Source organism: Lactuca serriola, chromosome 7 (assembly GCF_051521515.1).
Source record: "Lactuca serriola cultivar US96UC23 chromosome 7, Lser_US96UC23_V15, whole genome shotgun sequence".
Lineage (NCBI taxonomy): Eukaryota > Viridiplantae > Streptophyta > Magnoliopsida > Asterales > Asteraceae > Lactuca > Lactuca serriola.
Window position 1 is genome coordinate 184,663,415 of NC_136414.1, and position 72,089 is coordinate 184,735,503.

At 36.0% G+C, this 72,089-nt stretch overlaps 1 protein-coding gene across 1 annotated transcript; it reads right to left on the reverse strand.

The window, feature by feature from the left end:
* Nucleotides 1-38,665: 38,665 nt before the first annotated feature.
* LOC145062715 (basic leucine zipper 34-like) lies at nucleotides 38,666-40,626 on the reverse strand. The gene is made up of 4 exons (XM_079010304.1): nucleotides 39,765-40,626; nucleotides 39,582-39,672; nucleotides 39,298-39,424; nucleotides 38,666-39,195 (listed from the first exon to the last, which is right to left on the reverse strand). Exons 1-4 carry the CDS (start codon nucleotides 40,328-40,330, stop codon nucleotides 39,011-39,013), a joined length of 969 nt encoding a protein of 322 aa, XP_078866430.1. The 5' UTR covers nucleotides 40,331-40,626; the 3' UTR covers nucleotides 38,666-39,010.
* Between the last annotated feature and the right edge of the window lie 31,463 nt (nucleotides 40,627-72,089).

The following is a 72,089-nucleotide window of genomic DNA, read 5'->3' on the forward strand; positions in this document are numbered from 1 at the left end:
GCTCAAATCTGAAAGTAACTCCATTTTTGCACTAAAATGCCCATATTCTCACTTAAGAAGAGATATAACAAATGGAAGACCAAGGTAAAGGCTTTTTACCTTAAAATGCAAGCCAAGACAATGTAGATACTAGATCTACCATCTTCTTCTCATTCCAAGCTTCTAAAACTCCAAGCCTCTTCAATAAAAACATCAAAAACACAATTTAGCCTCTCAAACACTCAAGAACAGGTTTAGACTAATTAGGGTTTCTTCTGGCTGTCAAAAGGTGGTAAGGGGCTGGAGGAAAGAACTTAAGGTCCTTCAAATAGGGTGAAAACCCTAAAAAATAGGGTTTCCATGCACAACCTCTACTCGTCGAGTCGGGTTCCTCCGACTCGTCGAGTAGGAGTCAGAAACCACTCGGGATGATTAGGTTCAACACGATGAGTTAGGGCCTCCAACTCATCGAGATCCTTCAATAAAATGATTAGGTTCAACATGATGAGTTAGGGCCTCCAACACGATGAGTCGGGGTGTTACAATTCTCCCCCACTTGAGCTAGACTTTGTCCTCGAAGTCTGCTGTGGTAATAACTCGGGGTAATGCTCTTGCATCTCCGTCTCCGACTCTCAAATCCACTCGAATCCCCTCCGGTGCTGCTACTGTACCTTTACCAAAGGTAATTACTTGTTCAGTAGAACCTTCACCTTCCTCTAAAGAATGGCCACTGGCCACTGCACATAATTTAGGTGCTTGTCGACCTATATATCGTCTAATGATACCACTGCCTCCTCATTTGGTATGCACTATCGCAACTGGGAGACATGGAAAATGTTGTGGACCTGACTAAGCTCCTCTGGGAAATCCAGTCTATATGCCACCTTGCCAAATGATCCTGAATGGTCCAATGTATCGGGGACCTAATTTCCCCCTCTCCCTGAAGCGAATCACACCCTTCCAAGGTGAGAACTTCAGTAGTATCATGTCTCCCACTTGAAACTCCAGCTTAGATCGGCGCCTATCAACATCACTTTTATGCCGACTCTGAGCGGTCTGCAGCCGCTGTCTGATCTGCTAAATCCTCTTGGTAGTCTACAGGACTACTTTTGTCCGTCCCATTACCATGTGATCGATCTCACCCTAACAGACTGGGGTGCAACATCTCCGTCCATACAACATCTCATATGGTGGGGCACCAATACTGGAATGAAAGCTGTTGTTGTAGGAGAACTATACAAGGGGTAAGTAGGAGTCTCATCTCCCACCGAAGTCAATAACGCAAGATCTCAACATATCCTTGAGAGTCGGTATGGTTAACTCACTCTAGCTGTCCATCCGCGGATGATAGGCTACACTGAAGTGCATCTGTGTGCCCAGTTCCTTGTGGAACTTCTGCTAGAAACTGGAGGTGAACCGAACCTCGCGGTCTTAGACAATAGAGACTAACACCCCATGGCGGGAAATGATCTTGCGAATATACAATTCGGCCAGCTTCTCGGCCGATGAACTCTCCCGTATCCCTAAAAAGTGGGCACTCTTGGTCAATCGATCCACGATGACCCAAATAGCATCAAAGCCCTTCGCCATCCTCGGCAGCTTAGTGATAAAGTCCATCGTGATTTGTTCCCACTTCCACATGGGAATCTCCAGGGGCTGTAGCTGGTTGTCCGGCCTCTAGCGCTCAGCCTTGACTATCCTGCAGGTCAAGCACCTCTCCACGTACCAATCGATTTCTCGCTTCATGCACGACCACCAATAACTCAATCGTAAATCCCGGTACATCTTGGTGGCCCCCGGGTGAATAGAGAAGTGAGACTTATGAGCCTCCTATAGAAAAATCTGTTTGACCCCACCAGACATCGAAACCCAGAACCAACCACAACGGGTCAATTATTCCTGGCTATCCTACACAAACCGAGTGTTCTCACCCCTAATCCTCTCAAGCTTCCAATTCTCTTGTCGTATACCCTCAGCTTGGGCATCCCTGATCAATCTCACTAGTGGAGAATCCACTGATATCCTCATACATATCGTTGGAGTAGAAGATCCAGTTGAGTTGCAGCTCAGAGTGTCCGCAACCACGTTTGCATTACCTAGGTGGTAAAGGATCTCACAGTTGTAGTCCTTGACTACATCCAGCCACCTGTGCTGTCTCATGTTCAGGTTCGGCTGATCCATGATGTCTCTCAGGCTACTGTGGTCCGTGTATATGGTACAACGGACCCCATTGAGGCAATGTCTCCAAATCTTGAGAGCGAATACCACCGCTCCCAAATCTAGATCATGAGTAGCGTATCTCGTCTCGTGCGGCTTCAGCTTCCATGACGCGTAGGCTACCACCTGTCCTCTTTGCATGAGGACCGCTCCCAGTCCCGTGATGGATGCATCACAGAACATGACAAAATCCTCAACTCTCTCTAGGAGAGTCAAGACTGGAGCCTCGCAAAGTCGCTGTCGGAGGGTCTCAAATTCCCTCTGCTGCTCAGGACCCCACCGGAAATCCACCCCCTTCGTCGTCACACAAGTGACGGGTATTGATATCTTGGACAAATCCTGTATGAATCTCCAATAGTACCTAGCTAAACCGAAGAAGCTCTTAATATCCGAAGGATATTTCGGAACCTCCCACTGCATAACCGCCTCGATTTTGGTTGGATCGACCCAAATCCCCTCCTGGTTAACTAGGTGTCCAAGCAACCGAACCTCTCATAACCAAAAATCGCACTTTGAGAACTTGGCATAAAGTCGTTCTCATCTCAAAACTCCCAATAGCTCTCGTAGATGCTCCTTTTGCTGCTCTCGGGTCTTGGAGTACACCAAGATGTCGTCTATAAACACGATGACTGAGCGATCGAGCATCGGTCTGCAGAACCGATTCATCAGATCCATAAATACTACAGGCGCGCTGGTGAGCCGAAATGGCATCACCACGAACTCGTAATGTCCATAACAAGTCTGGAACGTTGTCTTCTCCACGTCCTCCTCTCTAACCCTGACCTGATGGTACCCGGACCTTACATCTATCTTGGAGAACCAAGATGCTCCCTACAACTGATCGAAAAGATCATCTATCATCGGGAGTGGATAACTATTCATCACCGTTAATTTGTTCAACTCTCGGTAGTCAATGCACATGCGGTGTGAACCATCCTTCTTCCTAACAAAGAGGATCGACGCTCCCCATGTAGAATTGCTCGGACGAATGAACTGCTTGTTGGGTTTTGAGCATTCTAACACTTCCTAAGTGTACATGCAACCCTAATAAACCTTGGATCTATGTTTGTCTAAGGTACATGCAAAATATTATTTTCCAAGGTTTATAACCTATCTAGCATGGCATAGGGTACTTTTAAAAGAACTAGATGAATTACATACCTTTTGTTGATTGTTGATTCCTTGGAGTTTGAGAGCCAAGCACCAATAATGTGAATGCCTCAAATGGAAATCACAAATCACCACAAACTTGGAAAATGTATGAGAGAGTATCCTAACACTTAGAAATCGGCCACCACTATTACACACACACTAGGGTGTTTTTCATGCAACATAAGCTTGTTTATATAGTGTGCATGGTTAGGGTGAAACCCTAATAACCCATGTCTTTTCCTCCTCCAAGGATCCATGGATTAAAGCTCCATGGATCATCCATGGACTTCCATATAAGCTTAGCCCATTCCCAAATGAGTGTTAGCCCACACCATATAAATATAATAGCCCATGATTTAATTAGTCTTCCTTTTAATCACTAAATTAATTAATTAATTCAAGATTAAAACTAATTAAGTAACATGACTTTATATTAATATATTATAACTTATAATATATTAATAAATCGTAAGTATACAACTCTCATAAAATTATCCATAAATAGTTTGGGTGTAGTGCAACTCAAATGGACCATGCCGGGTCGGGTCAAGTATATACCAAATAAGTTATGGACTTAGACACCTTATCCAACAGACTCCCACTTGGATAAGTCTAATAAATGTATTTTCCTACATTACTTCAGGAACCAACCGACAATCGTAGCTCTTGAAAACTCTGTTGAACTATGAAGCGCCATTTTAGATAAGTGATCATATAATCCTCTGTTCTCATGATATCAGCTGGACAAATAAATGGAACAATGTCTTACTTATTGTCTGGCAGTTGTTTCTTGATTTCCGATTTGTTTGACAAAGAACTTAACTGAACACATCAATTTAGTTCTGACTGAGCCCGGTACATGGGTCAACAAAAAATCATCGAGGGGCCCAGATATCGCTTCTATTTCTAGAAGGAACAGATAAACTTTGACTCATATGCTTGTTCTACTACTTGTTGAATTGTACACAAAGGCACGTTTTATAACATCAAGTTACTGATGTGTTTACGTGCAATCAATGCACAACCAACTCATAGGTAACAACTCATATCTCTAGGTTTGAAGACTTATATGATATTATCGTCTCACGATCGCTCGAGATAAATTCCATGAAGTGATACAAGTGAGAGTGGGTTTATTCCAATACTCATAACTTATGAGCACTCATGAACGTTGTAGCAACAATTGCTATGTCTAAACACCTTTAGCCATCTACAACCCCAATTCATGACAATCTTGATTCATACCTACTTCCGACATATGACCGATTGTGGAGGTTTGAATAAATTAATTATTCTGGAAGTCAAAACATGCAAAACTGAAACAATAGTAAATAATTGACAATGATAGTAACACTTTACTCATAAATAAATCACAAATTTTATTCATCATCAAACATAAATTACATTTTACAAGTTTCATAAAAGGCTATCTAATTTGTAAAACTAATATCGTCCCTCAGCCTGATGCGCCTCGCATGCCGCAAATGCTTAACCCTCGTCAGTCCCTTCGTAAGGGGATCTGCAGGGTTCTCATATTACGATACCCTCTTTGCCATGAGGAGTCCTTCTTCAATCTTGTGTCTTATGAAGTGATATTTTATGTCAATGTGTCGGGATCTGCCATGATCTCTTGGTTCCTTGGCTAAGGCAACCGCACTATTGCTGTCACAGAAAATCTCCATAGGCTCCTTAATAGATGGTACAACTCCAAGGTCTCCGATGAAGTTCTTCAACCATATCGCCTCCTTCGCTGCTTCACTCGCTGCTATATACTCTGATTCACAAGTCGAATCAGCCACCGTCTCCTGCTTGGAACTCTTCCAAGAGATTGCCCCTCCATTTAGGGTAAAGACCCAGCCCGACTGAGAGCGGAAGTTATCCCTATCAGTCTGAAAACTAGCATCACTATACCCTAATACTCTTAAGTCATCACTCCCACCAAGGGTAAGGATCCAATCCTTAGTCCTCCGCAGGTATTTGAGATTGTTCTTTACTGCGGTCCAATGAGCCTTGCCAGGGTTCCCCTGATATCTGCTGACCATGCTCAAAGCAAAGGCCACATCGGGGCGAGTACAAGTTATAGCATACACGATTGAGCCCACAACGGAAGCATACGATAATTGACTCATCTCTGCTATCTAGGCCTCTGTACTTGGACTCTGAGTCTTACTCAGTTTGGCATTGCTTTCGATCGATAAATCTCCTTTCTTGGAATTCTGCATGTTGAACCTTTTCAACACCTTATCCAAGTAGGTACTCTGACTAAGCCCAATTAGTCTTTTACTCCTTTCTCTTAATATCCTTATCCCTAGGATATAGGCAGCTTCCCCTAGGTCATTCGTAACAAAGCACTTCCCAAGCCAGGACTTAACCTCCTGCAAGGTTGGGATGTCATTTCCTATAAGTAGTATGTCATCTACATATAGTACCAAGAAGCTAACTATACTCCCACTAGCTCTGACATACACGCAAGACTCATCTTCACTTCTCGAGAAGCCAAAATCTTTGACCTTCTCATCGAAACAAAGATTCCAGCTACGAGATGCTTGTTTTAATCCATAAATGGATTTCTCAAGCTTGCACACTCTATTAGGGTATTCTGTACTGACAAAACCCTCTGGCTAATTCATGTACACATCCTCAGCCAACTTTCCATTAAGAAAAGCGGTTTGACATCCATTTGCCATATTTCATAATCATGAAATACAGAAATGGCTAGCATGACCCTAATAGACTTAATCTTTGCTACCGGTGACAAGGTTTCATCATAATCAATACCCTGAGTCTGAGTAAAACCCTTTGCAACCAGTCGAGCCTTATATGTGTGCACTTTTCCTTCCATGTCGGTCTTTTTCTTGAAGATCCATTTGCACTCGACTGTTTTACGGCCTGGTACATTGTCAACCAAGTTCCAAACTTGATTGTCATACATGGACTGTATCTCGCTGTCCATAGCCTCCTTCCATTTAGCAGACTCCGGGCCTGCCATGGCTTCCTTAACACTGCTAGGTTCATCCAAATTTACCACTGTACTGTCGCTGATAAATGTATCACCTTCCGTAGTAATATGAAAACCATAATAAAACTCAGGTGTGTTCCTAACCCGTGTAGAACGCCTTGGAGGTATAGACACGTCAGCTGGCTCAACAGGAGTTTCCTCCCAGGTTGATTTCTAGTGTCTGAGGTTCCTTCACCAATTGATTCTTGAATTTCTTCAAGATCAATTTGCCTCCCACTGTCTCCTTGGCTCATAAAATCTCTCTCACGAAAGACCCCTCTTCTTGCTACAAAGACCACATTCTCATTGGGTCTGTAGAAGAGGTAACCGAAGGATTTCTGTGGGTAGCCGATGAAAATACACCTTTCACTTCGGGGTTCGAGCTTGTCATGAGTTTCACACCTCACGTAAGCCTCGCAACCCCAAATCTTGATGTGGTCTAAATTGGGAACCTTCCCAGTCCACATCTCATGAGATGTTTTGGTAACCTTCTTTGTAGGGACTAGATTAAGGATATGGGCGGCAGTCTCTAAGGCATACCCCCAAAAAGAGATTGGTAGCGAAGCTCGAATCATCATAGAGCGAACCATGTCTAACAAAGTTCGATTGCGCCTCTCAGCTACACCATTTAGCTGTGGTGTCCTGGGAGGAGTCAATTGTGAGACAACCCCACACTCCTTAAGATAGTCAAGGAACTCGGTACTAAGATACTCACCATCTCGATCAGATCAAAGCATCTTAATGTTCCCGCCCAATTGAATTTCTACTTCCTGTTTGAATTCCTTAAACCTTTCAAAGGTTTCTGACTTATGTTTGATCAAGTAGACCTAACCATATCTACTAAAATCATCAATAAAAGTCACATAATACTGATTAGCATCCCTTGTGGTGGTTATGAATGGCCCACATACATCAGTATGTATTAGGTCCAACAAACCCTCACCCCTTTCACAAGTACCAGTGAAGGGTGATTTTGTCATCTTTCCAAGTAGACAAGATTCACAACTATCATTCGATTTAAGGTCGAATGACTCCAAGACTCCACTCTTTTGGAGTTGGCCTATGCGTTTCTTGTTTACATGTCCAAGACGACAATGCCACAATGATGCTTTATTAAGGCTAGTAGAAGAATCAATATACAATACATTATTTCCTAAGTTGTCTACAATTGACACAGTTTCATACACACCATCACAAGGTAATGCTTTAAAATAAAACACATTATTAAAGAAAGCATTAATACCACCACATTCATTATCAAACGAAAAGGTAAAACCTTGTTTGTACAAAGTATGAAAGGAAATAATATTTCTCGCCATTTCAGACGAGTACACGCATTTATCCAAATCTAATTTCAACCCATTATTCAACAACAAAGTATAAACTCCAATCTTGGAAACAAGTGAAGCCTTCCTATTCCCCATGATCAAGTTTATCTTTTCGTGCTCCACATCCTCACTTCTTCTTAGGCCCTACAAATTTGAACATATGTGAATACCACATCCTGTATCAAGCACCCTAGAGTTAGAATATGGTGAGTAATTAGACAATATTGTGTTAATACCTGCATGGGTGGGTTTCACTTTCCCATCCTTTAGATCCTGCAAGTACTTAGGGCAGTTTCGCTTCCAGTGCCCCTTTTCCTGGCAATAGTAGCAATCAGCATCGTTGGGAGTGGCAGAAGGAGTGACAGAACCGCTCTTGGTCCTTGATGAGGAGCCTTCAAGAGACTTTCCCTTGGTACCCTTCGAAGGGGATTTCCTCTTTTTCCCTTTGCCTTGCCCGATAGCCAAAACAGGGGTAGATGTTGGAGTAGGAGTAGTAGAGGTAACAACCGCCTTGCCCTTAAGACCGGTTTCAGCGGTCTTCAAGAGTCCTTGAAGTTTGCTAAGAGTAACTTCCTCCTTGTTCATATGATATGTCATACGAAATTGGTCATAACAAGAAGGTAAGGAGTGCAAAATGATGTCAATTGCCAACTCCTCAGGGAAGTTCACATTCAGCTTGAGCAAATGGTCCACATACCTTTGCATCTTTTGCATGTGGCCCGTGATGGATTCACCATCCTTCATGCGGATTGTTATCATGGAGGAGATTATTTCATACCGCTCTTGACGAGCACTCTGATGGTACCTTTCCATCAGGTCTTAGTACATCTCAAAAGGGTAGAAGTCCTCATAGGACTTTTGGAGCTCGGCTGTCATCGTGGCCATCATGATGCATGCTACCTTAGTAGCATCTCTCTCATGTGTCCTGAATTCAGCGATCTCCTCAGGAGTAGCAGTGGACTCATCAAGCTCTTTTAACTCCTTATCGAGGACATATTCCTTGTCCTCATAACGAGTAACCAACCTGATGTTCCTGATCTAGTCCATGAAGTTGGAACCATCAAAGATGACTCTCCCACAAAGATTCATGAGAGAGAAAGAGCCAGTTGGGTTAGAGCCTGAAGCATTGGTGTTGGAAGACATCTTGAAAGAAGAAAAAAAGTTTAGATTAGATATATAGAGTCCTTAATAAGACACCCAGATGTAATATTAAGGCTAGGATCCAATCACAATATATTATACTTAGAAGAGGGATGTCGTAATCTAAGTAATAACATATTTGAAAGGTAGGTGAATGACGATTCACCAATTTTCACCATGAAAAAACGAAATGAATTATTAGGTTTTAATTGGATTTGAAATTCCTAGATTCTTTTGAGATTCATTGAACTTTTCAATGGCATGTTTCAGTCTCGATTGTGCTCTTCAAGTTTTGTGACTGGGATGACAAGGATCACAAAACAAGGTGTGAATAACCATACTAATTCACTTGGTACCCTTAATATTATCACCTAATCAATATGTCGGTTAACCACACACGTTCCATTGATCTATGACAAACATTAAGTCACCCTTCGTGATCCTTACTAGTCCAAGTTAGTGTGTCGGTTAACCACACACGCTCCACCAACGACTTGGTAAGGTACAAAGTGTGATTTCCATGGACTAGCACCATGTTCACATTTTTCCTAAAGTAACTATGATTGGGAATTAAAATATTTAGTTACTTTATAATAATCATTATACTTTTAATGAAGATTTAAAGTCATTGTCCTACCCGTTCGACTAACGACCCTCCACCGATCGAGGAAGTGGTGGGTGAGAGTGGACACCCATTAAGTTGCCATTTTATATGCAACAACCTTATACCCCCCTTATAAACCGGCTTCGTGAATGAGGCCTACTAACGGTAGAACGTCTTATTCTTATACATATATATAATAATTAACCATTAATTTTATAAATAGTATAAGTGTTGAATTTTAACTATTAAAACTCTAAGGGTTGGAATTTAAAGTTTATTGAAGTGTGTGAAACTTTAAAAATTCCAAAACTTGAGGGCAAGTTTTGTAACTATCCAAAACTTTTCATTTCATAACTTATGAATTAAAAGTTCATAAAGATGAAGACTCTTCATTTTCATGTAACTTATGTGTTTAAATGTGTGTTTAAAAGAACTGACCGTTGGATATCCATAACTTGAGGACACATTATGGAATCCATTAAAACACATAAATGATCAAGAATTAATCCTAAACAATTCAGCAAATAATTCCTATCATCTTCTAAATTCATAAGAACATGAACATGATTATCAAAGTTTCAAGAATTATATGAACACATACAAAGCATGAAATTTTGATATATGCTACCGTAAATGGATTAGAACAACAATTACACCAACTAAAACAAGTTTTCAAGTACCAAAACAGTTTAGGGTAATGTTTGTAGTCCATTTCCAGCAGCAAAAGTCAAAAATCTGCATTTTGAGGCTTCTACTCATCGAGTGCACGAACCTACTCGGTGAGTCCCCCCATGGACTCGGCGAGTTCATCAGTCAGACAGCAAGAAATCCGACTTTTTTCACTATTTTGCATCAAGTATCAAACAAACAAGCCTAGGCTCTGATACTACTGTTGGGTTTTGAGCATTCTAACACTTCCTAAGTGTACATGCAACCCTAATAAACCTTGGATCTATGTTTGTCTAAGGTACATGCAAAATATTATTTTCCAAGGTTTATAACCTATCTAGCATGGCATGGGGTACTTTTAAACATAAAAGAACTAGATGAATTACATACCTTTTGTTGATTGTTGATTCCTTGGAGTTTGAGAGCCAAGCACCAATAATGTGAATGCCTCAAATGGAAATCACAAATCACCACAAACTTAGAAAATGTATGAGAGAGTATCCTAACACTTAGAAATCGGCCACCACTATTACACACACACTAGGGTGTTTTCATGCAACATAAGCTTGTTTATATAGTGTGCATGGTTAGGGTGAAACCCTAATAACCCATGTCTTTTCCTCTTCCAAAGATCCATGGGTTAAAGCTCTATGGATCATCCATGGACTTCCATATAAGTTTATCCCATTCCCAAATGAGTGTTAGCCCACACCATATAAATATAATAGCCCATGATTTAACTATTCTTCGTTTTAATCACTAAATTAATTCATAATTAATTCAAGATTAAAACTAATTAAGTAACATGACTTTATATTAATATATTATAACTTATAATTTATTAATAAATCGTAAGTATACAACTCTCATAAAATTATCCATAAATAGTTTGGGTGAAGTGCAACCCAAATGGACCATGCTGGGTCGGGTAAAGTATATACCAAATAAGTTATGGACTTAGACACCTTATCCAACATTGCTTGCCCTTCAGTTCCTACAGTTGTGATGACAACTCGTGTATCTCTAGTGGTGCCAACCGGTACGACGCCTTGGCGATAGGGGCCGCACCTGGCACTAGGTCGATCCTAAACTCGACCTGCATCTTCGGAGGCACTCTGAGTAACTCCTCCAGGAAGACGCCTTCAAACTCCCTGACTACTGGAACCTCTGAAACTGAAATTTGATCCCTGACCCGTGTATCCACCACATACGCTAGATAACCCGCATACCCGTGCTGAATGTACTACCGAGCCCTGGCAGCTGAACAAAACCCTGATCCCAATTTGGTAGCCTCGCCATAGACAATCAGTTCTCCCTCACTTGGGGTTCAAACCACCACTCGCTGATCCTCGCAGTCGATCATGGCACCAAAGCGACTAAGCCAATCCATACCCATGATCACACACACATACCCCATGGGAATAGAAATCAAGTCTATCGGGAAAGTGACCCCGAAGATCTCCAACACGCATCCATGATACACTGAAGAAGCGGAAACCCCATGTTCGTTGGTGATAGAGACTCGCAATGGACACTCTAGCTCTCCTACTGGCAAACCGAACTCCCTACTGAATGACTGAAAGACAAACAACCGACTCGCCCCCGAAGATCTTCAAGGATAACAACTTTAGCTATCTCATCATTAACATGTTCCTTCATATTAACACAAACATGATCCATGTAAACAAGTAGTATAAAACCACAAGCATACCCTATTTTCATGAAATCCATATAGTCGGTGTCAATACCTATTATCCTCGATCCTTCAAGAAATTCAATGTTGGGCACACTACAATAGACATTGACACATATCGCATGGGTAAAGTGTTTAAGGAAAACCAAAAAATTATTCTTGTCCATTGAAGCAAAATCGATATCCTCAAACCTATACTCCACTCCATCTAAGTAACTGATAACATGGTACTGTGTCAACTATGATTAAAATGACACGACCTCATGTCACTCCAAAGTATGATGCTATCATTTATGTTTCCATAGTGCATTGTTGAAAATTGACTAAGTCTGCATTTGACACGGCCTCATGTGGAATTACACTAAAATGACAAGGCCGGTGTGAAGCTCCAGGCCTATTTTTACATGACCAGTGTGAACTCTTCTGATCAAAATTCTTGTTTTCTTCATTTAAGCTCTAAAAATTCCACATATTTGCTCCTGACCCTTTTTCACTATTCCAAGTCACCACCAACCTCTGGAACCACCTGAAAATTCTGCATATTTGCTCCATAACTATAATTGATATATACTTGAATTGATAATAACATAGTCCCTTTGGGTTGCCCTCATAGTAACAACTGGAGAGGATGACTTTTGGAGAAAGATGTTGAATTTATTATTTGAATAATAAATTGAGATAATTGATTTATTAATGTATTATTAAAATAATATATTAATTAGAAATCATATTGTTTAATTAATACTTAATTAGAAATTAATTTGGAATTAATTTTTGGATTAAAGGAATTGATTAAAAGTGTAGGGGCTGTTTAGCAATTTATTGATAGTTAAGGAAATAGGCTCTTGGACCACCCTAGAAGGGTTGGACGAAAACTTTTATGAAGGCCCTAGAGTTTTATTGGATGGGGAGTCCATGGGCTACTTAGGCCTTAAGCTAAGGAGTTAGGGTTTCCTCCAGCAAACCCTAACTTTGGCTCTATGCTACCTTAACTATATAAAAGGGGTTACCCCTTCATAATTTCGACCACTCTAACCCTAAGAAGGATAGCCGAAATTCTCAGGCTCCACCCCCTCTCTCCTGTATCAACCTCTTGCTAGTATTGGGTGTGAACCATTAGGGTCACGCCATTTGTGGTTCTTGATCTCTAAGCTTCAACAACATAAGGATTTCATTGTTATTGCTATATAATAATTAAGGTATGTTTTCCTCACCCTATTAGTAATTTCGAAATTATACTAGTTTTATTAAGGTTTTCCTTTTGATGTTCAATACTTGTATTTTCAATTAGAGAAAACATAGATCCAAAAATATTAGGATTGCATGCACACATAGGGATTGTTTGTTATGCTCAACACCCATTAGTGGTATTAGAGCCTTGGCTAGTTTTCTATTGAATTTGATTTTAGTTGATTGAACTTGATCAATTAGGGTTTATGTCAATTAAACCCTTTTGGACCTTGGGTTTTCGCAAATAATTAGGGTTTCCTAACCCTTGATTTCGAAAATTTGGAAAATTGTTTTGACCATTTCCTTTGTCCTTCTTAATTTCAAAAATTAGGGTTTCCCAACCCTATTTATTTTCGAAAATGTGGCTAGGATTGAAATCCTTGCCTTCCTCCCCAAGATTTGCCAAATTTTGGAAATTAGGGTTTTGGTGGGGTTTCTTATTTTTGGCAATTATCTCCTTATTTGATTAACTAGATAATTACAATATTTGTTTGATCCCTTCCATATTTACCAAAATTGCTTTACATGTTAAGGATTTCTTATTTTTGGTAATTATCTTCTTAGTTGTTTAACTAGATATTTGCAAGATTTGATGGATCCCTCCCATATTTTCGAAAATAATTTGGGGTGTGGATTAGGTTAAATTATGTTGATTAATTTAATGGATAATCCTAAAATTGATTTAATAAATTAATTAAATGTTTAATTAATAAATAATTATTAAATTATTTGGTTTAATTTTAATTTTAAATTAAAACTGTTTTAATTTTTGAAATTTAGTAATTAAACCTAGTATTTTGAAATGTTTAAAATACACCGTATATTATATGTAAATTTAAATGTTTATTATTTACTATATGTATAAGACAAGTCAGTCGAACCGCTAGTACGCCTAATTCACGAAGCCGGTCTATAATGGGAGTTTAAGGAAGCGGCCTATAAAATGACCGTCATTGGGTATCCATTCTACCCACCACTCTCTTGATTGGTGGAGGGTCGTTATCCGAACGAGTTTGATAGGACAAATAATTCTCATTAATAAGTATAATGGAATTAATAAAGTAACTAAATATTTTTATAAAATTCTCAATCTTAGTTACTTTAGGAAAAATGTGAATTTGATGCTAATCCATGAAATTGCACATTGCACTTTATATAAGTTGTTAGTGGAGCGTGCATGGTAAATTGACACACTAATATAGACTAATAAAGGGCGGCAATGGATGTATCGTAAATTATCATTGGTTAATGGAGCGTGTGTGGCTAACCGACACATTGATTAGATGATAAATAACATCGAGAGTACCAAGCTAATTTGCATGGTCATTCACATCTCGTTTGTGATCCTCGGCATCCCAGTCACAAAAGTGAGAGAATAATCGAGATTAAACATGGCACTAAATAGTTCAATGAATCTCAAAGATCTAGGAGTTTCATGAGATTGAAATTGGTAAATGTTTTACCTACCTAAAATAGATTTGAATTTGATTACGGAATCCCTCTTCAAAGTTCGAATCGAAAATATGGATCCTAGCCTTAATTTAAATTTATGGGTTAATAATTAAGGATTAAAATCAACTAACTTGAATTCTCTTTTCTCCTATTATAGATGTCAAGTTTAGACAACTATGGTTTTCCATGTTCTTCTGGAAATGATTTTCCCTTATCTAAAGATGATATTCCACATGTTGATCAAGGTGAAAGAATGTTCCCTTCTTCAAGAAATGGTGGAACTTGAAATTATGCTTCTCCAACTCTTCCTCCTCCTCATCCAGTGACTCTCCCCAAGTCATGTTGCCTTCAATCTAAAAAATACAAAGTCACTCAAGCCATGTTCACATGTAAACATCAATATGGAAAGTATGTGTGTGCACATGTTCTGAAAATGAAATTGTACATTGACAGATTAGGGATGTTGGGTGTCACTTTCCCAAGGGTGTCGCTTTCCCAAGGGGGCATTTCGCTTCCAACCTGAAAGGAGAGGAGATTACTTTAGTATATATCATGTTTTATGATTGTCTTAATTAAATGGAACTATATCACAATTGATCCTCAAAGAACATCTTAGTGCAATTATTTGACTAAGATGAGGGATCGAACATTGTTGAAATAGTTCAATCGAGAGATGTGTCATACTTCGTTTCCAATCAAGCTTTAGAGTCATAATCTAGCTACTTCAAGTTGTAGTTTGAAAACTTATTTCATACTAAGTAGGTTTATGACACCTCATAAAATGTGGAGTAATAATGTATTCTTACTTTAACACATTTTGAATTGGAAGTTATGATGTTTTGGTTAAAACAAAGGATGAACTAAGACCAATTTTGTGAAGGATTTTTCTTGATGAGAATCCATACTAACTTTTGAATATTTTTTTTGATCGCCAAGGAATTCTCCTTGAGAGAGAAACTTATATGTCAAGAAGTTAGTCGGAGTCTTAAAGATCTTGAATAGTTTCAAGAGTCAATCAAGAATAAACCTTTTAGTTATCACTAGCACACGACCTGGGGTTGATAACCTATCGTGTTAAGTTGACACATTCTTGTTTCTATGCATCTTCCAATTGATTTGGCAATGCTTATGAGTTCTATGGTTCTCATTTGGCTACAAAAGAAGCATCCAAAAATATGGTCCCAAAAATTTCATTTTATAATAGATAAAAATAGAGTATTCAAACATCATTCGTACATCTCATCAAAAAAATGTATCCAATGTATCAAAATCAAAGTAGATATAAAACACAAAATATCTGTGGTGTGTGCGATGCGGTCAACCCGAGCTCGTCCCCTTGGAACTGGAAATACCTGAAACATAAACTGAAAACCTTAAGCAAAAAGCTTAGTGAGTTTCCCCAAGATACCAAATACAATCATATCACATAATGAGCCCCGCCCACACTCATCAAACGGGCCTCACCCAATGAGATACGGGCCCCGCCTACACTCACAATATGGGCCCCGCCCACACTCGCAATACGGGCCCCACCCAATAAGCATACATATACAAGCACATACAAGTATCACACATACAACATGTATATCGAAATAATCAATAAGGGTAGGCCTTGGCGCCTTAGACCTACTAAACCTGGTGAGGAAAACTCACCTTGAATATGGAATGATAGCTGAACAGATCCTGACTCCAAATATCAACTCCACTCAACCCCTAAACAGAAAATATTTCCTTAATTACCACACAAAATGCCCAAAAGCCCCTTATAGGTGAAACTTGGTCAAATATTAAAGTCAAAGTCAAAGTCAACGACCCGAGTTGATCCAACTCGCCGAGTTTCTCCATCAATTTGCAAAGTCAGGAAGAAACTGATCCAACTCGCCAAGTTCATCCATAAACTTGTCGAGTTAGCCAGAAATCCAACCTCTTAATTCATTAAGCCGACCTTATCGAAACTAAGAGCTTCACAACACAGATCTATAACTGAAATGGTCTCAATAAGGGTAAAGATTCCAACTTTACCCCCGAGTACCACCAAAATGGGTTCAAAACCCAAACCCTAGGCTTAAAGGGTGAGGGCTTAATCATTAAGCACTTAATTAAAAAAAAACATAGCCCCAAACCGCAGCTCTGGCCCTAAAAGCTGAATGGCTATGTAAAGTTTCTAACTTTACTCACACGCATGGCTAGGAGAGGCTCAAATGCTCAAAAGAAGCAAAAAAAAGGACTTAGTGAATGCATGAAGCCCTTAAGACCACAAAGTTGGCACCTTTATTCCAAAATAGCTCATGAAGATCGTAGATTTGAAAGAATAAACACTTGGGACTTCTATTTCCCCAACAACCACCCATCCATGGCTAAAAGCATACAACTAACCCCCAAGAAGAGATCTAAGCAATCATTAAGCAAGGTTAGAACTTTATATCCGAAATGTGTTGGAAATGGAGTAGAGAATCAAGATCTGAAAGATTCTACTTGAACCACCACCTTGCACCAAGCTTTTCTTCCTTCATCGAGCTTCAAAAACACCAAAACACACCCATAATGAGCTCACAACACTCAAGGAGGCTCTAGGGTTTCGGATTTCGAGATTAGGGTTAGGGGCTATGGAGATTAGGAATGAGGCCAACACCTGGGACTTAAGGTGTTTAAATAGGGTGCAAAACCCTAAAATTAGGGTTTCCTTCCAAGTTGCTGAGTCGTCGAGTTGAGGCACCTCAACTCGTCGAGTTGACTCATTAAACTTGTAACATCCGGATTTTCAGGTACTTTATTTTGTGATTCAATTTTGAAGTTTAAGGAGAGACTCGACGAGTCGAAGGCCTGACTCGCCGAGTTGTGTCGGGTTGCAACGTGGATTTAATGAGTGGACTCGACGAGTCAGAGGACTGACTCGCCGAGTAGGTCCTGGGCAGAGAAATCCCTAAGTTCTGGGCTTGTGGCCTATATAAGGACCTTATGACCTCCCATTTGTGGCCATATCTTCCTGAGAGCAACCCTAAAGAGTATTTGAACGTGTAGAGTGAGAGGGAGGGCTATCTTGAGCTTATTAGTGTAAATTATGCAAGAGAGAAGGAGGTTACAAGCTAGAAGGCCAAAGGAGATTGCTAGATCTAAAGATTTCATTCAAAGGGTTTCAGTTGGAGGTATTATATTCGCCTCCTTTCCTTCCCTAATTGTGTAGATCTATTATTTTGGTGATTAGGGCTTGTATTACCTTCATAAATGGGGTTTTGGGATGCATCAAACCCCTTTCTGAGCTTGAGTTGTAGATCTGGACCTTGTAAGGTCCAGAGAGTCCGAAAGTATGAGGTTATAGAGGAGAAACCATGGAGCTTAGAAGCTATGAAGCTTTAATGGAGTCATAATGGTATATAGAGCAAAATATACCATGCATGTACATCAATATCGGACCTTTTCGTGACTTTTGGATGATAGGATGCTAGATCTATGAGTTAGAGTCTCAGATCTGACCTCAGGAGACCAAATGAGTAATTCCATGGAGACGGCTCGCCAAGTCTATGAGGTGACTCGACGAGTCGGTTAGGGTTTTCCCGACCAAGCTGAATCGCATGTTGACTCGGCGAGTTGGGTGTCAACTCGACGACTTGAGTTGGACCTTCGCGAGACTTCTGAAAAAGTGAGTGGACTCGACGAGTCAAAAAGGTGCACTCGTCGAGTCAGGTCAAATAGGGACTGTTGACTTGATTTTAACTTCTGTTGACTGTAGGGTTTGGTCAACATGAGTAATGGAGATCACAGAGGAGTAAAATGGTCTTTTACCCACTTCAAGAGTTAAGCAGGGAGAGAGAGTGGCCCTTGGTGTATTTGAGTGTGATTAAAGTATTATTTAGAGATGTGTAATATATGTGTTAGGCGGAGGTGTAAGTCCCTAATTTGCCTGTGTATCAATCAGATCCGTTTGATGGTGCGGAATCCTAATCAAACGGATGATGTCAAATAAAATAGAAGAGAATAAGAAGAGGAATATGATGAATCTATGTATTAATTGATTAGAATGAAGATCCGGATACAAAAGAGTCACACACACAAAACTTCTCTCTGGCTGTAAACTCTCTTCTATTCATCTAAATGTACTCCTCACCCTAACACCTCTATTTATACTTGGAATATGGGCCGTAAATGAGTTTACGGTCGTAAGGTGTTTATGGCCGTAAACTCAGCCATAAACTAGACCATAAATTCATAAATATTACAGAAAAATATAACTGCCTAGAAAAGTAAAGTATAAACCATATTTTGACCCAACAATCCCCCCCTTGGTTTATAGCTTTCTTTTCTTAATGACCCAGCAAGCTCCCCCTAAAAAGTAGCTGGCTTTTCTTGTTAATCTTCAATGAGAAATTGGCTTCAGCATTTATCTTCAATGAATGACTTCATCTTGAGCAGTTGGGCATTTCTTCCGAGTTTGGCATTGAACGCACATTGGGTGAGGAGGTTTGACGTACTAATTCTTGAAAGATAACACTTTCAGCTTGAGAATCTTCAGAGAGAACATCAGAGAGAACAAATCTTCTAGATCTTTTCAGCAGGTACAACAATAGTAGCAGACTGATTGAGGAAGCTTCAATGCAATTTGTCACATAATCTTCAATTTTTGCTTCACCTTGCTTCTGGGGTTGAAAGATTGAATGTTGAAAGAATAATCTTCATTTCTTGCTCCTTCGAATGAGAATTCTTCGATGCTCACAGACGAGGCTTTGGCTCAGAAATCTTCGACACAAACTCCACGAGTCTTATCTATACCTAAAATCACTTTTCAAGACAAAAACAAAACTAAAAGAAAACTTAGCACACAAATTAAAATAGAAACAAAAATATTTTTGGATTTTTTATTTTTCTGAACAAGAAATAAAACAAAAATAATACTATTTTTGGATTTTTAATTTTTTTAATTTTTCTTTGATTTTTGAATTTTTTTTTTGTTTTTTTTAATTTTCATTATTTTTAATTTTTAATTCTCCCATAATATTTAAATTAGAAGAAACTATGACAAATTTAACAAAAATAAAAATGATATCTAACTTTAAGAGTGATTTGGGATCAAAGTTTTAGACAACCTTTATCCACTTGTCGGTACCTTCCATATTCACATCTTTGTCTGGTCGATCGTCGGTATTGTGGTCCACTTAAACACGAAAAATTTGTGACAGATTTAGGACATACTATTTGTTACAAGACATGATGAACTTAAAAACCTAAAATTTATATTTGATCCTAATTTCTTAGATACTATATCTTAAGGTCCATTCATCTGACAACGACCAGGGATATTGTTGTCCACCTAAATTGAGCAGTGAGATCTATAGACAATCTTTGAGTGTTCAATTTTAATTGTACTGAAACATGTTTCCCGCTTCTTGATATGCCCCAGCCATCAAGAACTTCCAGAGTACTCCTTACAACGGGTGAGCAGACAACCATTCAAAGAGAGGATAGATTCATAATTCTATTACTAACTACTTCAGAGGGGTTGAGAAGAAGAAGGTTGCATATGCTGTGTACCAGGTCGGATTAGAAGTCACGCAGAGGAGACAGCATATGGCTAACAGATAAGAAGGTTGCATATGCTGACGACTCTCTTTCATGTTCTCAACTCCCTCATAGACCTTAAAATCAATTAAAAAGCATAACTAAAAACCAAAATCAAACTTAAAATTCAAACCCTTTGATTATAAACCTCAAAAGTCAAATTTAAAAAGTTAAACTCAAAAGTCAAACTTGAAAAATTCAAACTTAAAAGTCAAATTTAAAAAGTTAAACTTAAAAGTCAAATTTAAAAAGTTAAACTCAAAAGTCAAACTTGAAAAGTCAAACTTAAAAATCAAACCGAAAAACTAAATTTGAAAGTTTAAAAGTTAAACGAAAAAGTCAAAGGTCAAACTTGGAAGTCAAAGTCAAAATAAAAAATCAAAAATAATTTTTTTTATTATTTTTTATTATATTATTATTATTATTATTATTATTAATTTTAATTTTTTTTAAAAAGGTGAAAAAGGAATTTAAAATTAAAAAAAAATTGAATTTTGGGCTAAAAGTGTAAAAAATGTGAAATTAGGAACGAAAGGAAGAGGTTATGTTTTAAATTTCGAAGTGAGGAAACAAAAGACTTGCTAGCCGAGTTGGTAAGGCGCTTATGTTCTTGACCTGGAGGTCGTCGGTTCGATCCCCAGCAACTCCGCTTCAGGTTCTTATTTTCTATATGCGAGGCTGTTGAGTGCGATGCTGCTGAGTGCGAGGTGTGAACCGGAAACGATGCTGAGCAATAAACTTGGAGCCGCAAGAGCTCGGGCTGTAAACGTGCGAGGCCTCGGACCGTAACCTCTGATCGCGAACTCCTCGGACCGCAAACACCGGCCGCAAACACTTCGGAAACCCTAGCTGCTGGCCGCCACCCCCTCGCTGATTACGACCAAAAACACCGATTTTTCGAATTTGAAGCTCCAAAACTCAATCAAAAACCCTTTTTTATGAAAAACACGAAAAACAAACCCCCCTTATTTTTGCGAGATCTATCCAAAAAGGCAAAAATATTTCGAAATTCATATCAAATAATGCCCCAAATCTGACAAAATTGACTGATACAACTTGGCTCTGATACCAATTGTAAGTCCCTAATTTGCCTGTGTATCAATCAGATCTGTTTGATGGTGCGGAATCCCAATCAAACGGATGATGTCAGATAAAATAGAAGAGAAGAAGAAGAGGAATATGATGAATCTATGTATTAATTGATTAGAATGAAGATCCAGATACAAAAGATTCACACACAAAACTTCTCTCTGGCTGTAAACTCTCTTCTGTTCATCTAAATGTACTCCTCACCCTAACACCTCTATTTATACTTGGAATATGGGCCGGATAACACATGGGCTGTAAATGAGTTTACGGCCGTAAGGTGTTTACGGCCGTAAACTCAACCGTAAACTAGACCATAAATTCATAAATATTACATGAAAATATAACTGCCTAGAAAAGTAAAGTATAAACCATATTTTGACCCAACAGGAGGCTAGTTCGAGATGTCCGAGTACGAGGTTTATACTAGCCAGCTTATGAGGTGAGTCTTCCTACAATACTTTACCTAGAGTGGTACCTTTTGTATGATTGAGATGCCTTATGTGCTTCCGTTGCGAGTTGTGATATCCTGCACTATTTCTTTGTGATTCATATTGTGTATTGTTTAGAGCTTTCAGATTTGGACCAGAGGGTCCACAGAGTTAGGACTGGAGGGTCCACAGAGTTGTGGGACTGGAGGGTCCCACCGAGACACATTGACCGGAGGGTCTTACAGAGCTATGACCTCGAGTAGCTAATGAGTTGTGTATGGTATTTTGGGGAACTCACTAAGCTTCGTGCTTATCGTGTTATGTGTTGTGTGTTTCAGGTTTTTCTCAGGATCGCAGGAAGGCACCGGCTCGATTGTACACACCAGTGAAAGAGTTATGTCTTGAGGATCCTGGAGTATTAGTAAAAGGATTATGTAATTATGTTTTGTAATTCAAATCAATGAGCTTTTGTGAAAGGTGTTGAGAGAATTATATGATTTTAAAATGAAAATTTTGTTTGAAAATTTACGGTGTTACAAAACTTTACGGCCAAAAGTTGAGGCTTCCAACTCGACGAGTCCTCTAATAGAATGCAATTAATTGGAAATAAATTCATACCAGAAACCAAGCGTTACAACAAAAGGCAAAGCACGTTGGTCAGTGAATGTACGTTGATCAATATAGGTGAACTGCTTAAACAATATGGAAGCATTGGTAAGCCCTCGTGCTACCAGAAGGCAAGAAATTAAGAATAAGTAAAGTTTAGTCCATAAAAGCTAAATTAAAATTTGAATTTGTCATAAACCATGTCTTATGAATGTAGGTTGAAAGTGATAGATTCACATGGATTGGAACACATACACCATAAAATTTAGGTGGCAAAATGTTTCGCTCTAATTCATGAGAATCATTATGAGGAAACACTTTTGCTAGTATATTTTAAAGATTGATAAATATCATTTTGGTTAGTGGTTGTGTTAATTGCATTCTCAAAATCACAATATGATTACGGCATCCCTTTTCATCGTTCGAATTGTGAGAAATGGCAAGAAATAGTTTGAACGTTCGGGACTTATGGCTATAAGTTCTAAAAGGATTTAAACACACACACACATATGTTATCTAATGAAGGTGTGTAAGGTTGAGAAGCCTAGATGAAGACTTATCAAAGCACCACGTATCAAAAATCTGAAGTTTAGTAAGGAAGTCAAGAGCATTGATTTCTAGAAATCCACTTGATTTCTAGATACATGTCAAAGCTAGTGGGAGCATAATTGTTATGCTAAGTGTTGCAAGTTGGCAATACTAATTGTAGGAAACAAAGATTTCAAAATTTGAAAATTGCAAAGTTTGGGAATTGTTTTGCTACAGAAAGGTTTAAGGGAGAGGGCACTTATACTTCATTTCAAATGTTTAGATTGAAAGTTTAATAAAACTTAGTTTTAGACATATATGAATATCGTGTTGAAATGATTCAACATAGGAGATTCGATATATGGAAATATTATAGCAAGAGGCTAATCAGATATCAGGTCTTTATGTAAGACATTATGAATCGAGTCTCATATGCTTTGGATATCAGATGGATCTCATATGCTATAATATTCACTTGTTCTGATTTTTCCAAATGCCTAAGGCATTCAGAGGGAAAAGGACTAGAACTTGGGGTGACTAAAGTTGTTAAACAACTGTCAAGGACATTCTAAGGTTTCACCAAAGGATTGGTTGCTTGTGGACAGTCAAAAGCATAGTTTGGACGAACCATATTGACATAATTCAGAGTGGAGGTGACTCTTGTTCAGAATTAATGGTCATATGGGAATATAAAAATGTTTCCATGGAGGGAGTTGTTTATTAAAATTTACATGTGGTTTGGAAACTTTAATGCAAAGAAGGTATTCAAGGAGTGTATGTTGAATTTAAGACTTCGCTACCATGAAATTGTTTTAATTAAAAAAGTTTCAATGGAACAATTTTTAATATCGTTAGCAAAGTCTCTGTGACTTTGAAGCCTTTACATTACAAAAAAAATCATTGCATTTAAGGTGGAATCCTAACACATTTAGTAGTAGCAAGAATTTGGAATAGTGAAATGAGCATCATTGGAATAGTGTCAAGTTGATCTGTTCATAAAGGAAGGACCATAGAGTGACATAGTATGCATGATTATAACATGACATGACTGATGTTTAATTCAAGTGTTTAGTTGATTACTTGAAACATTATACAATGAATAAAGTCTAATTAATATGGTGGTTAAATAATAAGGATTTTATTTATATTCAATAGTTTTGAGACCGTAGTTAATTAGGTTATTATTGTGTTTCACTTCGCATGTTTTACTTCTCAAATAATTGGATTATTCAAACATCCACAGTCGATCGTACTTTTGGAAGTAAGTAGCGAATTAAGAGTGTCATGAATTGAATTAAGATTGTCTAAGGGTTTAGACATAGAAATAGTTTTGCTGCAATGTTTATGAGTACTTGGAAATGAGATTTTGAGTATTGGACAAACCCACACTCAGAGAATTACTTCATGGATTATATCATGATTAATTTTGAGATGATAATATCTTATATTCTTGAAACAGAGATATATGAATTGTTGTTTACAAGTCGGTTTTGCAATGATAATACGTAAACACATCAGTAACTTGATGTTATAAAACTTATTGTTATGTGTGATTTAATGAGTGAATAGTGCAAGCATATAAGTCAAAGTTTATTTGTTCCTTTTTCCATAATGGGAAAAGCGATATTTGTGGGCCCCTCGATGGTTTGATGTTGACATCTAAAGCGCTTGGCCAAGCCTAGATTGAATTGATGTGTTCAATTGGTAGTCTGATTTCAGTCGTCATCAATCAGAAATCGGGAAACAAAGCATGGACAATGAGACTGATTATAATCCATGTCTAATGTCCATACTATATCTTGTAGAATGGAGGAATATTTGATCACTTGTCTTAGGACTTATAACTGACTGGGTCAGAGTTCAATAGCGACTTTGAGAGCAACAATTTGCTAATCAGTTTCTGAAGTTATACAGGAAACTATAGTTATTAGACTTATCCAAGTGGGAGACTATTGGATTAGGTGTCTAAGCCCATAACTATAATTGATATATACTTGAATTGATAGTAGCATAGTCCTTTTGGGTTGCCCTCATACTAGCAACTGGACAAGATGACTTTTGGAGAAAAAGGTTGAATTTATTATTTGAATAATAAATTGAGATAATTGATTTATTAATGTATTATGGAAATAATATATTAATTAGAAATCATATTTTTTTAATTAATATTTAATCAGAAATTAATTTGGAATTAATTTTGGGATTAAAGGAATTGATTAAAAGTGCAGGGGTTGTTTAGCAATTTATTGATAGTTGAGGAACTGGGCTCTTTGACAACCCTAGAAGGTTTGGATGAAAACTTCTAGGGAGTCCCTAGAATTTTCATCCAAGGCCTTGTATGGGGAGCCCATGGGCTACTTAGGCCTTAAGCTAAGGAATTAGGGTTTCCTCCAGCAAACCCTAGCTTTGGCTCTAAGCTACCTCAACTATATATATGGCTTTATCCCTTCATAAATTCAGCCACTCTAACCCTAAGAATGATAGCTGAAATTCTCAACCTCCTTCCCCTCTATCCTCTCTCATCCTCTTGCAAGTGTTGGGTGTGAACCATTAGAGGCACGATATTTGTGGTTCTTGCTCTTTAAGCTTCAACAACATAAGGATTTCATTGTTATTTCTATATAACAATTAAGGTGTGTTTTCCTTACCCTATTAATGATTTCGAAATTATACTAGTGTTATTAAGGTTTTACTTTTGATGTTTAATACTTGTATGTTCAATTAGAGAAAACATAGATCCAAGATTATTAGGGTTGCATGCACACATAGGGATTGTTTGTTATGCTCAAAACCCATCACTTAGACCTTTCTTGTCCCTAAGAAATAAAGGTTTTAGACTTGAGAAAAGAGTAGAAGAAAGCAAAATTCAAAATACAAGCTTTTGAAGTTTAATGCAATAACCAAGACAAGCAAGAAAGAGATCCAACCCAATTAACTTTATTTTTCAAGCATAGTTCAGAATGTACATGTCGTGCCATGAGTCAACTTGACATTAGCCCCATCAATATATATATATAACAGTGAAAACAAGACTTTTGGCCACTCCCTAACGCAAATCAACAAAATCAAAAGTCACAACACTAGTTTTATGTATGACATATATCGTGTTTATAACCTTGATAATGAAAACACGACATAAATCAATTACAACACTAATAAAGAAAACAAGATCATAACCATTAAAGTTTAGCTTGTTTTCATAGCTGTATAACCGAACATGGGGAGACAGAGATTGAAAAATCATGAAAGGGTAAGCCAATTAAATTAAAGGAGGATAACCACATCGTGAAAGTAATATGACATTCTAACTAAGTGCTCCGATAGACCGCACCACTTCCTTACATATTTAAGATTTAAATTCAATAAGAGTGTTGTTTTGACAAGTTTGTTCTCTTTATTTACAATATGATCCAAAATGAGGTCATCGAAAGGAAAAGGAAAGCATGAGGTTTTGTTAGAAATCCCAATTTTTTTGAATTGTCATAACAAATAAGTTGTTAAGGGTCTGCCTTATGTTGAGACCTTAAGTACGAGGAGAAACACCAACACACTTCTTCTAATCTCCATATTATTCTCTTTTTAGAAGTTCTATATGATAGATATTAAAGAAGAAGACTCAAGGACATGTATCTTTGATGTATGGGACGATGATGTAAGGCATCCCAATAAGTACAACATTAAAATTAAACTTCACCAGGTGGGAAGACCAATTGCTAATTTTGGTATGTTGATTGGCCAAACTGGCATACTAATTAGGTGGGTCAGACGTACCAGTTTGCTAGCACCCCTCTGAGGGGATTGACTATTTTTTCACACCAATTTAGTCTTAAAACAATGATTCCAGGGTATGGTAAAGCCCAACTATAACATCCTTAAAATGGGCCTTAAAGCTTTTGACATTTTTAGTAAAAAAATAATTTCTTTAGGAAATAAAATAAAATATCAAATATCAAATATAAATAAATTAAGTAATAAATTCTAATATTTCTGATGATAGTTCCTGATAAATAAACAACTTTTAATAAGCATAATGCACAATGGCATAAAATGTAGGAAAAAGGACCAATATTGCCAGCTATGCATACTTATTGGATTAACTTTGACTTAGTCAAGACAATAGTGGGGTTTGTATATAAATCTAGAAGATTAGTCAAAAGGATTGGTGATTTTTGTGCCATTAACTAAGATCTAGTATATAGAAGGACCAAATATGTTAAGCATCCAAAGTATCAAGGCTTTAAGCTAGTCTCTCCATTTGGATTGAGAGAAATCGATTAAATGGAAAAGAATAGAGGGAGCGCTTGGCGATTTTATAAGATTAAGTGGAGATATATAGAGAAAGTGATGAAGATTAAGCTAGTGTTTGAAACTAGGGTTTCAACATAGAGCATAGAAGGTATAACCTCTCTCCTTACTCTCTGAATTTTGATATAGGTTTTGATTTTGATCCATATCCATAAATTGATCTGCATATATAGTTAGAGATTGAATATATAGTTTTCTTTCTAGAACAAGATCGTAAGTCTAGAAAATGAAATCAAAGTGATAAAATGCTTACAAAGATGAAATTAATTATTTCCAAAATGATCTTCAGCAAATCAAAGCTAAAACCTTTTCAAAAAACTGCCCATTGGTCCTTCCCGAGAGAGAAAGTGTGTAGAATGGCTCAAAAAACTAAAAATCAGCTATACATAAAAAATGCCAAATGGAAGTTATGCGCCTGACATGTCCTGTGTCAAATATGGATAAAATGACATGGCATCGTGACACTCCAAAGTATGATGCTATCATTTGACCGTTTCCAAAGTGCAATGCTAAAAATTGACCAACTCTATGTTTGACACGACCTAGTGTGGAATTACATGGAAATGATATGACCAATGTTAGGGGTGACACGACCTATGTGAAGCTCCAAGCCTATTTTGACCTGACCCATGTGAACACTTCTGATAAAAATTCTTGTTTTCTTCATTTAAGCTCTAAAAATTCCGCATCTTTTCTCCTTACCCTTTTTCACCATTCTGAGTCACCTCTAACCTATGGAACCACCTAAAATGGCATAAAAAAGTGTGGAAATGAAGTGTGCCGAATTTTGTCCCAATAACAAGTAAAATTCATGGATTATTATTAAATTGGAATAGAAAAGAGTGAAAAAAACATGCTAAAATGGTTCATAAAATGCACCTAAAAAATTTCTCTAAGCTTAAACCTTTCTTGTTCCTAAGAAAGAATAAAAACGGTTTAGATTAGAGAGAAGAGAAGAAGAAAGCAAAAATCAAAATCCAAAATTTTGAAGTTTAATGCAATAACCAAGAACAACAAGAAAGAGTTCCCACCCAATTAACCTTGTTTTTGCAACATAGTTGAGAATGTACCTGTCGTGCCTTGATTCAACTTGGCATTCGCCCCATAAAGATATATAACAGTGAAAATGAGACTTTTGGCCATTCCCTAACACAACTCAACAAAATCATAAGTCACAACACTTGTTCACTCTTATCGGTATTGAGCTAGGATAGGGAACAAATTATGGTCTTAGTTTCATGAAAACATATGTGATGAAAAATATTCTCAATCTTCTTCATTTTGCAAATGATAACAATGACCGAATCCATCTATTTTTTGATTAGAAGCAATTTTTTTCTAAAAAATCATCTCTAAAAATTCCCTAGGATTTACCCAGATTGGTTACATGTTTCATAACACTTAACTAGTAAAAGTAGTTAACAATCAGTCCCAATATCATAAGTTCAAGTCCAAGTCCAAGGGGATCTATTGGCAGCCAATTTTTTTCCTAATGTATTTATTTATGCCAACTCAAGTTCTTGTGTAATTGTCCACTTATTGAGTCGATGATTCAAGACTTGTGGAAATGTCCACTTATTGATCGTTTATTTGTGATGTGTCGTGTGTGGTATTTTAGGGAACTCACTAAGCTTTTTTGCTTATGATTTTTGGTTGAAATGATTTCAGGTTTTCTTATAATGAAGGAGGGGCATGGCTCGATTGCATCGCATCAATGGGAGACTTATGCACGTGATAACTTTTGACGATACTCTGATAAATATTTTAAGATTAAATTGTCCTATTTAAGATTTTGTAGTTGTGATTTGAATAAACACTTAGATTTTTAATTGAAAATTTTGGTTTGAAATTTAGGGTGGTACATTAAAGATGGGTTGTGTTGATGTTGCTATGAAATTTAATTTGTCAAACTAGTTCTATTTGATGTTGATGGTGTTTTATTTCAAAATCACATCGTTATGTAAGAATGTTGGCATGACTTTGTCCATGCACACACTTGTAGGCATGGACGATTTCTTCTAGTTTGTTGTCCATCAGATGTCATGGTTTGCTAATCACAATCTTTTCAAAATAAAAAGTTCTGATCATTCCTTCATTACAGATTTATGAAAGCAAATCAATAATTACTTCCTAGATTTTTTAGCCTCGGATGGTGGTCACTGGAACTTCTTGTCTTAATATTTGGCTTGTTACGAAATCAATAATTCAAGATAACAATACATTGAATTCTTAAGAGTTCAATATGCATTGAATTCATTTCTATCACACCCCGAAATCGGACGACGGAAACGTCCAGGGATGGAACGATGATCACAGTATCACAATAATTGTATACATTGAAACACAAGTACATAAACAACCATCATATCATATGATTATAGTAGTTACATGACCCAAATGTTACTTAGTATCAAAATACATTACAAGGTTTGCATGTTATCAAATATAGTAGTTCTCGTAATGATATTTGGTGTCTTGTCTTCAAAAGTAGCTCCAATGACTTGAGCTTAATTGTTTCCTGAGATTACATGCCGTTTTAAAAGTCAACATAAAGTTGGTGAGTTCATAAGCATTCAGTTGTAGAAAAATACGATATTTTTCCTTGTGTAAAAATCATATCCTTGTAAAATGTTTTGTATTTGTACGCCTTCAACGTAAAAGAAGAATGTATGTGTGTAGTATGTATCCAAAAATATTTATAAAATAAAAGTTCTCATAACTTCTAAACTTATAAAAAGTGTGACTTGTCATGTGATTTTTATTATCCAAAAATCGAGTGTATAAGTAAATAGCCATACATATAAATTTAGTATATAAGTAAATAACTATACTTATAAATATTGTGTATAGGTAAATAACCATACTTGTAAATGTTGTATATAAGTAAATAATTATACTTATAAATATTGTGTATAAGTAAGTAACCATACTTATAAGTGTTGTGTATAAGTAAATAACCATACTTATAAATGTAGTGTACACGTAAATAACCATAGTTGTAGATGTAGTATATAAGTAAATAACTATACTTATAAATATTGTGTATACGTAAATAACCATACTTATAAATTTTGTGTATAAGTAAATAACCATACTTATAAATATGGTGTATAAGTAAATAACCATACTTATCAATGTAGTGTATAAGTAAATTACCTTACTTATAAATGTAGTGTATAAGTAAATAACCATACTTAAAAATGTAGTGTTTGTTCCCAGAAAATTCAATATTTTCTTTAAAATGAGTTGTAGTCTTACACACCGTAAGACCAAAAATGTATAAGTATTTCTATACTTAAAGTAGTATTACATAATTTTATTCTTATATAAAACCATTTGAACGCATGTTACCCCGTAAACTAAATGTATCACTAATTTTCCATGTGAGTTATTACAACCATGCTAAAACCGAAGTTGGCATGCTGCGACGTTTTTCAGGCGTCAGAATGTTAGACATTTTTCACCCCGAACCTGCCGGTTTAGCTGTAGCTAGCGGCTTAGGTGCGAGATTTTCAATCCTGCATATATCTACAAATAAGTATCATGCTCTCTTACCAAGATTCTGGTTATTATTCAGGACTTTAGTGTGTACTCTGGTAGGTATGGTGAAGACTTTGTCTCACATAATTATTTTAACAAGTTTACATTTTGGTGTAATGAAAACCTTTATATGTGTAAATTTTACTTTCCCATAGTATTAATGTAATATATAATAGTATTACCTAATGGATAATGGTATTATCTAAGGGGTAATGGTTTTATCCAACATGTACACACAAAGTTTTAATCTTTCAAAACTAGACTTTTGGTAAAAAAAAATGTTATTTTGTGTTTATCTAATGTGTAGTAATATTATCCAATGGATAAATGTATTATCCATCATACAATAGATCTAATACTAGAAACTATGCATATAAGGGAACGAGACTTGTGTGCTTTCTTTGAAAATAAGTATATATATATATATATATATATATATATATATATATATATATATATATATATATTCATAAATAGAACATAAACATGCATGATATAGTATTACCCAAAGGTTAAAAGTTTTGTCCAGAGTATATTAAATCTAGGACCCTTGTGTAAAGTTATTGTCCATAATGTATTTTGTTTGCAAGGCATGTAACCTCCCCTAAAAGTGTAAAATGAGTGAAAACTAATAGAAAATGGGATATGAACTCACCTTTTATGCTTTCCCTAGAAGATGGAAAGAAATGGTGAGAAAGATGAGATAGGAATTGAGCTTTGGAAGACAACACCTTTTTGATCATCAAGATCTTGCATAGGGTTTTTGGTTTCAAGAGTGAAAATGAGACAACCAAAAAATGATGGTAGGGAGAAGATAGAAATCTCGAAAATATGAAGATAACTTACCAAAAATCATTGTTAAACACTTGCCAAAAATCTTGGATCTCCTAGAGAGTTCTCGGAGAGTTTGGAGAGTATATAAGTGAATGTTGTAAAATGAAAGGTGGAGAGGGGAGGTAGTGTCCAAGTTTTATAGGAGTAGATGGTGGTGCCTTTTGATTAAAGTAATCAAGGTATGATTCCTTGATTATTAAAATGAAGTATGGTGTTTTGAATTAAAAATCCATGGTAAGGTTTTTTCATTAAAATAATGAAGCATGGTCTTATGAATATTTAATTCAAGGCATGACCTTTTTTGATTTTTTTTATAAGAATATCATGATTATGTTGGGATATGGTGGATTATGTAGGAAATGAAGAGACATGATTTGTCTTCTTATAGTAAAGTGGCTAAGGGATTGGCAAAATTGGTCCCTTTCATTTGCTGTAAATCGGAATTGGTCCACCCATTTATTGAAATAAGCCCGCAACAGATTGAAAGGTTGGCTATTTTAGTCGCCGGTCAATTGGCGGTCAATGTCGTGGATTACTGTCCTCGACACGTGTTGTGTCACCCTCTTCCACCTCCCCTGATTCTAATCAGAAGTGTTTCTGACTCATTCTTTCCTATCCCTCACTGACTCCTCCCTTTTTCATTTCTTTTTTCTCATGAGACCACTCCAAAAATATCTGAACACAAAATCGATTCTTCCCTTTCTTTCTTCACCACCTTCTTATCCAGTATCCTCATCTTTTTCACCCGTCCAACATAGTCTTCCATACGCTCCCTCAGATCCCCAACATCTACTCCGCCGATGTCGCAGGATGAAATAAACACATCGAATGGTGTTTCCGATTCAGGTAAGTTTTCCATGAAAGACTCAAAGTTCTCCGGGAAGTTTTTGTCGGGGGGAGAAGGAAACAACGAGGTGAAACTCCCATGAAATCGAAAGCCGTTGACAAGCCACAAAAATTGTAAATCATTATGTCCTTCTCCTGTTGTATTTGAAAAAAAAAACTACTTTGGTCGGCCCTGCCATCACCGTGCAGTCAAGGTATATTACCTTGGCTTTGCTTAAAATTAGGCCTTAAATTGGACGAATTTCACTTTGTCTATTATGTTTATTGACATATACAGATTTCAACACTATCTCAAAAGAGTGATGACACCAGCTAAAAGCTTTTTCGTTCACAAATTTGGTTTATATGATATCGATTAACGTTTCTTCAATTAAACAAGAAAGCTTACTTTTTTCATTTATCCTATTCAAGTTGGAACAGTTGGAGGGACTATTGGAATTGAATTCCGTGACTTTAAGAAAAGTTAATTTCGTACTCATTTGCAACCAAACACCGGTATGGAATGGGATTGAATTTCGATTCCAACCAAAACCCTTAAACTTGATCCAGTTCATCGGTTTTCTATCATTACCCTTAATTAATGAATTTCCTTAAATTAAAAATAATTCATGATCATGTTGTTTTTTTAGGTTATGCTGACTGATTTTGGTCTGGAAAGGGAAATTAACGAATGAAGCAGACCAAATTCAATGTGGGGGACCACATAATACACGACTCCTCAAATATTACTTTCTAAAGTCCATAATAAAAATGCAGAATGATAGAGTGTTGGAATACTCTTGTACGAAATGGTAACTGGGAAGGTAAAATTTTATAAATTTATTGTCATATTTTATTATTTTATATAATTAGATTGTAATTGTAATGATGTTTTCTTCACTTCAGAATGAGGTTCGGAAGTGGAGTTTAGGTTAATTCTTGATTTGTTTTTAATTATTATAATTCAGCACATTCTTCCATGTGTGAAGGTATGTTTGTTTGTTTGTTTGTTTTTAACTTAAAAAAATATGGTTATTCAACTTTTTCTCACAATGATATGTCATGTTTAGGAGTTGTCTTCAGATTCTTCTCATCATGTTAGATCTGTGTTGGCCTCCCTTATAATGGGCAAGGCCCCAGTTGTAAGGAAGGTACCACTTATTTTTTACAAATAAAATCTATTTTTGATGATGGCAAACATAGAATGTGTTCATCCTGATTCACCATGGTGGATTAAGTGTACATTATTGTGATTGCAATTCTGACTATTTTTACCCTGTTGAAATGCTCGCTTACAGTTTAGGATGAACACATTCTATCTTTGCGTAATACCAATGTATACACTTCGAATAAAGTTGACCTAGCTAGGTTTGAATCTTAAATGCTTCGACATACGATGGCTGCAAATCAATATAGTGGATTAAGTGAACATTACTGTGATTGCAATTCTGAATTTACCATTAATGATCCTGTTGCTGTTGTTGCTGTTAAGCCATGCACCAAACAAACCATAGAGATTATCATAAACTAGGTAAAATTACGCTTTTATCCTTTGAAAAATACCATGTTTTTAGTTAGTAAAACGATTTTTTTTCTTGCGGAGATGTACTTTTGTTTGGGAGTTATGTGTAGTTGGATGGGAAGTGGACTATAGTGTTGAACATATGCGCCTAAGAATGAAAATAATTAAACCATAATTATATAAAAAAAAGGTAGATAAGTTCAAATGATGAACCTGTTATAAGCCATAACTTTAAAATCAATGAGTTTGGAAAGATCCTTCTCACCATAGATAACCAACATCAACCAAGAAAAAATTGTTTTTCTGAATGAAGAAGTTGAAGATATATAGTTGCATCCCTCATACCTCTCACTATTCTCAAAGGACCCAATTCAATAACACCCTACATTAAGGTTAGATTCTATTTTCAAAGCTATATCTAATGCATTTCCAAATCTATATCTTTCAATTGGTTATTAGTTTCAGTTAAAAGAAATGATCATACTTAAGATGATTGTATATCATTGATAAGGGTTAAAATTTGTTAGAACTATACTTTGCGTAAATATTTTGATTTTTTTTATTTATGTTTAATCTTGAAGGATGCTTCGTAAGGCCATTTGAAGCTTTTATGTCTAACTGCTCATAATGGCAATGGTGAAGGAATTTAAAGGTTATTTTCAACATTTTTATTATGCTATAACATATTTAGAAAAAGAAATACCAATTCTATCTTAATATAACTTTTTCAGTAATCGATGCCTTTCTATGATCTTCAATGCACTTCTAAAAGGAGTCATGAAGAAACAAGAATACCCACTTCCTTAATGAGAATCGTAATGTGTTTTTTTAATACAGATGCTTATGCGATTCTTATTAACGATTACAATCCTTACTATTTTGTTTTGTTTTTATTTATTGAATTTATAGATTTACAAATGTTACACAACCTAATGAGACATTACAGATGGGAGTTAATTAAGATTCCAACATTGCGAAAGCTTCTCAAGGTAACTACTAGAAAGTTTGAGAAAGGGAAGATTCTACAATGGAATATATCTGTAACACCCAGAATCAGGAAGACCAGGAAAGGAAAGAAAAGCCCTAAGTCAAAGGAGTCAACTCGTCGAGTCCAAGGAGGAACTCGACGAGTCGGAGCGTGACCCGTGTCGCGGATTAAGTGACCGACTCGGCGAGTCGGGGAGACCGAATCGGCGAGTCTGGTCTGGGTTGGGAAACCCTAATTTCTGGACTTGGTACCCTATTTAAGCATCATTTCAGGCCTCCACCCCAGCCTCCATCACTCCCTTTACCTACTCTCGAAACCCTAAGCCTCCATTATAGTGCTCTCAAGCTTTCTTTGCCATTTTTGGGTGCTTTGAAGCTAGAATGAAGAAAGGAACCTTTGGTGATTCAAGAATTGGCAGTAGATTCTGAGTTGGTGTGATATTTCAGATCATTTGAAGGTATGAAGCTCATACCTTGGTTGTTATTCATTTAGATCCCCTTTCCTAGTTAGATTTTATCATTTTGGGGCCATTTCCAAGGTCAATTCGTGTATTGTGCCTTGGTGAGCAAAGAGAACTTCATATCTAGGTTTGTCTTGGCCTAGAAACCCATAAAGTATCAGTCTTTGGTGTATTATTGAAGCATGTTTGTCTCAAACCCTAGCCCTAGAGTGTTTCAAGCCTATAACTCCTTGGTATCATGTAAAGTTTGCAACTTTACGTAAAGGGCGGGCCTTAGAAGTGTGGATCTACAGTTTGGAGCCCCTGGATGGCTCGAAAAGCCTCTGGATGGATTGAGAATTAGAGAGACTCGGCGAGTCACAAGGGTGTACTCGACGAGTTGTATGAACATGTGCATGGACTCGACGAGTTGGAAGAACAACTCGGCGAGTCTGTTCTTGGACTCGACGAGTCTGGTCGTGGAACCCTAACCTCTTTTGGTTAAGCTTCGGATCTATGAGTCGGTTGGCTACTCAGTGAGTTGGTCAAGACAGAATTCAGAGATCATTCAACTCGACGAGTCCTGGGGCGACTCGGTGAGTTGAGTCGTGTTATGGGAGTTTTCTGAGTATAAGAAATCGACGAGTCGACGGGTTGACTCAGCGAGTAGAGTCAATCAGGAAGGTTGACTTTGACCAGGACTTTGACCAAAGTTGACTTAGTTGACCTCGGGAAGACAGTTTAGTCTAAGTGTTGTTATTGGTATTGGTTGCTCAGGGAGCTAGAGGAGCAACATTTCGGAAAGTTGTCGATTAGCAGCCGGAGGGTTATCGACCGAGTTCAGCGATTCAGGTGAGTTTCCTTCCAGTAGGAACGGGTCTACGGCCATAATGCCGACCCGTCTAGTTAGCAGTAGTCTCCGGACTTTGGTTCGATGCAACAGTTCAGTGTGCTTGATGTCTTTGTGATTCAAGCATGTTTTTGTGTTATGTGTTCCGGACTTCGGTCCGATGCAATATGTAGTATATGTGTTTATGTTAGTAGTTATGATTATGCTATGCCATGTTCAGCCAGTTAGTCCGAACTTTGGTCCGATGCAGTTAGCCGGATTTCGGCCCGATGCAGGGGGCAAGGCCCCAGTTAGTCCGGACTTCGGTCCGATGCAGGGGGCAAGGCCCCAGTTAGTCCGGACTTCAGTCCGATGTAGTTTCCGGACTTTGGTCCGATGTAAGGGCAAGGCCCCAGTTAGTCCGGACTTTGATCTGATGCAGTGGGCAAGGCCCAGTATGTGCTTTATATGTTATTGTATGGTATGTGGTAATTTGGGGGAGCTCACTAAGCTTTGTGCTTATAGTTTCAGTTTTGGTTTCAGGTACTTCCGCAAGCAAGGGGAAGAGCTTGGGTTGATGGCATGGCACACACCACAGTTGCAGTTTATTCATGGGAGTTTTATTGATATTTTGATATGATATTAACTTTCGTTTTGAATTGATACATTTACTATGGCCTTTTGAGACATACGATTCATGGTTTTATTATTTAATGGTTGATGTTGCAATTTTTAGTAATATCAAAACAAAAAATTTTGGGTTGTTACAATATCTTAAAAACGTCCTCCTATTGGGCCATAAGGTTTCAACAACAAATTATGAATACACTTATTTTTTCTATATTAAAATATAAAATATTTTATAGTTTTATTTCCTTGGATAATAAAACTCTTGTTGTCTTCTTTTTTAGCCCTTTTCAATGGGAACAAATGAAAGTAGGAAGCTATAAAAAATTAATTAAAGTACATTGTTTTTTCTTGCATTAAGCTATTTTGGTAACCTGCTTATTGACAAAAAGTATGTTTTTTTATTATCTATTTTCACAGATGAATGGGAATTGAAAAAAAAACATGCACCCAAAGAAGAGTGTTTATATGTAGGACATGGGCAAGATGAACGCATGGAGTTGTATGGGATGCTTCGTTATGGCACATGCATGAGGTACTTAACAGATCCTAGAGCGTGAGAGTGATAAAACAAAATAGATTTTGTCTTTGATTTTTAATTGAATCATCAATTGATTAATTATGCATTTGTTCATGTTTGTAAAATTTTCTTTTGTAACAAAGGTTTCAAAGTAATAAAATACTTGCATATTCTCCAAAACTTCAACATTCATGTGTTTATAACTACATAACTTTTGAATATCTATAACAAAATAATTCATCAACTTACAGTCAATTGTTTAAAAATTGAATCTAAACCATCAACTACAACTTAAAGGTCCTTGATTTTATATGTATCGGAAGAGAAAAAGCTGTGATAATTGACCAACAAAAGTTCGCATATTCGGACCCCGCAACGCGGGGTCCCTCATCTAGTTTTTATAAAAGTTTGTCATTTTTATAAAAGTCAAAAGTGTGGTGAGATTTAAGAAATTGATAAGGTTCAATAACTAATAAAAATATTATTATTTAATATTATTAACACTTTATGATTAAATTGTTTTTCTCAAATTTGTTGTATAAAATATGAACGTTAAATGTGATAACTTCTGTTTTCTTGATGTATGATATTTCTCTGGTAATTAATTGGAGTATCAAGATAAATACTATATCATATGATGTTTGCAACATGTTTATGTCTTTGTGAACATGTAAACCTTGTGTTATGAACATTACCCAATTCCGGTAATATTTGTGTGTTTTATTGAATTACTACATTACCGTAGTTTATTGTTCGCAATTAAAGCATTTATTCGATAATTTATTCAAAATGGGGCATGTAGTGTTATGATATTCAATAATACATTAAGGATGTTACGAAAATCACATTTTGACTTTTTAACCTAATATACGCACAATTGACTTTTGATAACCCTTGTTGACTTTTGTTGACCAAAATTTGACGGATGTCACAATTCGTCCATTAACTTTAGGACATCCTACATTAGCTTCAAGGACGCCGAAGCTTGGAATGCAAACTAATAGCATTGAGATTATGGTACGACATATGTAGACAAGAACTTTGTTTCATTGTTTTGCTCTACAAACCTGCTTAAAAAGGGTCTTCAACCCTCAAACAAGTCATGATTATTATGTTATAATAAAGGTAAATTGCACAAAAAACACTAAATTTTCTTAAAAAATTAAATTTGACACTGTGTTTTTATTTTTCCAATTAAGTGATTGCATACTTTTTTTTAAAGTTACTGCATTTTTTTTTTAATTTTAGCATCTAGAAAATGATACCCTCAAAAAATATCACATAATTATGTCATATTAGTATCACATCATTAAAGACTGATATGTCATCGTACCATGTCAACTGACATCTGAATTAACCAATCAGATGGTTAATATTGGGCAATTTCGAAAATTCAGTATAAAAATGAAATTTTTAAGAAAGCTTTCTTAACTATTTAAAAAAATAACATAATGTCAGTATCCAATTTTATCAAAACTTAATATATTTTTTTTGCAATTTACCCTTCATTTAGGTATTAAAGTAATAACATTTATCTAAGCTAAAACATCAAAATCACATTAGAAACCGGTTACAACCTTAAATCAGACTTTTGATAGCATTAACGGCCCATTTGGGCCCAACTAAGACAAAAATAGTTAAAGAGAAAAATTACAAATAATCACATCAATTACTAAATTACAAAAGTAACCTCCACCTTCTATCCAAACACCCCACACCCTAATTTTGGGTAAAAGAATCTTAAAAAATAAATAGAAAAATAAATTAAATTTAGAATAGGAAAAAAAAGGGAAAGGAAAAATGAAGTGCTGAAGAAGCCATGTTAAATTAAAAAAAGTCACATGCGAATCATGGGACCACTCACACCACCACCAAAAGCAAGGAAACACACCACGTGCATGCATGGGGGCGCAATTTAGCAGATTCTACCTCCTCCCTCCGGCCTCCGTACCACTCCAGTTTCGGCGGCGGAGCCACCGTCGTTCTCGCCAATGGTGGCTCCGTTCACCTCCTCCTCCACTTCCTCCGCCTTCTGCATGTTCTGTTCGTGATGCACTCTCCTTAACCTCTCTATCTCCTTCTTCAATGCTTCTTGGTGAGCTTCATTAACAACGTTTATGAATTATGATCATCATCTTAAATATCTTATTTAATTTCACGAATCAAATTCGTATCCAATTCGACTAACATCAAATTAATTACCATCTTTGAAAATCTTGTCTTGTGCTAAAGCTGCTATTCTTTGCTTAAGTGCGCTGTTATCCACGTTCAAAACCAATCTCTGATGATCCAAAAACGCAACTCGTGGTGATAATGTCGATACTTCCGTCTGAATTAGCAACAAATTGATCATGTATTAGTTACTCTTATACATCAATTTTAATCAAAATCACTTGATTTATGTTTTGTAAGCGAATTGCAAATTCTTCAACGATTTCTTTGAAAATTAATTGAATGATTTCGTGAATTGTGTAAAATCTACAAACCTGTAATGTGGTGACGCTGCGTTCGAGTTCAGAAATGTACTGCAACTTTCTCACTCTTGATCTCTGAGCAGACTGACGATTTGCTAGAATCCTGTTGAAGAGATATATTATGAAGATTAATTACACGTAATTAAGCTGTGTATGAACTTGATTAGCTTAATTATGGACGAGAAATTTGATTACCTTTTCACCCTCTTTGGATCAACAATGGTGGTGCCCTCGCTAGAGAAATTAAAGCAAGGTTTACCGGATTCTGTCTCAGGTTGGCAATCGCCGCCGTCTTCCACCTCTTCAGGTTCATTCTTCGGCTGGTGGTGATGTTGTTGTAATTGCTCCGGTGGCGGAGTTGGTTTCGCGTCGTCCTTATCACTGTTTTGATCCGATGGCGTAGACGGATTAGATGACGTCGACCTCGTCGACGGTAGATTCGCTGCGACGTCTTCGTCGGGAAACATGGAGCTAAACTGCTCATCGTCCAAACGTTCAAACCCATTGTTGTTAGAGCAAGGCATCAAGGAATTATTAATTCCATTGGAATTACGACACTCCTCGATGAACGGCGACTCAATGAAAGCTATTGGATCGCTGACAGATCTCCGATGTGAGTTCCTCCTCGCTGCCGAGAAATCAAGGAATTCGTCCACCCAATTCGGTGGCTGAGCTGCGGAAGACGGCACCGACATCATCTGGTACGCAAACGACGGCCAATTTTGCGCCATTGTTGGCACTTTTGGCGGCAATTGTGCCATATATATAGAAACTTACAAAAACCAAAATTCCACGAAACTAGATCCAAAATTCAGCAAGCTGAACGATCAGATCACGATTCACGATGAACGTAGCAATGAAGGAAGAAGTACACATATATATACCTACAATCAAAATTCTGCAATTACGTGTAGAAATGTAGAGGGTTTCTTCTGGTTTTGGTGGGAAGGAGGAGGGAGGTGGTGGGTCACATGGAGGAGGATCATGACAGCTAGCAACAGGCTGTGACACAACGGTTTCACTGGGAAAAAGATTACAAGGGTAGTTAATTTAATAACCGGCAGAAATTAGAATCAGCCCACCACGTGCCGGTGTAATTGAGCTTCCTCCATTCTTAAATCCTACACAAAATTGCAAGAATGGTCCCTGTGGTATGTCAAAACTAACAACTTTAGTCTAAAATAGGTTTGGCTCGCAAGGATGGTCCAATAGTTTCGTTTTGTTGCGAGTTTAGTCCAAAAATTATAAAACTTTTTATAATGACGGATTTGCCCTTGGTATTTTCCCTTTTTTTAATTTTTTATTAGAAATAAAAAAAAGAAAAAAAAAGAAAATTTCTCTCTCTCTCTCTCTCTCTCTCTCTATATATATATATATATATATATATATATATATATATATATATATATATATATATATATATATACACAAAACACATCTTATTCATTCTGAGAATAGGGTTTCGGTAAAGAGGGCGAATGAGGCTTCTCGTGAAGATGTTTCCGGTGAAGATGCTTCAGGCCAAGGTGCTTCCGGTGAAAAGGGTTCCGTTAACCGAGGCTTCTAGCGGATTATCGTCATCGCTGCTATCCTTCTTCCCAAACGTTGATGGTTGTGAGGGTTTTCAGATCTGGTTCAATGTTGTTTTATCGTGGCGGCAAGATTAGGGTTTTGTTGGTTCGTGCTTATTTTCCTCCGATTGATACAATGGCGACTAGATTAGGTTTTACGGTAGCGGTTTTAATAGGGTTCTTATACCCAAATTTTTGCGAAGCCTGAGGTGTAACTGCCACCGTCACCTCCATACAGGCGATGATTCCGTGTATGTGGTGTCTTTGGCTCCAGTGACGTTTCAGGCAACGTTGAAGCCAAAACGGAAATGAGAAGGGTTTTTTTTGGAGGTGAAATTCTACTAAAACAAGATCAGGTGCAGCTCTGCTTGTAATCATCTCATGTATTCCACACTCCAATTAATTGTTCTTGTGGGTTTAAAAATCTAGTTGTTCTTGATTTTAAAGTTGCAGATCAAGAAAAAATATGTTTGAATTCATCATACGGTGGTGGTAGTTCTTGAGTTTCATTTTGAAATTGTAGATACAAATTTAACGATGGTGGTGGAAAAAATATGTTTGAATTCATCGGATGGTTGGTGGTGACCGGCGGTCATAGTAGCAATGGCTATTGTTGGTGACCAACAGTGATGATAGCGGTAGTGCTCGTGACAGACGGTGGTGGTGATAACATATCAATAGTTGTATGCTAGAGAGGGTGGAGGGGTGGGGTAGGGATAGTGGTAGTATTATTTTGGTTTAATTATGTAAATTGTAAAATGGACCATTCTTGCAATTTTGTCTAAATCATATCTTGTTCGATAGTATTTGATTATTTTGTAGGGAAATATCCCATAAAATTAGAATATTTTGGGTTAATTTAGAGTTTTAACACTTATTTATTAAAATTTATTTTAATAGAAAATATTTATTTTAATAGAAAATTCATAATTATCTAATTTTATATAATAATATGTTTTGTTCTGTTGAAAAAAAAATTCATTAGTTTAGACAAAATATAAAATATTCATAATTTTTTTGTTTGAAAAAAAAAATTGGGAATAAACTGTAAATCGACCCAAAGTATTAGTCCATCAAACTTGTCACATTTGTTTTAAAAGGTCATATATATATATATATATATATATATATATATATATATATATATATATATATATATATATATATATATATATATATATATATTAAGGGAATGAATTCAAATTTTTTTGTTTTAAAATATCTTTATGTGATTTAATATCGGGTTGAAAGATAGCATAGGTGCCACAAAAAAAATGTTGGTGTCATGTCATTTAATGAAATGACTACATGTATTACCTTTTATTTGAATTGTTTTAAATAAGCATATCCCGTTCTCGTTTTTCACTTTCGTCATCCTCGTTCACGAAAACCCCTTAGCTCCCACCAAAGTTCTCGTTGAGTGTCAAAGGCAATATTCATCTCTATCAAAGTTCATTTCCAAGGTATGTTCATCAAAAAAACCTTTTTGCTACTCTATGGTATTTATCATGTGTTCGACAATATCAATTTCGATGGTATTATTTATAATGAAATTATAAAACATTGATATTTACTTTGTAACTCTTATTAAGAGATCAAGTCTCATAAAAAGAGTTTTAATCATTTCTGAATATGAAGATAATCGTTATGAAAAATAATTGAAGTAAATAGTCAATCATTTATAAATTAACTGAGACATATATTTAGAAAAACTAAATTAAAACATATATTGTTCCAAAACAAACATTGTTCTACAATACAAGTACGTTCTGTTTCTAGCATAATTAATAAACTAAACTACAAGAGTGTAGTTCCAACTTGATTGAGCTCAGATGGTTACTCTTTTGTAAATATCTGCAAGTCATTTACACATATTATATTAACATTTAAGTATCAAGTACTTGAATGTTATATGAAAAGTAAGAGTTATATCTAGTAGATATCTGAAGTACATTATTCCAAAACAAACATTGTTCTACAATACAAGTACATTCTGTTTCTAGCATAATTAATAAACTAAACTCCGAGAGTGTAGCTCCAACTTGATTCAACGCAACTAGTTACTCTTCTATAAATATTTGCAAGTCATTTACAAATATTATATTAAAATTTAAGTACCACATACTTGAGTGTTATATGAAAAGTAAGAGTTATTTCTAGTAGATATCCGAAGTACTTGTCTCTTCTAGACTTTCTTTCCAGATAAGAGGAGTAGTTCCTCTTCAAGTGTCTAGCTTCTCCACAAAAGAAACAAGATTCATATTTTTTGGGCTTAAAGGTGTCCAGTCTATAAAACATGGGCCTCTTAGATCAAAGAATGTGACTCTTTTAGCCTTGCATTATTCCAATGTTCAAACTAGTTTAAAACAAAATATCATTGTATTTATTGGAATATCGCTTAACATGTTATATCATCAGATATACATCTAACTTATCCAAGACTTCATGGAAGTCATGAACAACTATTCATAGTTTGATGTTAGAAGCATCTCTAGCATCACAATGATGCATTTACTAGGTATCATGTTTAGGTCTATTGCTCAAAGCAAATAGTTTAGGACTAGAACTGAAATGGAAGTATAATATATTGTGCATTGCTTTGAATACACATTGAAGTCAGTACAATGAGTTTTTGCCGTAGAATCACCATCATTTGATAAATCTCTAGAGTGACATGCTTTGAATACACCTATATTTGATAAAATGCTCAAATGGGCAACACATGTTTATTCTAGTTCTTTTAATTTATGACCAATAAAAAAATCTAATGACATTTTTTTCTTATTTATATAGTGGACAGTATATTACCAATTTTTGAAACCCCTTTGTGTTTTATTATTATTATTATTATTATTATTATTATTATTATTATTATTATTATTATTATTATTTTGGGTTTAAAACTAGAAACTTGGTTTTACCATACTCTTTGTCAATTTCAATTTTATATCCATTTTACCTACTTTACTCGATTTAAAACCCAACCAAAACCTTATTTTTATTTAATTGGAAGTGATTCGTATACAACAGTTTTTATCCGTATACAACATTTTATGTTTTATATAACTGTATAATGCAACAATTTAAAGCACAAATTGTTGTGTATGAAAAAATTTTATTGTGTACAAATCAATTCCATTATTTAATCATTTACAATGTTTCTTATACATCACACACGGGTTACACTTGCAACTAGCTCTGTCGAAAATAACCGATGTCCGAATTACCCGTCCGATTTTTTCGGGTATCAAGTAAAATTTTTTCCGGTAATTGGGTAACCTGATTTTTTCAGGCCGGGTATAGGGTACGTTTGTTGAGTTTCGGATATACCCAAATTACCCGAATAATTTTAAAATTTTTTTCGTAGAGTTTGTACTAGTTTTTATTGCAACTAACAAACTTATTATCTTGACGAAACTTCAGAACATGACAAAACTTATGGTTATTATCTTAAACATTTTAAACTTTTAAACTAAGATCTTTAAGTACTTATTTTTTTAACATCTTATTAGATTAGATTAAGGTGTTAAAAGATTACTTGATATCTCAAGTATTATTGACTAAAAAATCTCAATGTTCAAAGTTTAAGTAACTTCATTTATGCCTCGTTTGTTTATATAAACAAGACTAATAGAGCACGACATATTTATTTCATTAAATTTATTTTCAAGTGTCAGTAAAAAAAATTATATATTTCGGGTAATACCCGAATTACCCAAACCCGACCCACCACCCGAATTACCCAAACCCGACTCACTATCCGAATTACCTAAACCCAAATTACCCGAATTTAATTTGGGTCGGATAACGAGTATTTTTTTTAACATGAAAAATCCAAATTACCCGAAATCCGAAAATATTATCCTATCAACATCGCTACTTGCAACCTTAATTTGATGTTAAAAGTGATTAAATAGATAAAAGAAAGAAATGATGGATGTAACTCGTACGGTAAAACAAGGGCGAATAATGGGCCCCGAAAATGGGTCATTGTTTCCATTTGTGTGCCCTAAAAAAAGAATTTAATTCAATTGCATGTGCAATTGTGCACTGGTTAATGTCATATGCTGGTACCACAAAGAAGATAACTCTTTTCTCTTTTTCTTATTTATCTTAGTGATGTTGAAGTTTTTTAATTAATTATATTAACGATATTGAAAACTATCTATTAAACATCATATTAATTTGTAAATGATATGTTAACTTATTTTAACCTTTGTCCTTTAAATAAGATATACAAATTCGTTTATGAAAAAAAAGTTTATGATCAAATATACATGTCCAGTTAAACAAGTTTATACTCTATATGCTCTTTCAAAAAAAAAGTTTATACTCTATATGAGTACTTTATCTATCTCACAAATAAATAAATGTTAAGATGTAAAATATGAAGAAAACTTAATAAAAAGTATAAATAAATCGGTTATATTAATCTGAATTCAGATTGTTCTTTACAATTTTATCATATTTCTGGTTGCATTATATTTTTTATTTTCTAAAAAATTGTTTGTTATTGAATTTTATGCATGACGGAGTGATGTTCACTTAGTTTTAATAGAATATAGAAAGAAAGTATAAATAGAATATACGTTTCAGATATGATTTTAGGGACAATACCAAAAGAAAAGGTTTGATAAAGACTTTAAGATATTTAAAGAGTGTAGGGAAACATAGAGATTGAATTACTTTAATTATTTGAAACGAAAAGAACAATAATTGTTAAACATTTAATATTTATAGATCTTATTGTTTGATGCAATTGTTTTGCATTTCTCATAATTAGTCTTGTAAAATTCAATTTTTAACATAAACTTTTCTATTTTGTTTTGTATATACCAATAACTATTATATAAGATCAACAACTTCGATTTTAAAACAAAACACTAAAACATGACATAGAATGATAACATAGGAGCCATATTTGTCACCAAAATGACTAACCTACCCTTATCCCCATGTGAGTTGCAGCACCCCACAGCCCTCTTTCCTTTGTCTTAAAATCAAGTCACATGGAGGGCACATTGTCTTTTCAAATTTATTATTAATTTCCCCTTTTTAGAATGTTTTTCTTTCTTTGTTGAGGTGTAATCATGTTGTCTTTTATTTATTAATTTTCTGTTTGACGTACTTACGGGACAATAACAATGATTAGGGAAAAGTTAGAAACTAGATCTAAACTATTTGTTCACAATTATTTTTCCAAAGATTGCACTACTTTCTTAGTAAATACAATGCAATTTCATTCTTTGTACAATAACACTATTACCAAATAAATTAGTATTATCTTTGTCACTTTCAGTCATTCAATGTTTGTAGACAACATATTTTGATATGGAAAAATGACTTAGGAGGGTAATTACCTCTTATCCGTGTTTACATATTGGCAACTTCTTACTTTTTGTACATAATAAAACAACTAACTTGTTTTAATTGTGTAACATCCTGAAAATCATGATCAAAAATTTCGTTTTTAATTTAATAATAAAACCATAATTGTCAAACCATTAATTTAATACTCCGGCATCAGGCCCCGCCTGACATCGAGCCCCGTTCGATATACATATATGTCTCTCTTAGGCCCCGCTTGTCTCCGGGCCCTGCCCGCTAAACACATACAATCAAATAACATGCTAACACATAAAGAAACATACTCTACTGTATCCCTGTCCTAAAAAACATATTATGCTAATAATGAGATACAGAACTTCCTCCGTACTCAGCTAGTTCCAGTCAGAGCTTCAGCAGTGCAAGGTGAGTCTCCTCACTGTGTGAATGGGTCTAAGGCCACAATGCCAGCCCATGTAGTCTATGAGTAGGAAGACCCGGGGTTAGCCCTAGGCATTGTATGCTAGTATGTTATTCCAGACCAAGGTCCGATGTCGGGTGGGTGCTCGAGGAATGTTTGCATGTCAGATTATACTTGTTGTCTTTGTGATGCTTGTATGTGCCTGGTAGGGAGGTGAGTGTAGGTGAGGTCCCGTATCTCATCACTAGCTAAGTACGAACGATGTTCCGTATCTCATTATTAGCAAAGTGTTTCTTAGGACAGGGATACAGTAGAGTATGTTTCTTTATGTGTTAGCATGTTATATGATTCTATGTGTTTAGCGGGCGGGGCCCGGAGACAGGCGGAGCCTAAGAGAGACAAATATGTATACCGAGTGGGGCTCGATGCCAGGAGGGGCCTGATGCTGGGCGAGGCCCGATGTCAGAGTATAAAATTAATGGTTTGACAATTATGATTTTAGTATTAAATTAAAAACGAAATTTTTGGTCATGATTTTTGAGATGTTACACAGTTAAAACAAGTTAGTTGCTTTCTTATGTACAAAAAATAAAAAGTTTCCAATATGTGAACACGGATAAGAGGTACTTACCCTCCTAAGTCATTTTCCCTTTTGATATTAACCTTTAAAAAATTATAATATGAGTTTATAATAAAACAAAAGACTTGTAAAAATAAAATAAAAGATATGGTTACAAAAAAGATAAAATTTATCTTTTATAATTTTTTGGCCATAAACATATAATGTACACATGATTTCCCAAGTACATCCTGTAACTAGTAACATAGAATTCAACTAAAATTACATTTATATTAAGTCTAATTACTTTTTTCTAATCAATATTTCTTATTTTGTGCCTAAAACTGGAACTCTGGAAGGGAACATCTCTGTGGATTATATGATTATCCCATGAATGATTTCGTAATGCCAAAATTTAAGGTCGGAATAAAGAAAGCGAACAAAGGATATCGGTATCCTATTATTAATTAGTACACATACACCCCCCAACTATCTCCCTCAAACTTATACCAACCTTTAATTTGTCCATCATCCTTTCTCGCCCCTTGCCATAATATCCATTCCTGCATCTTGTCATGTATGTTTAATGTTGATGTTTGATAGAAAATTATTAAAACCCTCCTAATTATTCTTTCCACTTATCTTTTTTATATATTTAAGATTTTAATACTTGTTATATTCAATAAAATTAATAAATTTTTATTATATTTATCATCATCTAATTAAAAGTGGCCGGAGAATAGATAATAAAAATTGGATAAGGAACTTACTTATCATGGTTGTTGGTTCCAAGCATACCAATTCTTTGAAATCTTGTCAAAACCTGAAAGATTAAACAAAGCTTAAAAAATCTTAAACCAGAGAGCAAGAAAAGATGAAACAGAGAGCAAGAAAGATGGAGTCGGAGTTAGGGTTATGAGAAAAAGCAATGTGGAGATATTGAAGATGGGTATTCAAATTTCAATTTTCGAATCTCTACATTCACGTTGTAAAAAGTTGCAAAATCACGCAATATAGTTCAAATTTGAGAACTTGCTAGTTTTAAGGAATGTTATCCGTGTAATTGAAATTGTTAGTGCAAATTGTATCCAACTACATGTTTAGGCGGGAAAAACAATATATTGGTTTATAGGAAGAAGCCACGTGGCAAAACAAAGAATAATAATATGACATCTGGCAGGATTAAGAGTCTTTTATTAGAAGTAAGGATGATATGGATCAAAATCTAGGATAACGGACATGTTCAAATGAAATATCATTCTCCAAACAAGTTAAAACAATCCATTTAATTTGTTTTTTGGGACACAGACATGCCTCTTTAATTATTAAACAGCCCTATAGTAGTGATTAAGAGAATTGTTGAACAATTTCTTCCAAAAAAACATTTTTCCCTTATATATATATATATATATATATATATATATATATATATATATATATATATATATATATGTTGGGATGAAAACCCTAATTGTAATTTGATGAACAAGATGCGGAAAATAAGAACAAACACAAATATGAAGATTATGTCGAATGATCACTCGATTTATTCAAATATGAGGAATAAATTACACTTTCAGCATAGACTAAAGAATCTAACACTACATAAGAAACCTCACGTGGCGGCTACATTTTGCCTCGCTCTTAACCCTAATTGTGAATAATACATGACTATTTATAGGGAAAAGACAAGTCTTGGGCTTTTAACCTAGAATTCATCAAAGGGGCCAATTGCCATCATCCATGGAGTGCTTTGAAACCCTACAATCTCCCCCTCAAAGTATGGAATGGATGACAATGTTTTAACTTCCAAACAAGAATCTAGCAAATAAGAAAAGATCTTGCAACGAGGAATATTTGAAGCAATCCACGAATCTTGATTCTTTAATAGTCTTCAAACACGGGCTCTAGGATATATAAACCAAGCACTGAAGTAATGTCTTTAAACTTCATTTTCGAATGTAATCCCAAAGAATCTTCACGAAAACCAAACCCGCCATAAAAACCCATTTCAGAACAAAGAAACCGAATCACTTCTTGTCTTTGAAGAGCTCCCCCTCTAAGTCACAATGATCTTCAAAAAAGCTAATGGTATAAGCCATCAAAAAATATCATGTAACAACCCAAACTTTAAGATTCGTAACGCCACTTGATCGAGAAAATACAAGAAGTCGGAGATATAACAAGTCCTTAGCAGAGCTCGATAAAGAACTTCCGCTGTAAAGGATACTTCTCTGTAAAAGCTTTAGCAGAGCTCGATGAAGAACTTCCGTTGTAAAAGCTACCTTCATAATTCTACCACAAGCTTTATCAAAAATCTTCAACTTTGAAAAGTCGCAAATCCAATTTCGAATGACCATACCAAATTCTCCCCCGATTTATAATAAAAAACATGATTATAAAGCCTTCAAATGGTCATGAGAATGATCTTGAATGGATAAAAATTTACTAAGCTCCCCCGCGACAAAATGATATACACAATAAAGTATAAAATCCAAAAAAGTCGTGAAAATTTGTCGTTATCACGATAAACGACTTTCCGAACCGCCAAGACTTGATGGAATCATTATTTTTCTGTTCACGGAAAAAATATGTGCGTTAAAGAATTCAAAACTGTTTACCAACCCTTAAAATTGCAAACTTTTCGAAAAATGGGCTGAAACTGTCACTTGCTGAAATTCAGGGAACAAAATTAATAATTCTGCACCATATTCCCCTTCATTTGTAACAAATTCTGGAAATGGTCCATGAAAGCCAAACTGTGAAAAGAGCAGGGACCAAGAGTATCAATGCGCTGAAGTTGCAGGGACTGAAAATGAAACTTTTAGTCTTGCTCCCCATTTAACGTGAATTGATAAATTAAAACTCATGAACTGCCGACTGCGAATCCAATCAGCTCTCATTTAGACGGACGATTAAAAAACCTTGACCCCATGTAGACTTTCGTTCCGAGCACCAAATTTTTGACATTGATCCGTGACCAGTAACAACGAACATTTCCTCAAAACATTCCAGCTAAGTTCTAATTCCGATTGCGAACGTTTGTTATGATTCCAAGACCTTGTTTCCGATTATATTCGCAGGTGAGACATTCGATTCAATTTTGACTTTCAGCATTGAGCAATGTTCATCATGATTAACACTCGTTCCCAGGTAAAGTTGCAAATCAATATTGTAAGCAGCGAAACTTTCCAACCCAAATTAACGATTTGAAGTGCCCAGAATCCCAATCACGATTCCATTGCCCTGAACATCACACTGCCAGATACATGATCGATTCCGAGACCAATCTCATAATCGAACCGATGCAATCTCCATAACTATCAATTTTGACTTTTCATTCATTGACCGAAAAAATCGATTATTGACAAACCCAAAAACATCTTTCTCAGATCAATACAATCCCAAAAAAAATCGATATCCAATAAAAAAACGGATTCACAAGTTTGAACACAAAATCAAAAATCGATTTGATAATAGTATCGTTCACAGATAACGACTCATGAATGGAAGAACAAAGAATTCAAGATACGATATTTACAGTTGGGTCAACTGGTAATAGTATCAAAACAACAATCGATTATTCAAGTGTTGCCAAACAATAGCGTCAGTCAATCGTTGATAGTTAATTTTGATGAACTTAGATAGACCGATCTTTCTGAAAACCATACCAAGCAAAGTGACGCAAAAAAAAGTTCTTGATATTGAATTAAAGCAAAAGGGATGGACCATGAACAGTGAGTCGGCCAAAAGATTGGGCCAGATCAAAATAAATTATACACACGGATCAATTTGGTCAAAACAAATAACTAAAATCGATTGATTTTTCGATTAAGCGAACAAACAAATCCATTAGGAACAGAAGAACGAATCAGATTGAAAAAAAAAAAAAAAAAAAACCAGATGAAGTGTATAAATCTCCATGAACAGCAACTTGAAAAAAAATCTTCAGCAACTTGAAAAAAATCTTGATTCCATACCGCCAAAACATCAATAATCTTCAATAACTTGTGCAGAAAATCATCAAATCAAGAACCGATACTTCAAAAATCAATAGATTTTCAAAGACCCGCTCTGATACCACTTGTTGGGATGAAAACCCTAATTGTGATTTGATGAACAAGATGCGGAAAATAAGAACAAACACAAATATGAAGATTATGTCGAATGATCACTCGATTTATTCAAATATGAGGAATAAATTACACTTTTAGCATAGACTAAAGAATCTAACACTACATAAGAAACCTCACGTGGCGGCTACATTTTGTCTCGCTCTTAACCCTAATTGTGAATAATACATGACTATTTATAGGGAAAAGACAAGTCTTGGGCTTTTAACCTAGAATTCATCAAAGGGGCCAATTGTCATCATCCATGGAGTGCTTTGAAACCCTACAATTGGGTCGTATTCAGTGTTGCGTCTATTGGGCTCGTTAGCTAGTCCAATATTTGTCTCCGGTATGGGCCTGTCCATCCGTGAGTTTTGTAGGGTTTAGTATAAATAGATGCTTGCATGCATCCTAGAATGTAACGATCAGTAACGATTAGAGATTTTATTATTCAGCAAATTTATCGTTCTTGTTTTGTAACCCTAGAATCCTCTACAATGGAAGTTCTTAGTCGAGCTCTGCTGAGGATCGAGTAATCTAATCATTCGACACATCTTGATTCATACTTGTGTTTTGTTTACTGTTTTTACGTTCATTGCATACCTGTTACAAAGATCTAATCGATCAAAGAGTTAATTAATAACTCATCAATTGGTATCAGAGCTTGTTGGAGGTACCGGTCTTAAAGTTTCGTTTGATGATGAGGGTTCGGAAATAATAGAGAAGAAAACAAAAAGAGTGATTCTCAAATCAGAGCGCAAAGGCGAAATGTTTCCTCTCAATCTCAAACCTATCAAAGGAAATCCAGCTATCTGTCTATTATCCAAAGCACATTCTGACGAAAGCTGGCTATGGCACTGAAGGCTCTCTCATCTCAACTTCAAGGATATCAACAAAACTTGTCACCAGAGGTCATGTTCGGGGTCTTCCATTGCTCAAGTTTGATCGAGAACATTTGTGTGCTGCGTGCGAAATGGGGAAGCAGAGTCGTCAAAGTCACCCATCCATCATAAACACTAAAGTCGTTGAACCACTTGAGTTAATTCACATTGACTTGTGTGGTCCATCTTCTATCGAAAGCATTGGCGGTAGCAAGTATATTCTTGTTATTGTTGATGACTTTTCACGTTTTACATGTGTGTTCTTTCTGAAGCACAAATCTGAGGCAACTCTCAAGCTAAAGATGTTTATCAAGCAGGTTGAAGTGCAGCTGAGGAAAGTCGTTCGCAACATCAGAAGCGACAATGGGCTGGAGTTCAAGAATAAAGAATTTGAAGACTTTTTAGCAGAAAAAGGAACCAGTCACAACTTATCAGCTCCCTACACCCCTCAACAAAACGGGATTGTCGAAAGACGAAACCGATCTTTGTGTGAGGCGGCCCGAACCATGTTAAGTTTCGCTTCTCTACCTCTATATTTTTGGGCTGATGCTATTGCTGCAGCTTGTTTTACGCAGAATAGGTCCTATCTCAATAAGCGTTTCACACTTACTCCTTATGAGATCATCAAAAACAGAAAGCCAAACGTCAAATTCTTCCACGTATTCGGCTCACGATGATTTATCTTCAATTCTAAAGAACATCGTAACAAGTTCGACGTTAAAGCCGATGAAGGGATTTTTCTGGGATACTCTCTTTCTTCGAAAGCATACAGGGTTTTAAACACGCGTTCAAGGAAGATTGAAGAAACGTATTATGTGACTTTCGACAACTGCTACGTCAAGAAGCTGAAGGCCACGGAAGAAACAGTTGGAGAAATTTTCTCTCAAACAGGCCAAGTCACAGCCTCGATTGCAAATTTGTTTGAGCAATTTGTGGAGTTATTCGATGAACCGGAGAAGGCTACTCTCTCAGAAGCCAATGCAACAGACAACAAAGTTGACCATCTGAAGCAAACCGTCGATGACGCTGCCAAACGATTGGGTGAAGGAGAATCAGTCCCAAATGAACCTTCTCAGTACGGTGCTTCAGTTGAGGGGGAGAACTCTTCTCCAGCTGCACCCGAAAGCTCTACTGCACCCGAAGGTACTGCAGCTCCCGAAAGCTCAAATACACCCGAAACTCCTGTAGCACCGGAAAGTCAAGACACACCTGAAGGCTCATCAGTCGAGGGGGAGAATGCCGATATGTTTTATGACGATGACAGTCAATCTGAATTAGAAGAGATGGTAAATGCTGAATTGGATCCATCTTATGATCCAAATTACCCTCCTCTTGTCAAATGGACTAGAGATCATCCTGTTTCACAGGTTGTGGGTAATGTCTCTGAAAAGGTCTTAACCCGATCTCAACTGAAGGCAAAACAAACTTCTTTATTCTCAAAAGTAGAGTTCTGCATGTTTAACTCTTTCGTCTCAAAAGTTGAACCAAAGACAATAAACACTGTTCTTGATCACTCTGATTGGGTTCAAGCTATGCAAGACGAACTTAATGAGTTCGAAAGAAATAAAGTTTGGCGCCTCATTCCAACTCCTCAAGATGCCTCGGTTGTTGGTCTCAAATGGGTCTTTAGAAATAAAATGGATAAGGAAGACAATGTAATAAGAAACAAAGCTCGTCTAGTTGTGAAAGGATACTGCTAGGAGGAAGGAATCGATTATGAAGAAACTTTTGCTCCTGTAGCTAGGCTGGAATCTGTTCGAATATTTCTTGCCTATGCTGCACACAAGAACTTTGAGGTCTATCAAATGGACGTAAAGTGCGCATTTCTAAATTGAGATCTTGAAGAAACGGTGTACGTGGAGCAACCTCCGGGATTCGTGAATGAAAAATACCCCAATCACTGCTATATTCTGGACAAAGCGGTATACGAACTGAAACAAGCACCTAGAGCCTGGTATGAAACGCTAACTAAGTTTTTAAAGATGTCCAAATTCAAACAAGTTTCGGTTGACCCAACCTTCTTTCGTAAGAAGGAAGGTAACCACCTTATGATTGTTCAAATCTATGTCGATGATATCATCTTTGGCTCAACGAATCCTAGCTTAACGGCTGAATTCAGAAAGCTGATGGAGACTAAATTTGAAATGAGCTCAATGGGTCCTATTAACTTTTTTCTTGGCTTAAATATTAGACAGGGACCCGAAGGCATCTTTATTAACCAGGAAGCCTACACCAAGACTCTCCTTGCTAAATTCGGCATGATGGGAGACTCAAAGGTTAAAGTTCCAATGGCGTTTGGCACCAAACTCACTCCATCTTTGGATAAACCAGCAGTCGATATTACGCTATATCGCCAGATGATCGGTTCTTTAATGTACCTTACTGCTAGCAGGCCTGATATAATGTTTTCTGTTTATTACTGTGCTAGATTTCAGGCGAATCCTCATGAACCTCATACGCTTGCAGTGAAGAACATACTCTGGTATCTAAAACGAACTACCTCTCTCGGCTTATGGTATCCATCAAACTCAGGTTTCTTCGTTCAAGCCTACTCAGATGCAGACCTTGGAGGTTGTGGACTAGACAGGAAAAGCACCACTGGAGGTTGCCAATTCCTTGACGAGAAGTTGGTTAGCTGGCAATCAAAGAAACAGACTTGTGTATCTCTGTCTACAGCTGAAGCAGAATACATTGCAGCTGCCTCCTGTACATCTCAAGTGATTTGGATCCAAAGCCAACTCAGGGACTATGGACTCAATATGAAAAAGATCCCACTATATTGCGACTCTGAGAGTGCAATTAGGATCTGTCATAACCCAGTGCAACACTCCAAGACCAAGCACATAGCACTGAGGTATCACTTCATTAAGGATCATGTGGAAGATGGGAACGTCAAAATTCATTTGTTCGAACCACTGATCAACTGGCCGACATCTTCACCAAAGCTCTTCCTGAAGCTTCTTTCAACAAAATTCTACAAGGGCTAGGAATGATGGAATCGGAGTCAGTACCAAAAATTACCTCTCAAGATCACAAGTAAGAAGCGAAATAGACCGAACGTTCGGGTTCGGGTCTCTTGTATGCTGAAATGGACCGAACGCTCGGGTTCGGGTCTTGCTCTGGTGTACCGAAATAGACCAAACGCTCGGGTTCGGTTGTATCATCTGATCTTCGCTTATCACTCAAAGGTAGTTTCCTTGGATGTAAATCTTTTGTATTATTTTTCCAAATTCATTTATCTTATTGTCAAAGTTCTTTTCTTTTTTCAATCTTATTTTTTTTGGCAACCGAAATAGACCGAACGTTCGGGTTCGGTTCCAAAATTTTCTCAACCGAAATAAACCGAACGCTCGGGTTCGGTTCCAACATTTTTTTTTTGTATAATTTTTTTTATGTCTTATTTATTTCGATCAAAAATTCCAAAAATATTTTTTTTACTTTCGTATTCAAAAACTCCAAAAATATTTATTTATTTATTTTATTTTGGCTTTTATTTATTTCATTGTGGGTAACTTATTTCACTAGCTAAGTGTCCCTAGAAGCATGCTGCTGTATGTGTCCAAAGCCTCATCTGATTCTGAATAATAGCCTTACTGACTTGGTACAAACAAACCCTGTCTTCCCAATTAGGCTCTCATATTTATTCTAATCATGAGCTACCTAACTCTCTTCTCACATGAGATAAAAGTTTTCTACTTAGTCCTTATTTTTCTAGCAGAGGTACTTTGATTTCTTTACACCACCTACATTACTTTTCTCCATAACATTCGCTTCACAAACGTAACCCTTGAGACTCTCAGACATTAACACTGAGGTTTATGGTTACACAATTTCTGTGTTCATGATCTTAGCTTCGTGTCACTACGTGCTTAGTGAAACCAAAAATTCAATACCTACTATGCATTGACGGTGAACAATCCACTTGCTCTAGCTTTCACTAATGAATTGACGAACCTATCCATGGGGGGTACAACATGAAATCTCTATTTTTCTTTTGTGTGATTCCTATGAAATTGTTAAATCCAATAACATTTCTTCCCTTGGGATCCAGTTTTAATTTTTGAGATTTCACATATATTAGTTTAACTTGCTACTTAAATTATCTCCAACCTACTTGTTCAACAGACTACACTGGTCTTACAAGTACTTCGTTCAATTTCTATCTTATATCAAGATCAGGAATTATGAATCGAAGCGAAAGCCACCCCATAAGCCTAATTAAAAGAAGCCTTTCAACACTTCTTAATAAGTGTCTGATCGTTATTCAACGGGAAACCACACAGACACTTTAAAGTCTTTCTTGAATTTGAAGGAAGAGATTCGTGCCCGGGATCCATTGTTTCGTGTCTTTATTGACATCATATTATCCCTCAAAAGTGTTGCTTTATTTCTTTTTCTTTTACACACTCAGCACGAAAATCTTTTTGATTTTCTAAAACTCTGGTTTCATTAATTCTAAGGAATTTTACTTGGATTGGTTGTTATAAAAGGTTGTGGTTAATATTGATCCACGTGGGGATTTTACTTTAAAGATGCCGTTAATCTCTAAAGGGATAAGATGACGAAATGATGACTCAGGCGGGAGTCCAATCGATTTGATTTCAAACGGCGCAACAGGGAAACGCGTGCGAAAAGGAACCGTTTCATCTCCAAACGGCGCCTGATGGGAAGGCGTGTGATTAGGGACTGATACTCTCTCTCCTGCGTGATCATCGACACACCCAACTGTCACGCGTTAGTCACCTCCGAAAAACCCTTCGTTTTTCAATCGAAGATTTGGGAAAGATTTTTCTCTCTCCTTTACCCACAGTATAAAAGGCAACATGATCCACCGTTTACCTCTTTACTGCACCTATATTCCCAGAGAGCAAGAAAATCCTTTAAACCTCTCCTGTTCATCATCTCTCCCACTTTCATCTCAACAATGGCGAATTCTTCATCTGTTCACGCAACTTCTCACATCTTGCCCATTCGTCCCCAGCAGAGTTTGATCATTGATCTTACTCCTCAGGCATATGATGCTTTCATGTATCCCATCATTGAATGCCTGGAGTTCTCGCCAATCGCTCCTGCTCTTACCAGGGCTGAAGCTGTTCCAATGGAGTTCCTGTCACAAATTTTTGCTACAGCTCACTACGACAAGGTCGTCGACAGGATTTTCTTCGATGTCTTTGAGCACAAGGCGTCGATTTCTAAGCAAAGGTTTTGTACGCTGTTAGGGTTTGAACCTGATTCTTCGAGGGTTAATCCTGAAACCATTCCAATGGGTCATCTGTTCAACATGTTCTACAACATGGGGTACACTGAGGTGCTCACTACAGTCACGAAATTCAAAAAGTCGTGCCTGCCCCCTCAGTGGAATGGGATGTCCACTGTTCTTTTCAAGGGCTTATCTGAACGAAGTGCTGGATCCGATGGGGCAAGTCGTTTGTTTCTCTCAATCATGTACGGGATCTACAATGGCATCAACATGGACTACGGGTCGGTCCTATGGAAACAACTCATTCAGAGTCTCTCTTCTACCTCTCAACACTCAGAGATCTCTTATGCCAGGTTCTGGACTATTGTCACGAAATGGGTGATGGAAAGGTACCACGTCCCCATTGTCGCTGGTGCTCCAATGTCTTCGACTGGTACTCTCCATACCACAAAGATTATTGTGTCGGATGCTTTGAAATTTCCCTTCAACGGGTCTATCCCGGAAACGATGTATGGTGATGTTCCTGCTGACAGCCGGATTATCAGAACGTACAAGGAGTTCAAACGTTCTGGTCTGAGGGATCTTACTCCAGAGATGCTGAAATCAATTCATGACGCTGACAAGCCTGCTCCTAGAGGAAAGAAGGCTGATAATGGAAAACAGGTGGCAAAGGGAGCAAAAGGCCCATCTCCCAAGAAAAGGAAAACCACTAAGGCTGCTCAGTCTCCACCACAGAAGAGGAGAAAAACCCAACCAAGACGAAAGTTGATTATCGCTTCATCCTCAAGCGAATCTGAGGACGAGGGTTCTGATTCGGATGGATCTCAACGTGGCAACACTCCACCACGTTCGCCTACCCCAGAGATACATATTTCTACTTCTCCTATCTCTTCTCCACTCGTTACAATTCCTATTTCTATTCCCCCCATTACCTCCACCACTCAAATACCATCCACCTCCATCCCAGTACCACCGCCTATATTTACCGAAGCAACAACCACCACCACTGCAGATGTTAGAACCAACGTATCTGATATGGGGGTTCATACTGATGCCCCTAAATCCACACCAACAACCGAACACACCACCCAACCCGAAACTACTACTACTACCGATCCTCCAGTTTCACCACCACCATCTTCTCCTGCTCATGCTTCAGAGGATGAAGAACCACTCCTTGGCGGGGAGGACATGACCTTTGACTCGGTCTATTACAGTCCGTTTCAAGTTCAGAGTGACGATGATGACGATGCTCCTGTCACAAAGAGGCATCTCAAGGAGCTCCATGACAAAATCGATTCGCTCATCGCTTCATCTTCCACATCTCAGTCCTCCATTTCTGAAGCTACCATTCAGAAAATTGTTGAGGCTTTCTCTAAAGCTCATCAAGTTTCTATCGATTCCGCCACTACAGCCATAGACGCCTCAACCAAAGCATGTGAGGCAGCGACCGAAAAAGTCGATAAACTATTCACTGATGCTTCTTTCTTGTTAAAATCTTTACAGGAAACCGCTGAAGCCACCTCAACAAAGCTGGAACCCATTGTCAACCAGCTGGCTAACTCAGTCGCATCAGAGCTGAAGTCGTTCGCTTCGCTTCGTTAAACAATCTCTGACGACAACTTAGCTTTCAAAACAACCATTGAGGAACGTCTCTCCAAGCTTCAAGAAGACTTAGCTGCCGAGAACACTCTAATGGATGCTCTCGCAAGGAAAACTACCGCTCTGAAGGTCAAAAGTATTCAACTCTCCAACTCTCAACAGGAGATTGACTCTCTTCGATCTGAAAGAGAGGTGGTTAAATCGTGTGTTTCGGATGTCCACTCTGCTATCTCAAACATCCTTGAAGCACATGATCCAATCCTTAACTATTCTGTCAGGCATGACCTTGCAGAGAAGCTCGCTCCCGCCCTTTCTCTACTCAGCAAAATTGAGGGGCTACTTGATTTCGTGTCCATTCCGAAACAAGGGGGAGAAAAAGTGAATATGTCTCAACCACCTCCTTCTTCAACAGCAACACACACAACCGAACCTCCTCCAGTAGGCCAAGCCTCCTGTTCTGGTGTAAAAGACAAGGGCAAAAACATTGCTGATGAGAGTGATGAAGATGATAAAGAGACGATTGCCGACATTCTGAAGCGGCAAAGTCGAAACAACGAGGCTGACATTAATGCTCGTGTGGCTAGAGAGGCTGAAGAAGCCGAAAGAAGACAAAAAGAAGCCCACGACCTTCTCGAGAGCAGGAAAACTCTTTTTCCTCCTTGGACTCTTGAGAAGCTGATTAAAGAAGCCATCGAAACACCAAGTATCTTATGGCTAGAACCTATGATCTCTTTAGATTGTTCTAACACTGTCGACTCTCAATTCGATATGCCACTAACCCGAAAGGCGTTTGTTTTTCACACCTTTGACAACATTGCTGAGTTCCCCCATCCTCATCCACAGGTTGATCGGGACCTAGTTGAATTTTATCTGAGGGCAGCTCAACCTCAATGCCAAACTTGGAGCGCTCAGAAAATCATCAATGTTCGGGTCCTGAAGCCGTACAGGGAAGGCAACTTCACCAACGTTCGGTTCAAGGTACTAAGGGGATCTGCCAAAGCCGAACATGCCATCTCACTTGCAGATCTTCCCAACCTTAATCCCCATGATTGGATTATCTTGCACAACATCCTTCTTACAAACGAAGCTAAATATGGTCCGATCATCGACCACTTTAAGAGGATGCTTGTATGCTATATCATGGAAGTTGCTTTGATGGATCAGGAGATTGCGAGCGTGTTCAAGAAGAAACCTACCATATCTCCCGTTGGCTCTGCCAGTGATCTCAATATGATGCAGATGGGAAAAATTGACCCAAAGAGAAACTCTGTCATGTTTACCAGGAACGAAGGACAGAAATGTCTTTTCGCCTTGGCAGACAAACATCTCTACACCACTGCATGTTTGGAACACGTTTTGGGGATCATCCATCGATGCAAGCAGAACACAACGGATGATATCAAGTACTTTGATGATATGATTCAATGGTATATTCGCTTCAGACAGACAATCCTTGCACTCATCACACGTCTGTTCGATACAGTAAAGAAGGCTCCCGCTGCTGGCCCAAGCAAGAAGAAGAAGTAGTCTCGCTCCAATTTGACGCAAAGGGGGAGATTGTTGGGTCGTGTTCAGTGTTGCGTCCATTGGGCTCGTTAGCTAGTCCAATATTTGTCTCCGGTATGGGCCTGTCCATCCGTGAGTTTTGTAGGGTTTAGTATAAATAGATGCTTGCATGCATCCTAGAACGTAACGATCAGTAACGATTAGAGATTTTATTATTCAGCAAGTTTATCGTTCTTGTTTTGTAACCCTAGAATCCTCTATAGTGGAAGTTCTTAGTCGAGCTCTGCTGAGGATCAAGTAATCTAATCATTCGACACATCTTGATTCATACTTGTGTTTTGTTTACTGTTTTTACATTCATTGCATACCTGTTACAAAGATCTAATCGATCAAAGAGTTAATTAATAACTCATCAATATATATATATATATATATATATATATATGTATATATATATATATATATATATATATATATATCATATGCACGAAAAAACACAACATCAAAAATAAACACATAGGTTGTGACATTCATTAGTGTTTTTTTAAAAGAAATATGCATATGCCATATGCGTATATGTAAAACCATGTTTTTTTCAAGACAAAATTGCAAAAATGGTCCATGTGGCTTCTTATTTTATGTGGTTATGGTCCAAACGATTGAAAAGTTGTAGATTTGATCCTTTTCAACAAGTTTTATTGTGGTTCTGGTCCCTCATCCGTTAAGTTTAACTGGTTGGCTGTTAACTTTTTTAAAATGACAATTTTACCCTCAGGGACCATTTTTGTAGTTTTGTCTTTCACCATACCATGAGGACTATTTTCGCATACATTCTTTTTTATTTTATTGAAGTATTATATATTAATGAATATTATTTTTAATATATAATAATATATATTAATAAATATTGTTTATTGGATTATTAATTTATTATAGTTGATTTTTAAATTTTTTTTTGTTAGAGTAATTCTTTTTATTAAGTTATTATATATCAATACATATAGTTTTTAATATATAATATTTATATCATAATAAATATTATATTATTGGATTATTAATTTCTTTTAGTTAATTTTTAATTTTTTTAAAATTATTTTTATTGGATTATTTCTTTTATTTCTTTTAATTTATTATTTTCTTCATATACTAAATATTGTTTTATTAGATTATTAATTTATTTTTAGTTAATTCTTTTTTAAAAAAAATTGTCGAAGTAATTATTTTTTATTGAATTATTATATATCAATACACATAGTTTTTATTATATAATATTTATATAATAATAAATATTATATTATTGGATTATTATTATCTTTTAGTTAATTTTTGTAATTTCTTTTGTTTTTAAATTATTTTTTATTGGATTATTACTTTTAATTTATTATTTTCTTCATATACTAAATATTATTTTATCGGACTATAATAATAGTTCTTGTTAGTTTTATTGGTTCCACCACAAAGTCATGGGATACACAAAATCGTTGTCTCTCATCATCGAAATCGTTATGATTGTTGCCAAACACTTTCATTTCATCTAGCTCACAATGAGAAACCATTGGGAAAATACCACCACCACTTATGAATGTTATCGGGGTTTGTTGCGCATTATGTGAGATATGAAGGATTCTAGTGGATTATGAAGAGGTTATCGCAGGTGGCTACCAACAACGCAGGGTGGAATATGGTATGGTATCTATTGAACCTCTGATGAAGGTGTTTGGAGGTGATCCTGATAGGGGTGTTCGTTTGGATGGATCGGTCTGATTCAATCCAATCAAGTGAATCCAAATTGATTTCGGTTTTCAAAACATGGATCCGAATAGTCCAAACTAAATTCAAATCCGATCCGATCCAATTACAATTCGGTTGGATCGGTTTTTATAATTCGGTTTTTAAAAACTAAAACATTTTAAAATGACATAATTATAATATTACTGAATTTTAGACAAGAAGCAAAAACAAATTATTTAGTTACGATTTGAAATTTATAAAAAACTATTAAGAAGCTATATTATATTTTAATACTTTATAGATAAAAAACTTTTGAGAGAAAATGCATATTAATATATTTTATTAGGTGAAACTTTTTGAACCTACTTCAAAAAATAAATTACAAAGTTAATAAATACTTATAGATATATATTAAAAATAAATAAATAATAAACTATTATTCGGTTTTTTTGAACTATTCGATTCTTATTTTATAAACCATAACCAATCCGAAATCCAAAATAATAATTCGGTTTTGTCGAAAACCAATTCAAAAATTCAAATATCCGAACCAAATAGTCCAATCCGAATTGTCCAATTGGACAATTCGATTTTATCCAAATACTGAACAACCCTAGATCCTGCTAATTGTTTACGATGATAAGAGACACTTTTACTTATTTCGGCTACTTTGTGGTGAAACTAATAAAATTAAAAACAATTAATAGTATACATTCAAAATAAAATAATAATCCAATAAGATAATATTTATATTAAAAAAATAATAAATTAAAAGTAATATTTCAATAAATTAATAATTCAAAAAAACAAATTACAAAAATTAATAATCCAATAATGTATTATTTATTATTATGTAAATATTATATATTAAAAATAATATTTGTTGATATATAATAATCTAATAAAAAAGAATTGCTCCAACAAAAAGAAATTATAAAAAGAGTCAACTAAAAGAAATTAATAATCCAATAAAATAATGTTTCGTAATATGTAATAATCCCATAATATAATATTTATTATGATATAAATATTATATATTAAAAACTATATGTACTGATATATAATAGTTCAATAAAAAAGAATTACTTCGACAGAAAAATTTTAAAAAAATAGTTAACTAAAATAAATTAATAATCCTATAAAACTACATTTAATATATGAAGAAAATAATAAATTAAAAGTAATAATACAATAAAAAATAATTAAAAATTACAAAAATTAACTAAAAAAACTAATAACACAATAATATAATATTTATTATGATATAAATATTATATATTAGAAACTATATGTATTGATATATAATACTATAATAAAAAAGAATTACTCCAACAATTTTTTTTTTTAAAAATCAACTAAAATAATTTAATAATCCAATAAAAAAATATTTATTTATATATAATATTATATATTAAAAAATATCTATTAATATATAATACTTCATTAAAATAACAAATAATATATGAAAAAAATGGTCCTTATAGTATAGTAAAAGACAAAACTGTGAAAATGGTCACTGGGGTAAATTTGTCATTTTAAGGATCTTAACGGATGAGGGACCAAAACCACAACAAAACTTATTGAAAAGGACCAAAACTGTAACTTTTCGAACGTTTGGACCGTAATCACATAAAATGAGAAACCACAGGGACCATTTTTGCAGTTTTGTTTTTTTTCAACAATTTTTAAATTATGGGTTGCATGTATAAGAGGGAGGAAAATAGTGAGTCTTATATGTGGCTTCTTAACTCGATTCCATCATTTTTAATTCATGCATGACAACTTGTATATTATGCTTCTATATTATTATTAAAGTTATTTTGTATGTTTTTAAAATTTTATAAATTAGTTTTGTATGGTTTTTATTAGTTTGTGTTTATTTTAAAATTAAAAAATTGAATGGATTGATTGGGTAGGAAAAATAGAATTTCCAAATGTTATGGACCCGAAAAGATATAAAATAAAGACAAAATTGCAAAACGGTTATGTGGTATGAATTTTTTCTGAGATTTAGTCCAAAACTTGATTTTTTTTTTTTGGCTTGGTGATCATTTTAAGCCTGTTTATTTGTAGTTTTTATTCCTGTTCAAACCAAAAAGACTATTATTGTAGCGTCCCAGAATTTAAAACCCAAAATTTCGTTTTCATAATAATAGAATTATTAACTAAAACGTGTTCATAAAACCATAAAGGAAATCAAAGTATGTCAATCAATCATCTCAATACACATAAAACGGAAATCATGGTGTGTACGATGCGATCATCCCGGGCTCCTCCCCTTCGATCTAAAAGTATCTGAAATATAAACTAAAAACCATAAGCACAGAGCTTAGTGAGTTCCCCAAAATACTGCATACCATACATATCTGCCAGCTCAAGGTTGTTTCGGGTCTATTTCACCATCGACTATATTTCAACTCATGTGTCGGCCCAAGGCCGTACCGGGTCTATTTCACCCCCGAGTCTATTTCAACTCATATGTCAACACAATACTGTACCGTATCAATTTCGCCCCACATACATACAACTGGAGTCACAAAGACTACAAGCACATAACATATCCTAGTGTCCTACAATATAGCGAGCAAACTCACCTCAGTCTGCTATCAGTCAAAACAAATGATCGGGCTCCAAAACCGAAAAATCTCTACGCTAATCAATCAAATAAAACCCCAATTAATAATTGGGCCATAAACCATAACTGGGAATATAGTTCGTTTGTACAACACCGAGGGTAAAAGACCATTTTACCCTTTCCCCCACTTGGCCCGATAACCGAGGCCCAACCTAATGGCACCAAAAAGCCCAATATGGCCCAAATTCCTAAATGATACCCAAATCCCATTATGAGCCCAAATTCAAGAAGGACCACATCCTGACAATGGTCCAAATTTTGAAAGACTAGTGGCCCAACAAGGCCCAAAACCCTAATAGTCCAAATATTGCCCAAACCACAAAAGTCAACGAAAGTCAATAGTTGTTGAGTACACCCAACATACTAAGACTTATGCTTGGCGTACGCCACCTTTGGCTAGTACGCGTTACGTACAAGTTGGGTACACCCAACAACCCAATCTCACCATTAAGTGCTTAATTGGTTAAGCCGCTAAGTCCACTTCTCAAATCTGATCCTAAATGATGTCTTAACACATAAAGTTGGCAACTTTACTCCTTTGCACGTCTTAATGGGACCCAATACTTGATTTTGACAATTATGACCGATAATAAGATCCCTAACTCATGCATGGTCCAATATAACACATCAAAATTACATTTTTATGCACAAGGGACCTAAAAAATGCTAAGATCACCATCCCTAGTTTCTGGAGTAGCTCATACTCTCAAGCATGACTTAAAGAACCATAAAAGCACAAAAACAAGCTCTAACTAGATCTATCTTATGGGTTTTGGCCATAAGAACATCCTATGTGCTCATACAAACCCTAATGCTTGGATCTAGGTGTAATGCCCGAGTTTCCAGGCTAGGCCTTATCATTGATTTAATAGTCTAGGTTAACCCTTGTAACTCTTTTTGGAGTATTAATGATGAAATATTTGAGTATTATGTGAATTATATGTTTATTTTCTTTATTATTATAATTTAATGAATTAAGAATAAAATAAGCGTCAAAATTTAAGTGTAAAATAAACCCGATATCTTTGCATAAATATGTAGTGGTCGAAACAAGGATTCCGAAGATATTAAGAATGCCGAAATCCGAGTTATAACGAAGAAGTTATGACCTGTCGAAGTTTCGCGACAGAACCGACAACGCTGAATGACGTAAAAAGTGAAATTTACGTTAGAGCGATATTTAGCCTTAGTGATCTAAACGAAATTCGTAGAGTTCGTTAAACTGAGAGCGTACATAAAAGGAACGCCCAAATCTGACTTCGTATGAGGACGTTATGATTTTCTGAAGTTTCGACTTGGCTGTATGCAGCCTGAATACTCGATTTGAGATTGAGCGGTTTTTTTATCCGAAACAATCTAAACGAGAATCGAAGATGTCGTTGTTAGTAGCGAAATGATGAAAAGTTAGGCGAGAACGGACACCGGACGAAGAAGTTATGAATTTATAACTAAGTTTTCCTTTTCGGGCCTACTAAAAATAAATAATAAAAACAAAAGTCAAAATTAGCCGACGGAGTCTAAACAAAAGTTGTAGAGCGTAGGCTCACCTACGCGGAGATATAAAGAACGTCGAAAACGGAGTTCGTATGAAGAAGATATGAATTTCCGAAGTTTATTAAATAATTAATATTTAAATTTAATTAATAAATCCGGTATTATGCGAAGGGGAGTCATCGGATTTATCCGAAGTACGCCTAGCGTACAGCGAAGCATGACACGCCTCGCACTCGAGTTCTTCGGATGACGCATGCAGTGACGAATTCAGACGCGTACGCCCCGCGTATGGCTGTACGCCCAGCGTACTGCGAGGCTTCAGCCTCCTATAAATAGGATGCGAGGGTTCCGGGCATATTTGCTCAGTTCCTCTTTTTTTGTGCCGAAGCTCTGCGTGTAAACCCCGAAGTCATCCCGACACCCCGGAGAGGTGCGATTCCCGAGCCGAAGCTCTGCTCGCGAGGAGTTCAATTTTTGTGAAGATCTTCCAGATCTACGGAGAAACACTACTTCTGCACGTCGTAGTGTTGTCTGATCATCTTCTGATCAAGTGAGTGTGTGGTTACTTTCTTCTAACGCATAATTATGAAGTATTGTATATAAAATATGTGTTATGTGTATATTTTGTTGTTATATGTGTGAATGTATATTCACTCTCTTCTATCTTATAGATCTAATTTATTCTCTATGAAATACGTGTTATGTGTGTGTGCCTCATCTGTTATGTGGAATATGTATTGATTAAAGCATGCTATACAGGTTTTAAACTATGTATAAAAATGTATATTTTTATCTACTAATATGTTGGGTAGAACATGGGTAGATAGTTGGTGTGTAATAAATAGATGAGAGGCCTCAATGTTGTTTTTGATTCAGTCATCTAGCGGAGTTTAGATGACGACGACGGACTTTTCTAGGCAGTCTAGTGGAACGCTAGCAAGTTCATAACCTGTAGGTGTTAATGAACTTGGGTGTTCATTCGCTATACTCCATCCCCCTCATGGTTGCCTTATTTGACTTATATTGCTGAGGAACCCCTTAAGCATGTGTTGTCGCCCCGATGAAATATTCTTAGACTAGGTCCCTTATGTTAGTTGTCTTAGGGACGTAAAGTGAGAATAACGGGAATGGGTAATTGGGTTATTGTTGGTTGGTGGAATTAAATATAATTATTTATTGTGGGTTGAAAACCCTATATGCTCACCAGACTCCCAAGCCTGACCCACTCAGTTTTATTTGTATTACAGGAAGTGGCGCAAGGGCATAAGATGGATGAATCATCAGTTTGTTTTGTTTACAAGTCTATATATGTATATATTTGTTGAACGACTTGTAATGTTATCGTTTATGCTTTATGGTCTGTATCGGAACATGACATCCCGAGTTTTGATTATATAATGAAAATACATTTCTTTATGAAATGATTTGGTAAATATTATTTTATCATATTTGTTTTTGGGAACAAATTCCGCAACTCTTTCAAATCAAAAGGATTTACTCTGAAATTATTTTAAAAGCATAAATGAAAATCGGTCTTTTCTGGCCGAGATTTTGGGGATGTCACACTAGGTTTCTCTATTGTACATGCAATTCATCCAAGACTATAAACCCTAGTTCTAGCATACAAGTAATCATATTAACTTAAGAATGGGTTTAAGATATTACCTTGATTGTTATGTAGCAATAACAATCACAATTCCTCCTTGTAATGACTTTAGAAAGCTTAGAGTCACAAATGTCACTCCTCTAATGGTTCACAAACACCAAGAGCAAGAGGATGAAGAAGAGAAGAGAAGGAGGCTGCCCAAAATGTGTGGAAACCCTAAGGATCTTGTTCACCACGTTTTTGGGGCAAAAGGGTTCTTTAAATAGTGAGGCTATTAGGGTTATCTAAGAAGGAAACCCTAATTTGGATGCTTAAGCCCTAAGCAACCCATGGACTCCTTTCTTAAAGGCCCTAGGACGATTTCTAATGGGTTTCCCCATAGAATTCGTCCACCCCTTTAATATGAAGTCCATTAGCTCAATATTCAACTATCATACAATTGACAGTTCTAGTCCCTTAGTTTAATTAATGTCTTTTAGTCACAAACTCAATTCTTATTAATTCTTGACTAATATTAATTAAACGATATGATTTCTCTTTTAATATATTATTCTCACAATATATTAATAAATCATATTTAATCCTTTCTCTCAATTATTCATCCTATCAAGTTGCTTTGGTGAAGGCAACCCAAAAGGACCATGCACCATCGGGTCAAGTACATACCAAAATAGTTATGGACTTAGACACTAATCTAACAGTCTCCCACTTGGATAAGTCTAATAACTATTCTGCGTATGACTTCAGATCGTGATCTGCAATCGTAGCTTTCCAAAGCCGCTGTCAACTCTGATCTTATCAGATACGCGTGTCCTTAAGATAAGGGATCATATATTCCTCCATTCTAGATATCGTATAGACTGAGACATGGATCTAAATCATTCTCTCTGTCTATCTGCTGTTTCCCGAATTCAGATTTATGATGACTGACAATAGACTACAATTGAACACATCAATTTAGTCTCGGCTTGGCCAAGCACTTAGGTGCCATCACTAAATCATCGAGGGGCCCACAGATATCGCTTTTATCCTACTTTGGATAAAAGGAACGGATAAACTTTGACTCAATGCTCGCTTGCACTCACTCACCGAATCACACACAATAATATATTTTATAACACCAAGTTACTGGTGCGTTTACATATTATCAATGTGCAACCGACTCGCAAGATACAACTCACACATCTCGGTTTCAAGAATATAAGATGTTATCATCTCACCAATCACTCGTGATAAAATCCATGAAGTGATCCAAGTGAGCGTGGGTTTAATCCAATGCTCAAATCATATTCATAAGCACTCATGAACGTTGCAGCAATCATTTGCTTATGTTTAATACTCTTTAGACAATTCACACACCAATTCATGACAGTCTTCATTCATATCTACTTCCAACATATGACTGTGGCCCGTTTGAATAATTTGACTGTTCTCAACCAATTAAATATTATTCAGGAAGTCAAAACATGCAAAGTGAAACACAAGAATAATACTAATCCCATATGGCCTCAAACCTTTGAGTATAAATAAAACACCTTTTATTTATCACCATATCGATTACTCATTATTTGTTGTTTCGGGTAATCAACTTCTTACTTGAATTATTACAACACTTGTCCCATGCTCTTAGCATGCACACAATGTTTACCTATGGTTCTTACTTTGTGAAATAGATCAAATGAACACATTTCCAATCATACTCATTTCACAACTCCTAATCCCTTTTTTCATAAGTGAAAGAATATCAAATTCTTGCCACTTATAGAATACTTTAGATTCTAACATTTTATGCAATGATCCTTTCGTAATGTCACTGCACTAAAGTCACAATGACTATTGCCAATGAAATTACAAAGTCCTCTATCGGAGATTGTTACAAGACAATTCCTTAGATATGATGTCTCTCACTCAAATTACATTCCTTTGAACATCCTTTTGCATAAAAGTTTCTAATCTAGACATTGATTCTCAATATCCAATTCCCAATATGGAAACATTTCCATATTTTTCCATATGACAACTCATTCTTGATAGAATCTTTTCTATTCATAATAAGGTCGATATGGTCCATCCAATACTATACTTCCAACTACTCACAAGCGACCAATCCTCGGCAAACTTTGGATTGTCCTTTGATGGTTGTTTAATTATCTTAGTCAAACCGATTCTTGTCCTTTTCCCTCTAAATGTGCTAGACATTTGGAAAATTTTAGAAAGGTCAAATATTATAGCATTTGCAATCGATCCTAAACCCGAAGCGTATGGGACACGATGCATAATGTCTTACATAAAGATTTGATACTTTATCAATCTTCTGCCATAACATTTTATGTGCTATGTTCTCACAATTCGAATTATGAAGAGGAATGCCGTAATCATAATCGAAATTTGAGAACACACTATGTATCCTTGACTAAGTTTATTAACATTCCACAACCTAAGCCTTTAGATTTGAAATGAAGCATAATATTCTCTCCCTTAATTATAGCAAAACAATTATTCAACCCTTACAACTTTGCAAAGTATGACTCTTGTTTTCTATAATTAATATTGCTAACTTGCAATAATTGCCTTAATAATCATACAATCATAAAATTTATGCTCCCATTATCACGATGATTATTATAAACATAACATTTATGCTCCCACTAGCTTTGACATGTATTCAGAAACAACTTAACTTTCAGAAAAACAATTCCTATTAAATTTCTTTAAGTTCATATTTCTGATACCCAATGCTTTGATAATCTTTTATCAAGGCTTCTTAAACTTATACACCTTTGCCTTAGATAGTTTATATGTGTGTCTTAAACAATTTAGACTAATTGCCAAATCTCATAATTCGAATCATGGAAAGGGATACCATAACCATAATCGAATTCGAGAATCCAATTTTCACAATCACTATATTCTTAAAATCTCCCTTAGTGAAAGCATTTCCTCATAGTCATTTTCATGAGGGAGGGAATCTTATGACAATTAGATTTTAATGGTGTATGTGTTCCTATCCATGTGAATTTGTCAAAACCAAAGTTTGTGACAAATCCAAACTCGTATGGACCGAACCTTCTCAATCTTGATTTCTTGCCTTATGGTAACACGGCTGCCCATGTCTTCCAGGTAGTTAAGCAGCTCACCCTTTCCTATTAATGTACTTTCAATTGATCAAGGTCCTTGCCTTTTATGCATTCAAATGAGAACTCATAGGCTCACATGCATAATTAACTCAATTGGAACGACACAGAGACAAGGTAATGTCAACACGAGAGGTTGTAAACCTCTACTCGTGTGCTAGTGATGATCGATAAGGTTTATTCTTGATTTGTTCTTGAAACCTTTCAAGACTATTAAGACTCCCACTGACTCCTTGACATATAAGATTCTCTTGTTAATAAACATTTCTTGACAAACAAATATTCAAGAGTTAGTGTAGCCTTTATCAAGGCAAAACATTTCATAAAATTGGTCCTAGTTGGTCTTTGTCTTATCCAAGACATTAGAACTTTCCAATTTCAAATGTGCGAGAATAGGAAGCCTTTTTCCAAATTCTACATTTGATGAATGTTATAAACCTTCTGAAGACTTGTCACTCAATATTACAATCTTAACTCTAAGACTTGTTTTGGAATGAAGTATGATTGACTTCTTGATTTAACCATTTCTTCAATTCTTGATTCCTCTTCTTATACATACACTTGTACTAAGACTTATTTAGATGATCAATTGAAATATGGTTCTTAATCATTAAGACATATCATAAAGTATAAAAGGTACTCTCCATTCTTCTTAGAATAGAGAAACTTTTATCTTTCTGCCTACTTGATTCCTTTATTCGTTCTGCTATTGATTTAAACCTTTTTCAATCAATTCAGAATTA

Bases quoted from the DNA above. Each gene is read 5' to 3' on its own strand.
- LOC145062715 (XM_079010304.1), bottom strand. From the start codon at position 40,330: ATGGCACAATTGCCGCCAAAAGTGCCAACAATGGCGCAAAATTGGCCG. The intron at 39,425-39,581 runs GTTTGTAGATTT...TTGCTAATTCAG, and splicing joins GCAGCGTCACCACATTACAG to ACGGAAGTATCGACATTATC. The intron at 39,196-39,297 runs GTAATTAATTTG...TTGTTAATGAAG, and splicing joins AGACAAGATTTTCAAAGATG to CTCACCAAGAAGCATTGAAG.